Consider the following 60,948-nt stretch of genomic DNA (forward strand, 5'->3'; position numbering starts at 1 on the left):
TTTCCCTGAATTTGTAAATATTTTTCTTAGGACTGATTTTTCTCAAGCTATCTCTTCTTTCATTGTGAAATGAACCAAATTTTTCCTTCCTAGAAATATTTTTGATGTTTATTCTCCTTACTAGTCTCTTTTTGAAAAAGCTTTATTGTGGCAAAAATATACATAACACTTTTTATTATACAATTTAGTGACATTGATTTACGTTCATCATGCTATGTAACCATTCCCGCTATCCATTTCCAAATTGTTCCATTGTTCCATTACCATTAACACAAAGAAGCTTGCTGTCCCCTACATAATGACCCTCCCTCTACCCGCTTGGTTACCAGTTTCCTTTACCTCATCTTTGGGAGATCTAGTTCACTATTAGCCTTTGTGACAATGAGTTTCTCACAAGTTTGTGTCATTGTTTTCTTTCTTAGGCCTTCATGGTTATACCCCTCCTGAATGCTTAATTAAGCTCTGTTCAGTATGCAAGGATTCATTTGCGGAATACTACTGCACCACCGATGAGGCGGGAAGTAGTAGGTTTTGGCCGTTAAGAGAGTTACAACGAAAGTGTAGACAAAAATAAATGTTAAATGTTAAGTAACTGAAAAATGATTACAGGCAGGCAGATCAGCACCAAAAAATGAGAAATCAAGAAGGGGACAAGTAAGTTGCAGGAATTATCTGGAAGTGCTGTCTGGGAAAGCAGAGAGAGAAGAGGAGGAAACAAGATTTGTTTCATTAGTTTTTATTAACAAGCTATCGAGGAGTATTAAAAGTCAATTCTAATGCGCAGACAACTTCTCGAATCAGAGGCGACACCCCCCTCCGCGCTATTTCGGGACAAAGGGTCACCGGCCTAGCTGCTGATCTCTCACGCAAGGCAAGCACTCGCTTTTCCCCCGGAGTCTCGCGGGTCCTAGGAACACCCGCCCGGGGCCATCCCTCCAGGCCAGTAACCACCTCGTCCGGGGTGGTTTGGCCCTGCCCGCCCCCGGTTTGGCCCCGCCCACCCCCGGTTTGGCCCCGCCCGCCCCGGTTTGGCCCCGCCCAGAGGACTCTCGCTTCGGCTCAGGCACCTGCCTGGCCGCCCTGCACGGCGGGGTCCTGAGGCGCCTTAGGGGAGCGCCGCGATTGGTTGCTGCTCGTGGCTAGCGCTCCGCTCCAGCACCGCTTGACAACCGCAGTCTGCAAGAGGCTGAGCTGAGCGGACGCCGCCTGGGAGGGGCGGACGGGAGGAAGGACGGACTGACGAACTGATGGATTGACGCGCGGGCGGCAGGAGGGAGGACCGACGCCAAGCCCAGACCGCCGCCCTCGCACTCCCACACCAGCCCAGAGCCGACTGCTTTGGCGCCCCGGTCGCCGGCGTCTCAGCCGCTTTCTCCTCTGCCGCTTCTCCGGGCTGCACCGGAGCCCTCAGGTGAGTGCCTCCGAGAGGCGGAGGCGGGGTCGGGCTGGCTGCACACCTCGGGTTGCCATGGCCACCCGTCACCACCTGTCACCGCCTGACGGGGCTTGGACCCAAGCAGCCCGAGAGCTGCGTTCGGGGTCCCGGAGAATGGTCTTGGGTAGGCTTGGGTGCTGACTGGGTGGGGACTTGGGTTCTGGGAGAGGCCCCGGAGCCTCCAGATAAGGATCTGGGAGTGCCGGGCCCCGATCTGAGCCCGCCGCACCCGGACCACACCTTCTCCATATTACTAGCGCGGTTCTGGGGGCAGAGCGACGCCCCTCGCCCTGGCACTGCCCGACCCTGAGCAGTAAGCCAGCGCAGGACTCGTGCCCATCTCGCTGCTGCTGAGAGGCGAGTGGGGGGCTGACTATGCTGATTCTTTTTTCCTCGCCCCACTGCAAGTCCGTGGGAGAGCTGAGGAGCGTTCCCGCACCTTTCTGGACATGTCGAGGCTGGGAGGAGAGGAGCGAGCTGCGGGGCCCGGAGCAGAGCCGAGGCGTGGGGCAGCCCCGCAGGGGCTGGGGTTGGTCTTTCTTAACGTCAGTGATGAATGCGAGCGGGCCTTTGGGGGTCTGGGCGCTGTCGGGGGAGAGGAGCAGCGACTGGATTTTGCAACGGGGTTGTGCCAGGGTCGCTGGCGTAGCAGAGACGGGAGGTTGTATGGTTAAGCGGTTTCCTTTTATTGGGGAGAAAGAGATTGGATCTCTAGCTCTGGGGTGAGGCCTTGGGCAAAAGGGGCGGGGGTATGCAGGGACGGCAATTGACCAGATGATTTTTCTTTTCTGTACCCTTACGTGCAGTTTGTAACCAATCGTTGTATCTGAGGGGAGCGTTTTTGGCAACTTGGTTCTCTCTGCATAATGAAAGGAGAGGTCTTTGTTCCACCCTGATTCGTAGGTTGTGATCCTAACACCTATTTCCCTCCCTTTGTTGTAGACTTCATAGAATGCCTAAAGAAGTTAATGGCACGGAAATTAACTTGGAGGTTTTTAATACGCTATAATTTTTTTCCACTGTAAATCTAAGTAGAGTGTTTTTGTGTCCAATGCTGGCATGTGTAAAGAGTATTGAAATTTTATTAGAAAGAAGAAATGCTTAAGAGCCCGTTTTCCTTTATATGGTATATTCTGGAGGTCTCTTTTAGGAAGAAGGTGTAATGAATAATTTTACCTTAGTTTGGAGGAGAGGATTGCTTCCAGTAGGAAAAAAAAATTATTATACAGTGATGGAAAAGGCAGTTAATCAAAACAGTACAGCATAGTGTTAAATTAAAAAAAATGAATTTGGATGACGTTATGAATATGTAATTTTTTTTGTGAAAGGATGCTAATGTGTGGTTATCTCTCACACTCCCACTTCCTAGTTCTTTCTTTATAAAAGCCAGTACTAGGAATGTATCATAACGGGAGTACTATCCTATGTGCCTAGTGATATGTTGTGTTCAGCCTCTTTTTCTGTTTGTGAAATCTAGTTTATTAGTTACTTAGTGAGTGGCCAGCAAGTGATATGCTTGATATATGCTGCAGTTTGAGAAACACTTCAAAATAAGTATGAAAAGAAGTGCAATTTTTCTTAGTAGATCAGTAAGCTGGAAAGCAGATTGCCTGGATTTAAGCTTTGCTTTGCTACTGATTGGAAACCCTGGTGGCCTAGTGGTTAAATGCGATGGCTGCTAACCAAAAGGTCAGCAGTTTGAATCCGCCAGGCGCTCCTTGAAAGCTCTATGGGGCAGTTCTACTCAGCCTTATGGTGTCGTTATGAGTCAGAATCTACTCCACCACAACGTTTTTTTTTTTTCTCCACTGATTACAGCCTTGGAAGACCCACTCTGATTTCTTGATCTGTAAAATGAGCATAATACCAGCTATTGATTTAGTCTAGGAATAGACCCTGAAGTTGAATAAAATAATGCATTTGAAAGTGCTTTGGAAAAAAAAATTAAGGTATCTGTTGATTACTTTTTAATAGAGGGGAGCATTGACAAGGATAATTAAAAATTTCTGTACAATCTAGTTAGTATTTCTAGGTCCAGGGCCTTATTTCTTACAATGGCCTTAAAGGCTTATGGAAACTATTGAGGTGTATCCTTAATCCTTGCAGAGGTTTTTGATTACTATGGGTGTCAGAGAGCAAAGGGTGTTTCCTCCCTATATGTGGGTTAGGGTTGCATTCCAACTTTCAATAGGATGTTCTCATATTATAGAAAATAAGGCTATGGCCAATAACTTTGACTTGAGTTACATTTGGTGCTTAATAATGCTCAGTATGGATCCCTGGTTCTTGAATAATCAAGAAATACTTTATACCCTCTGATGTGTGCTTTTTCAAATTGGAGTACTTGCACTCTTTGAGATATGCTGCATTGTGGCAAGAGATAAACCTGTGGTCATGTAACATGGCCCATGCGGAGTCATCGTCAGTTGCATCTGAAGCCTTCGATAGAAAGTATTGGTTTTGTATTAAAACACAAAAAGATGATATGGAGAAAGCAATGTTCACACTAATTTCTAAGGTAAAATACAAAGACTTCAATGAAATTTTATGCTTAAGGGCACCCTGGGGATATGCTCAGTTTCTTCTGCTCTTGAGGAGAAAAGTTTAAGAAACATTGCCTTAGACTTATTCCCCTAGTCAATGGCAAATCGCTATATAAACCCATTGCTGTTGAGTCGATTCCAACTTACAGGAAATAAGTTGAGTTCCAATCTCTAAAATTTTGATACTAGGTTTAAGATTACTTGAATCCTAATTATCCCCTCTTGTTTTTCCCCCTGTGAAAGTCAGAATGTTACAGTGGAAAGGCCATGGAATTTGAGTCAGCTAGACCAGGTCGTTCCATTCTTGGCTCTGCACTTATTTTTTGTGTTAGTACCTTTCCTACCTCTGCATATTAGGGTATTAATCCTTCAAAGCCATCTTTAGCAGGAAACCTCATTACCTCTCTGAACTTGCATGGCACTTTACTTGTAATTCTCTTATGGCACTCTTTATGTTTATATTTCACGTATATTACTTTTATACAGGTCTTAATGTCTTTTGTTGGACTGTAGGCTCCTCCTGGGCAGGACCCATGGCCTAGCATTCTTACCTCCCCATAGTGGCAGTATAATGCTTTACACATAGGTTCTTAATAAGTATTTATTGAAAGAATGAAAGAACTAGAAATATGGTTTATAAAATAAGGATAAAGTGAAAGGAGTGAAAGAATTTGGTGGCTTGTCACTTTAGTAAGGAAAAAGCAGGTTCAGGCATGAGATCCTACTTGGTTAGGAGCTACTTAAATACATGAGTAGGATCTCATGCTAGAACTTGCCTTTTTAATGTATGTCACTGAAAGACTGAAAGCTGGTTTGGGAGTTCTGTTAGATTTGAATTTGAAGGGAAGACTTAAGTAATAGAACTTTTTTTTTTTTTTTTAATTTCCACCTAGGTTATATGGATGTTTTTAAATCAGTACTACATGAAAAAGAATATAAAATTTTTTATATTATTAGTTCAAATAATGTTTTTTCTATGGCTGTATACCATGCTTTGTGACTCTCGATATATTGAAAAAGAAAATGGAACTTCATGTAAAATCTTTGAGAAAATTTTATGAAACTCAGCAAAAATGTCTGTTTTAACTCAGCTAAAGTCTAAATGTCTATTTTTAGTTTAATATTTCTTTTTGGATTATTTTGGAAACTTGAAATAGAATTAGCTTGGATCCAATTTAGAAAAAAAAAAGGCAAAAAGGAAGTGAAATTCTGGGAGGTGAAAAAGCAGTATTTCACAGAGTAGATGATGATATAGAGCAACTTTAGGTGCCTTCATTGTAAAGTGGTTACATCACGGGAAGCCTTAGTTTCACTGAATATAATTGCCGATCAGGCCACACCTACAATATGGTGTTCTGTTGTATGTGCTTTAAGAGGGAGATTAACAAATGTTGATGGTGGGGGATCTGGAAGCTATGTTTTATGAAGAATGGTTGAAAGTAGAGGGAGAGATGATTATTGTCTGATTCAAATGTGTGAAAGTTTTAACAGACTTGTAGTAGGTTGCCCCTGTAGACAAAACTATGTGAAAGTTAGAAGAAAGTAGATTTCAATTCAATATTAGAAAAAACCTTTTTATAGTTGTCAAACAATTGAAAGGATTCTGTATTATCTATTGCAGCATAACAAATTACCCCAAAAATTGTTGGCTTAAAATAACAAATATTTATTATCTCACTGTTTCTGTGTGTCTAGAATGTGGGCACTACCTGGCTGTGGGCCTGTAACTCAAGGTCTCTCATGAGATTGCAGCCAAGTTGTCACAGAGGCTGTGGTCTTACTTGAAGACTTGACTAGGGAACGACTAGCTTCCAAGCTGAATGGCTTGGACCTCTGTTCCTTGTGGGCTATTGGACTGAGGGCTTCATTTCCTCACTGGCTCCTGACTAGAGACTTTCCTCAGTTGCTTACCGCTTGGATCTTTCTACAAGGTTGATTCATGACATGGCAGCTGATTTCCTCCAGAGTGGGTTATCTGAGAGAGAGAGAGAGCACACCCTTGCACTCAAGATGACATTGTAGTCACTTTATAACAAGTGACATCCCACCACTTCTGCTGTACTCTATTGGGTAGAAGTATCATTAAATCCAGCCTACACTCAAGAGGTGGATACTACGCAAGGGTGTGAACATCAGGAGGCTCTTTGGTGACCATCACAGAGACTGCCTTCTACAGGTACCTTGAGGAATATAGAAATTCCCTCCCTCCCTCCTTCTCTTTTTCTATCTCTTTCTGTGTCTCTGTGCCTGTCTCTCTGCCTGTCCTCTGTCTCTCTTTCTGTCCTTTTTTCCTCTCTGACTGTATTCCTGTCTCTCTTTCACAGCCAGAAATTTTAATTTGCATTACTACAAAACTTAGGATATGAATTGCAGAGGTGAGGGAGGTAGGAAGGGAGACAATTCCTTGTCTGACTACCAAGACAAGATAGACCAGGTATTTAAGGAACTAATGAAGAGTTGAGGAATTCTACTTGCCCAGATGTTTAAGGAACTAATGAAGAGCAGTGTTTTATTCTGTTGTACATGGTGTTGCTATGAGTCGGAATCGACTTAGTGGCACCTAACAACAATAATATATATATGTGTGTGTATATGTATATATACGTGTGTATATATGTATGTGTGTGTGTATGTATATATACATACACACATATACATATATATGTGTCTTTCTTTGCTCTATTTTTTTGCTACCCTGTTCAGAAGGGCACTGTTTAAAGATTTCCTGTCGGTGTTGTCTTAGATGCTGATATCAGGATTTATCTCCTTTGAAGGGAGCATTTAGCTGCTAGTGAGATATATACTGGGTTAATTTCTTAACCTCATTAAGCCTTAGTGTCTTCGTCTGTAAAATGGGGATGAAATTGCCTGTCTCATAGGGTTTTTGAAACGATCAATTAAACAATGTATGTAAAGATACCAGAATAGTACTTGGTACTTTTTGCATCGTAAATATAGCAGTTAATCCTATTTTTGAGATTCTGCTCTGGTTGGTACCTTGATACAGAAGAGAGAACCTTTGAAATATAATCCTATAATTTGTGTGTGTGTGTTTGCATTTTCATAGTTTTTTTTCTCTACCTGATTATATGTACAAGTGTTGTTGTTCTGTTAGGCCCCATCAAGTCGGTTCCGACTCATAGCGACCCTGTGCACAATGGAATGAAACACTGCCCGGTTCTGTGCCATCCTTAAAATTGTTGTTATGCTCATTGTTGCAGCCACTGTGTCAGTCCACCTCATTGAGGGTCTTCCTCTTTTCCGCTGACCCTGTACTTTGCCAAGCATGATGTCCTTTCTCCAGGGACTGATCCCTCCTGACAACATGTCCAAAGTATGTAAGACGCAGCCTCGTCATCCTTGCTTCTAAGAAGCATTCTGGTTATACTTCTTCCAAGACAGATTTGTTCATTCTTTTGGCAGTCCATGGTATATTCAATATTCTTCGCCAACACCACAATTCAAAGGCGTCAGTTCTTCTTTGGTCATACACAATTCGTGTGTGAATATATATTGCTTGTAACTATAGATAATATAAACTAGAAACCAGAAAACCAGACCCGTTGCCAATGAGTTGATTCCAACTCATAGCGACCCTATAGAACACAGCAGAACTGCCCTGTAGGGTTTCCAGGGATAGAAAACAAAAGAAATCTCCCTTCTACTCTTTCCCTTCCTAAATCCCTGCCCTCCATCCTAATTCTATTCCTCTCTTCGGAAGTAAGCAAAATTGATAGTTTGGTATGTATCTTTTCAGAGTTTTCTTTGTGTATATATTTAGACAGAGAAATATCATGACTGCCCCCCTTTTTTAAATACACAGTCCTGTTTTATAAATCCGTTTATCCAACAAATATTTATGGATGGCTGTATTTTTTAATGATGTGCTTTCTGGGACTTTTCCATTTTAGAGTGAGTACACCCACATCACCACATAGGTAGTCTATAGTATGAAGTTACCGGAAACTAACTCTTCTGTGTTGACGGACATTTAGTTTACTTCTGATTTTTCTGTGTTGCAAACACATCTTCAGGGAACAACTTCACGTATGTACATTTATGTACATATGCAAGTATTTTTGCAAGATAGGTTCCTAGAAGTATAATTGGACTTGATGACTCAAAGGGTATATACATTTAAATTTTTCATAGATAAAAATTTCATACTGTCAAACTGTCTATCAAAAAATACTGTCGCACTTTACATCCTCAACAATAGTTGTATGAAAGGATACTTACACACACTACTGCCCATGCTAGATATTATAAGGTCCTTTTAATTTTTCCAAAACTGGTAGGCCATAAATGGTATCTTATTTGAATACCACTAGTGTGGTTGAGTATTTTTTTTATAAATTTATTGGTTGTTAATAGTTCTATAAATTGTGTTTTTATTCTTTGCCCATTTTTCAGCTGGATTTTTTGTTTTTTGGTATCAATTTGAAGATGCTATTTATATGTTTTAGAAGATAACCATTTAACTTTCTATGTATGTTGTCAATATTTAGTCCTATTTTGTCAGTAGTATTTTAACTTTGTTTATAGCAACTTCTTTTGCATGGAGGGTTTACACTTTTCATTCTTGGTGCCAAAACTGATAATTTTTTTCCCTTACAGTGTCTGGGTTATGTCGCTTAGTGAAGCAATCTGGGTAAAAAATAGTTTTTGTTTATTTTGTAAACAGATAGTATTTCAGTAATTAATATGTTTTAAAATACTTGTTGATTTAAATATAGAAAGCATACAAATACTTTAATATAATATAGAAAAATTGAAATAATATTTGAATCAGATTTGAGAAGAGGTCTTGGGTTATGAAAAAAAAAATACAAATCATTCTGTTTAAAATGCTATTACTCCATTACATACATTAGTTTACCAGTTCCTTTTAGGATTAATGCAGTGACATAAAGCTTTACTAACAGCAGAAATTCAGGATCATAGATTCTTAACACAAAAGGCATGTAATTTGCAATTGGAAATTAGTTACTTATGTTTCATTTTTTTAATTTTAATATTTTGGGGCATGATACAAAATTTAAAAGGTAAAAAACGATGTATAGTGAAAAGTCTTCGTCCAGTTTTCCTTCTTGGACACAACCATTATTACCAATTTCTTGTGTTTTTTTTCCCCCAGAGATGTTTTATGCGTATATATAACATACAGTTTATGTAACCGATTTGTTTTTATAGCAGTATAAAGCTGCACTTGTTTTAAGCATAATTTGTTTCTTTAGGCCAAAGATTATTCACAGTTCCAGAAGGTAAATTAAAATAATTGATGACTAGAGAACAGCTGTCAACAGTAAGAAGTGACACATGGTACATCCAAGTCACACACGTTATCTGATTAGCAGACATGACGAGGTTTGCAGTTCGAAGGGCTTTTCTTTTGTTTGTTTGCTTAGATAATCTAAAACACATCTATTTTCTTCCCTTTCGTTAAACTGACCTTCTAGACTAGAGACTTCCTGTTATCCCAGACTTGATATTCTGCCCGAACCTCAAGAATATTTACTTTCCGTTATTGAAATGTGAATTTAAGCAAATTAGAAATCTTGGTGGGAAATCATAGAAATAAGTCACATTAACCCTCTTACTTAATGTATGAAGAAATTGAGGCCCATAGACGTTAAGTGGCTTGCAGCATCACATTTGTATTCTTGAAGGATCAGCTATTTACAATTCAGTGACCTGGAAGCCACGTCAGTTTTTGGAGTACCATTTTATCAAAAGATAGCTAGCAGCAATTTTCTCTACTTTAACCAGCAGAAGTGCAGAAGTGCTATGTTGCAGTTTGATGTTTTATTAAAAACTTCATAGTACTTCAGCTCTTTGTCTGCATTTTCGCCTGTAAGCTGGAACTGGAAAGCGCTGTGGTTCAGTGTCAGGCACTCTGTGCTACTTGGAAGCTTAAAGGGAGCAGCTTTTATTGTGTGGGGTAGGGCTGGGGATTAATGGAGGCTTTCTTAAGCGCTTTTTTCATAACTACAGAATTCATGATGGCTCTGCCCTAAGTTGCCTTAACCTTACACTTCTGAATCGTTCTTGGCCTTGCATGTTTTTCTTCCTTCCTAATCTGTATTTCAAGTAAGTAACCTCATTGCAAAAGAACACTTAAATCATATCTATTTATATTTGATTGGAAAGCTGCCACTGATTTTTTTTTTCATGAAACTTTTCTGTTAACTATGTATGAAAATATACGTAGAAGTCAATATATTTCTGTTTTATTTCCTATCGTTAACATTTTACTGTTCATCTAAAAGCTAAAATTATTTCTAAAAATTTTTTTTCTTGATATTTAATGCATTCTTCTAATGCTGTTTCACTAAGATAGTAATCAGTAGGAGTCCACATAGGGGCCCCATCTGGAATTTCATTTCTGTAGGTGTTAATGATGTCTAAGTGCTAAAATGCTAACCACCTTCTGGCTGGTTTCCAGATGTCCTTATTTTAAAGAAAACTCTTGTTTCTTCATCTCACCTAGTCCAGATGTGGGCTATAAGTGAAAATTTATTTCTTAAAGGAAACTCCAAAGTTAAGTTTTTGTGATTGTTTTATTTTTTACAGTTAAATCTGTCATATAATATGGAAACACTGAGCCACTCTGATTTTTTTTCCATTTTGTTTTTTATTTTCAGTGGCATAAACCCTACTGTTGGCCTTGCATAAATTCTGCCTGGTGAATAAGTGTTTGTTCACACGTACCATGGGCTGGCAGGTTGCTGTCTGTCATAAGATGCTCTTAGTTGGCTTTGGCTAAGTAGTTGGATTGAAGGATCAGAGCTCTATCCTTTTGAACGGCATTTAGAATAGTTGTATGCAAAGACACCTATTTTGTACTTTCATAGCGACATTTCTTCATTGATTTTTGTGTTTCATGCTAATTCAGCTAACATTTATTGGACATTTACTATGTCATACACATCTCATTTTGAAAGGTAATTTTAGTAGTCCCTAAGCTAGTTTGAATTGTACTAGTGTATAGCTTTTTTGAGTAGGGAGGAAATATTTATTACTGAGTTTTACTCTTTGAACTAGAGAAAAATTTAACTTCGTAGTGATGAGTAGCTTAAGGAGATTTAAAAAAAGTTCGCGAATTACATGTTTTTATGTGTTGTCTTTTAAAATGCATATATAGTATATATGTCATTTCTAAATTATATACCTAGGATTTTGAAAGCCCTGGTTACCCAGTGGTTAAGAGCTACTGCTGCTAACCGAGAGGTTGGCTGTTTGAATCCACCGGCCGCTCCTTGGAAACCCTATGGGGCAGCTCTACTCTGTCCTGTATGGTCACTATGAGTTGTTTGGTTTGGTTATATATGTTTCAGTAATGCAGGGTAATTCTAAGATATAGTCATCAAGCACGGTGTCTATGTTTATATTGTATCCAGCAGCAGTGAAGTTTATAAGTTAAAATTCTAGATTGGGTGATTAAAATACATACTTTTCTACTGGGATTTTCATAGTAAAGTCTTAATACTTGTCTTTTTTAATTAGTTTTTTTTTTAACCTGAATAAATTCTAGGTTAATTAGATTATATTTTCTGGTATGACTTGACGGCACTGGGTTTGGTTTGGTTTTGTTTTATTCAAATTTTAAATGTGAAGTCAATGTAAAGTATGTATTTGTGAGAATGTTTCTTCTTCTCTCTAGTTTTACTACCAGAAATGGCTGTAGTATTAAAGTTGTAGTTATAATTTAAAGTGAGACTATTCATATAGACTCCACTCTATCGTTACTTAATATTTTGGCTAATATTTAGATTGAGTGTTGAATACTATGAAGCCTATAAAATTTTTAATATTTTTGGATATATTGGAATGGGCATTAGAAAATCGTAGTCTGAATTCTGCCACTAAGTTGTATGGTTGGTACATGGTGGTATAAGTGAGGTGCCTTCTAAGAACTTGGAGATGGAGGGTAATAAGATTATTTTTCTAAGGGTTAAATTAGTGAAAACTGTTCTGTTGATAGTAAAAATTATCTGAAGGTTTGGGGAATGCTAAAATCCCTAATCAGTGTACTCTAGGAGTAATCTCAGAAGACACGAGTAATTAAAATTTAGTATGTGGAAACCTCATTAATTTTACTGTACTCTCTTTTGGATAAAGTCTCTGAACAGAGAGGAGTAGTCAGAAAAAAGCGAGAGGAAATGGGTGGCTTGGCCTGATGGGAGAGAGGTTATGTGATTTGTCTGTTTCCTGAGGCTGGTGAATCCTTACTGTTGTGTATCATGGTTGAGAAGCAGACCTTGGACTGTGAACGCACCAAGGTAAATGCCATCTGATGAGGCTTCTTCGCAGTTAGTCCACTAGCATGAGAGCCTTTTGCATTGCTCTGAGCCTTAACATTTCAGAACTGCAACAGCTTAGGCCATTTGATTTGTGTGACCTCTTCTGTAAAATGAGGATGTTGACCTAATGATATTCAGAATCTCTCCCAGTTCTAAGTCTTCATGAATTCATAACTTATGTGCTCAATGGTACCACCACAAACTTAGAGGTTAGAGTTAGAAAGAATTTTAGAATGTTGAAATCATTGATGTTTAAGTTGATACTACCAGTATGACTTAAAGTTGCACATTTTAACCAGCCTTGCTTTGTTTGGCTCCAAAGTATAGGGTCATCACTTAGATGTTCCTGCTAGAGTATAGCTTCTTAAGGACAGGGCCAGTGTCTCCTGCATATGACTCCAGAGTATAGGACAGTGCCTATCACAGAGAAAGGCAGTAAGTACTTATGGAATGAATGTATTAGGACAATGTATAGCTAAGTATGGTTTGGTTACTAATGATTTTTAAAAATAACTCTTTAGAAAATTTCAAACATATATGAATAGAATGATGAACTTCTATTTACCCATTACTGCACTCGGTAGTCCCTTACCTCTCCTTCTTGTATTATTTTGAAGCAAATCGGACTGTATATCATTTTATTTGTAGCTATTCAGTATGTATCTCTAAAGAATAGGGCTTTAAAAAAAAATCATAGCCATACCTTTATCACACTTTAAAGAATGACTTGGTTTTGATAAATATTAAATTAATTTCATTTCAAAGTACCTATACTAAAAATTCCCAAGACACCAGTTATATGTAGTTTCCATGTGGTAAACTTAGAAACAAAGCGATAGGACTAACTTTTTCTGTTGTTGTTCTGTTTAATATTTAGGCTATCAACATGACGGCTGAAGAAACAGTGAATGTAAAAGAAGTTGAAATCATTAAGTTAATTTTGGACTTCCTGAATTCAAAGAAGCTTCACATTAGTATGTTGGCCCTCGAGAAGGAAAGTGGAGTCATAAACGGCCTATTTTCAGATGATATGCTTTTCCTGAGGTATGATTTCATTAATATTATGAGATTTGTAGCTCCCTCAGAGAAGTGTTAAGTATTAATAAGGTAATAAGTAGAAAGCAGATAGAACTTTATAATCATGAAGGGATATAAATATAATTTTTAAAACTTTGTTTTTATAATGGAACATCTACAGAAGAATGTTTTCAGTAGTAAGATCCAGAGGCCCATTAAAAAAAACAAGAGTCTGACTTACTTCACTTAGCATAATGTTTTCAAGATTCATCAGTGTTGCCAAAGGACAAATATTGTGTGATCTCACTTATATGAAATAGGCATATGTATAGAGACCAAAGCTTATTAGTGGTTGCTGGGGACATGAGGGACAGGGAAAGGAGGAGTCTTTGCACTGAGTTTCTGCTAATGGTGGTGAAATAATTTGAAAATGGATGGGATGATGGTTGTAGAACATAACGAACATAATGTCACTCAATTGTACGTGTAAAAAATGTTGAATTAGCAAATGTTTTGTTATAGATATATTTTTACCACAATAAAAGAATTAACAAAAAAGAAAATTAGAAAGTGGACCTGGTAGAGTGGAAAGAGCACTGGACTGCCACTAAATGCTGTGTAACTTGAAGCTTCCTCACATGTGAAATGAATGATCACTGAGTTCCACCGTAGCGCCAAAAAGTCTTTGATTAAGTGACTGGACAAATTATATTTCAGTTGTGCTTTCAGCCACCTGAAGTGAAATAAATAATCATTACTTAATATTTAAAAAAAAAAAAAAAGGACACAAGAGTCAGAACTCCATTGTGACTGTGGCACCAAAAAAGATATTAAGAATCAGAGACTTCTGCAAGATAAAACACTTCTGAAAAACCATTTTTTGGCCATAAAAATAAAACATACTCATTATAGAAACATGTTCATTATAGAAAATTTTGAAAATATAGAAAATAAAAGAAAAAAAAGAAAAATCACCCCACCACTCAGGCACAGTTACTGATGGTGGTAATTTTTTTTTTTCTGTGCACATGTAAAAAATAACAGCGTTTCTGTTGAATCTGTAATTTCATATCCTGTATTATTAACATCAGAAGGATTCTCCATGTGATTACAAATTTATACACGCTTAAACATTTTTTTTTTAATTTACTTAATTTCTTTATGGCTCCCCTATTTTTAGATAATTAAATTGTTTTCAATTTTTCTTAGCTCTTCTGAGCATCTGTTGTATGTGAGAATTTTTCTGTATTTTGGATTATTTCGTTAGGACAGATTCTTAGATGTGGAATCGCAGAATCAAAGGGAGTCAACGTGCTCGCCAAAATGGAAAGCTAAATATATCCTAACTTGAATTGGATGGAAAAAGAAAAACTCAAATTTCTAAGTATAAATGTAGTCTGTGCTCATATGATACTACGTAGCTTTGACAAGGAGAACAGATTTTTTGGACATGTGGCATTTTGTGACTTGGAAAGCCTTAAGTAATGAAGTGTTCCTAACTAATGAGAAAAGTTTTTTGTTTTTTTTTTTAAGCTGTATTATGTTAAGGGAATTTGTTTAAATTCATTGACATCTCTGTGTTTCGTGTTTTGAATGTCATACATCATCCAGCCCCATGAACCTTAGTCACTGGTGTAGTCAGGAATAAGTACTGAAGCAGTGTTCTTTTGGCCCTGTCTTTCAAGCCTTGCTACTCTTGGAATTTTGTAGTGGCTCTCAAGTGCCCCCTCTAGACGTCTGTTAAGGAGCCCTGGTGGGTGCAGTGGTTAAGTGCTCAGGTGCTAACTGAAGGGTCTGTGTTTTGAACCTGCCAGCTGCTCTGCAGGAGAAAGATGTGGCAGTCTGCTCTGTAAAGGTTTACAGCCTATGGGGCAGTTTTACTCTGTCCTATTGGGTTGCTGTGAGTTGGAATTGACTTGACAGCAACAGGTTTTTGGGTTTAGGGACCTGTTGGTTTCTTATGACATTTTACTGGTCTGGGATGAAATGCAAAGAATTATAGAATGGTAAAAAAAAAATTTTTTTTTTTTTGTTTAATACTGTGTTATGTTTTCGGAAACCCTGGTGGCATGGTGGTTAAGTACTACGGCTGCTAACCAAGAGGTCAGCAGTTTGAATCTGCCAGGTGCTCCTTGGAAACTCTATGGTGCAGTTCTACTCTGTCCTGTAGGGTCGCTATGAGTCGAAATTAACTCGACAGCAGTGGGTTTAGTTTTTCGGTTTTATTGTGTTTTCGGTGAAAGTTTACACATCAAATTAGGTTCTCATTTAACAATATCTACACAAATTATTCAGTGAGATTGGTTACATTTTTCATAATGTGTTAACAGTCTCATTAATTTCGTGCTGGTTATTCCATTGCCAGTAATCTAATTTCCCTGCCTCTTACTTTTTCATCTTTGCTTTAGGGTAGTTATTGACTATTTGGTCTCATAAAGAGGATTTTTTAAAGGAGCGCAGTATTCATGGATTATAATCCTTATTTTATTAGCCACTCTTTTAATTAGCAAAAAGGTAACCTCAGGGGGTAGTTTCGGTTCAAGGTTTAAAGAGTATCTCAGGTCAGTAGACTTGGGGAGTCCTCCAGTCTCAACTGGTCCAGTAGGCCTGGACTTTTTAAGAATTTGAGTTCTGTTCCACAATCTTCTCCTGTTCTGTCAGGATCCACCTACTGTGGCCCTGATCTGGTCTCAGGGTAGATGAGGCTGTGGATCATGTAGGCTATTTAGTCCTGTAAACTAGTTTCTTCTCTGAGTCTTTGATTTCCTTCTTTGTCTTCTGCTCCCCAGGCGAGTAGAGACTAATAGTTGTATCTTAGATGGCCGCTAGCAAACTTTTAAGACCCCAGACACTACTCACCAAAATAGGATGTAGAACATAAAGAATAGTATTTCATTAATCTAAATGTATTCATTTTAAAGGGCTGCCCTTTGAAATTGTGTCCTTCCAACTTTTTAAATATTAGTATGTCCTTTTATAAAATAATTCTAGTATGTTGTCATTGTTTTTATTACTGTATTTTATGCAAATATCACGTGTACTGTTTTCGTAGTTCTTTGTTGTGGGGGCTTGTCCTATATATTGTAGGATGTTTAGTAGCATCCCTGACCTTTATCTACTAGGTGCCGTTAGCACCTCCCCCACGAGCTGTGACAACCAAAGATGTCTCCAGACATTGCCAAATGTCCGTTGAGGGGGCGGAATCGCCTCCTGTTTAGAACCACTGATTTAGGAAGAGCGGAACAAGTCTACACACTGACTCTTAGATAATACGTAATAGCTTTAAAAGTGTAAGATGAATAGGGAAATACAGGAACTTTTAGGCTTAATCCAGTGTCTTTACATAGATCAAAAAACCACATAAATGTTAGTATGTGAAGTGGTTGCATATTCACAAATTAATTCTCACATAGTGTATGCGGTTACAGATAAGTTATGAAAAAATCGTTCTAGTGTTTGAAGGACCCAGTAAAATCTTGATCTCATTACCTGCTTTCTGTCATTTTAACACTATCTTGTCACCTATTCTACTTTTAATTAGTGTAGCCCAAGTTTGATAACACACCTGGGTTTTTCTTTATGTAGGCAGCTAATTCTTGATGGCCAGTGGGATGAAGTTCTTCAGTTCATTCAGCCTCTGGAATGTATGGAAAAATTTGACAAAAAAAGGTAAGATTTTATCTGAAAATTTTCGGGTGGATCCCTGGTGGTGCAGTGGTTAAGGGCTTTGCTGCTAACCAAAAGTTCAGCAGTTTGAATCCACCAGCCGCTCTTTGGAAACCCTGTGAGGCAGTCTGTGCTGTCCTATAAGGTTGCTATGAGTCGGAATTGACTGGATGGCAGCGAGTTTTTTTTTGTGTCATTGGTAGGAACTTAGCAAAACAAAAATTTTAAACCAAGACTTAGCTTTTTCTAGAAAACACAGTACATTCAATCCCATTGAGTTGGAGCACCTCTAGAGAACAAGGGGAATGTACTTCAATAAGTTGAAAATCTGATATGCAAACCTACTTAATCAATAGTGCTGATATTCAGAATGTCCCATGGGCCCTATCTGAAGCAGCTGTTTCTGCCTAATAATATGAAGACTTACAAAGATGTCATTCCATTCATTTTTTCCACCCTCCTTTGTTTCTGAGAGGTCAGCTCTCATTTGTTTCCTTATACTGCTGTATGTAGTGTTTCATTTCCCCCCCTGTTGCTTTTAAGATTTTCACTTTATTGTTGGTTTTCAGCAGTTTATGATGTGTCTAAGTCTGATATCAGAAGCCCTGGTGGCACAATGATTAAAGCACTTGGCTGCTAACTGAAAGTTCGGTGGTTCAAACCCAGCAGTGTCTCCACAGTAGAAAAGACCCAGTGATCTGCTCCCATAAAGATTACAGCCTAGGAAACGTTATGTGGCAGTTCTGCTCGGCCCGAAAGGGTTGCTATGAGTCGGAATTGACACGATGGCACACGACAGCAAGAAGTTTTGTATCTTTGTGTATTTCCTGCTTGCAGTTTGGATCTGTAACATTATGTTTTTCATCACATTTGGAAGTTTTTGGCCATTATTTCCTCATATATTTCCTGCGCCTTGTTCTTTTCCTTCTGGGACTGTAATTACCGTATTTTTACACAAATAATGTGTGCCTTCTGCATTTGTTTGCTGTCCATGGTGTTTCCCCACGGGGCACCCTCAGAAGCGCCACTGTGCCAATCCTCTTCCACATGTTGCTGTAAAAAAAATGAGCATAGCGCACTTATGAAAATACCTTGCGGGGGGGTGAGGGGGTGGGTGGGACGAGGCCGGCAAATGCAGAAGGCATGCATTGTTTGTGTAAAAGCACTCTACGTTATATTAGACAGATTGATATTATCCCGTAGGACTGAGGGTTCTGTTCATTTTTTTTAAAATAATTTTTTTCTCTGTATTCTTCAAACTGGATTATTACTGTGGATTTACCTTCGTGTTCACTGACCCTTTCTTCTTCCACCAACAGTCTATTGACAGTGAATTTTTCATTTCAGATATTGTATTTTTCAGTTTCAAAATTTTCTTTTTTTTATAATTTCTGTTCTTTTCTCATCTGTTCACTCACTCTGAGCATATTTTTCTTTAAGTCCTTGAACATATTTATAGCAGCTGTGTTATAAACTATGAGTCACATTTTTCTGTTTCTCTACATGTCTAGCTGTTTTTTTTTAATGTATTCTGTATGTTGTGGATCCATTGTAGAGACTCTGGATTCTGTTATTTTCCTTTGAGAAGTATTGATTTTTATTCTAGCAAGTAGTTAACTAGCAAGATTTAAAATGCAAACTCTGTCTCCTCTACTGAGGATCACAGTGGACACCAGCTGAAATCTCTGCTCATATTTTTGCCTTCCATCTGTTGGTTTTGCTCCTGGGAGTCTCCCTTGCATCTTCACTTTAAGGATTTGGTATATTTATCACTATGGCTCCCTCCTTTTTTTGACCCTTCCCTACCACCTCCTACCTGTTCCGGTACTCCCAAACATTTTGCTGACTCCTTGAGCCTGTAAAATGGCAGTTTTCCACTTGAGTTTTAGCTCACGCTGTGTGGACCGTAGTGTGCCCTCAGCTGGCAAGCCTTGTACTTTTGAATCTCATCCCATGTACATCTCTTTTTTCAAGGATCGACACCCCTCTAGTTTTTGCCAGCTTGTGGTTCCTCTCTACTGCTTTCAAATAGTTGTATTTTTTTTTGTATTTTATCCTTGGTTTATAATTGTTATCTGCAGGAAGGTCGGCCAGATGTGTTACTGCACCATTACCAGAAGAGGAACCTCATATATATATATATATGTATATATATATGTATATATATATGTATATATATATGTATATATATGTATATATATGTATATATATGTATATATATATGTATATATATGTATATATATGTATATATATATGTATATATATGTGTATATATATGTGTATATATATGTGTATATATGTATATATATATGTATATATATATGTATATATATGTATATATATATGTATATATATGTATATATGTATATATATGTATATATATGTATATATATATGTATATATATGTATATATATATGTATATATATGTATATGTATATGTATATGTATATGTATATGTATATGTATATGTATATGTATATGTATATGTATATGTATATGTATATGTATATGTATATGTATATGTATATGTATATGTATATATATATGTATATATATATGTATATATATATGTATATATATATATTCTGTGTTCATACCATGCTATTTGAATATCTCTTTGCTTTAGTACATTTTTGTTTATCTGGAATATTCTTTCACCATCTTCTGCCTTTAGTTGGAATAAAGCCATTTTCAAACAGCCACCCCTTGTGAGTCTTTCTTTTTACTTCTCACCCCTTCTGATAGAATTGGTTTTGTACTCCTTTGAGACCTTGCTGAACCCTATCATAGATTTTATCTAATTTATTAGACTACCCTCTTCTTGAAAGCAGGAATTTTGTTTTATTGGACATGTATTTTCTGCTATAAAAATGGTTGAAAGAATGACTAAAGGTTCGTTATTTTTTCTTTCAGCCCTTGGAAACAGTATTTCTTTAAAGTGCTTAAAGGCATCAAAATTTTTTTTGGTTCTTAGGTCAAGTAGGCTGTTTGCTTTCTTTCCTTCCTCCCATCCTGAAAAATCCCTGTTAAAAAGTTTTGATTTTATAGTTATTTTGTGACTTTTTAAGAAATGTTTCTGTTTCTTCTCACCCTTTCAGCCCTGTCTTTATTAGACCTCTTTTGGGTTTAAAAGAAAAAACAGGATGTATTTTGAAAAAAACAAAACATTTTGAATATAATGGACTTTGATCTATTTATTAGGTGACATTTGACATCTATAAAAATTGAGTTTTTTTTAAATGAAATATTGGAACTAGAAATCCTTTGAGTGTTAAATTGTAATTACTTGCTACTGAAATTATTTGAATTATAGCTTCAGTGTAATAAGCATAGTAAATATTTCAAGAATTTCCTGAAAGCAGAGGTGCTTACAGTAACTGGTAAGTACATTTGACTTATCAGACATTGGAAAAATAATTAAAAAAAATCTTTTTTAAAAGAATTAATTAGTCCTTTAAACTTGATCTGTTTTATTTCAGGAACTTGAGTTTCATTTCCAACCATTGACATTGCTGCCATTCAGCTTTTAATAATTTTAATGTTTTATGTTTTATTTTTCACAGGTTTCGTTATATTATCCTGAAGCAGAAGTTTCTGGAAGCTTTATGTGTTAATAATGCAATGTCAGCAGAAGATGAACCCCAGCATGTAAGATTTTTATTCCTGAAGGTTTGCGCCATAGTCTTGTTTTCAGTCATAAATATTTTATTCACTAAAGCAAAGGACGGGTATCATGAATTTTCAAAGTTTTTATGAGCTGGGATGGGACAAGATTGGCTTTTTTGCAAATATAGTACTTTCATTCTGTAGTTTCCATACCTGTTCAGTGATATAAACCAACATGATACATGAATGGCTGGCTGATTGGATAGTATGTGCTCCCTTCTTCTTTGACGTAATTTATTTAGCAAATAGATGTTTCACTTGATGACTTTTTTTTTTTTAACCCACTGCCGCTGAGTCGATTCCTACTCATAGTGACCCTATAGGACAGAGTAGAACTGCCCCACAGAGTTTCCAAGGAGTGCCTGGTGGATTCGAACTGCCGACCTCTTGATTAAGAGCCGTAGTACTTAACCGCTATTCCACCAGGGTTTCCCTATAGATGAAGGTTTACAGAACAAACTAGCTTCTCATTAAACAATTAGTACGTATATTGTTTTGTGACATTGACTACCAACCCCACGACATGTCAACACTTTCCCATTCTCGACCTTGGGTTCCCTGTTACCAGCTTTCTTGTCTTTTCCTGCCTTCTGGTCCTTGTCCCTTGGCTTGTGTGCCCCTTTAGCCTCGTTTTGTTTTATGGGCCTGTCTCGTTTTCAGCTGAAGGGCGAACCTCAGGAGTGACTTCATTACTGAGCTAAAACTGGGGGCCATACTCTCAGGGTTTCTCCAGTCTCTGTCAGGCCAGTAAGTATGATCTTTTTTTGTAAGCTGGAATTTTTTGTTCTATATTTTCCTCCAGCTCTGTCCGGGACCCTCTATTGTGATCCCTGTCAGAGCAGTGGTGGTAGCCAGGTACCATCTAGTTGTGCTGAACTCAGTCTGATGGAGGCCGTGGCAGTTGTGGTCCATTAGTCCTTTGGACTAATCTTTCTCTTGTGTCTTTGGTTCTCTTCATTCTCCCTTGCTCCACACAGGGTGAGACCAGTGGAGTATCTTAGGAGGCTGCTCACAAGCTTTTAAGACCGCAGATGCTACTCAACAAAGTAGAATGTAGAACATTTTCTTTTTAAACTATGTGATGCCATTTGAGCTAGATGTCCCCGAGACCATGGACCCCACAGCCCTCCACTTGATCTTCATCATTGCTGCTTTTCTTATCCCAGAATTGAATTTCTCTGCATTTTCAGCGATCTAGGAGATAGTTTTTTGATAAAATGTTTGTCTTTATTACAATTTAAATATAATGACCTTAAATTCTTTTTGGTTAGAGTTATTGTTAAAGTTTAATATTTGTATTAAGTCACATCCAAAACCAAAGAAATTTTTAAGTGCCAATAGTGTTCATTGAAGTAAGCCAAAAGAATATTACAGTAGAGATTTTCATGTATAATACAGAGATGTTTGCCAGATAATGATGTTCAGAAGTGGAAAGACCAATGGAATATGAGTCAGGAGACTTAAATTTTATTCTGTCTTTGTCACTAACCAACTGAGTTAAGTTGGTTAAATATATACCTTAACTTTTCCTATGTGTAAAACATGGAGGCTGGTCTAGGTAAGCTCTAAGGTTCTTTATGGCATTAAATGCTTTGGTTCTAAGGTAATACTCTCTATACAAATTGTTATAATGTGTCTCTCAGCTAAGCTTTCTTTTGTACTGTCTCTGTACTGTTTTTGTAGTAAATAAACTGTAGGTGTTTACTTCTCTTGATTTGATTTCTTCACCCATAAAAATTTATACTAAGGCATAAGTTTTGGGCTAAGAGATAAAGTCAAGCTAAGAGAATGGCACCTTTGCCTTTTTGGGTAAGCCACAGTAATAACAAGCTTTATAAACACTTGAATATTGGCATGCTTCAGTTTTCATTTCTAGGAAATTCAATTTTTTTTTTAATCGTGGTGAAAATATACACACCAAGATATTTGCCAACACAGCTTCCAAATTTGCAATTCAATGACAGGGATTACATTTTTCATGTTGTGCCACTATTATCACTATCCAAAATATTCCACCACCATTAACATAAACTCAATGGCCCCCAAACAGAAATTTGTTTTCCCCTTGCGTATTCACGTAAGTGAGATACAGTATTTGCCCTTTTGTGACTTACTTATTTGCTCAGCACAGTGTTTTCAAGGCTCATCAATGTTTGTGGCAAATATCAGATCTTCCTTTCTCTTTACGGCTATGCATATACTATTGTATGTATATACCACATTTTGTTTATCCGTTCATCTGTTAATGGACATTTCGGTTGTTTCCTCCTTTTGGCTATTGTCAAATGTTCTGCAGTGATCATTGGTGTACAGGTTTCTGTTTGTGTTTCTGCCTTCACTTCTTCTGGGTATATACCTAGTAATGGCATTGCTGGGTCATATGGTAATTCTATGTTCAGCTTTTTGAGGAATTGCCAGACTCATACTCCATTGTTTTCCACACTGGCTGCACCATTTTACATTCCCACCAGCAATGGATGAGGGTTTCACTTTCTTCACAACCTCCTTAACACTTGTTCTTTTCCATTTTTTGATCATGGCCATTCTAATGGTGGTGAAGTGGTATCTTGTAGTTTTGGTTTGCACCTCTCTATGGTGGTGTGGAAACACTGGTGGCGTAGTGGTTAAGTGCTATGGCTGCTAACCAAAAAGTTGGCAGTTCGAATCCACCAGGTGCTCCTTGGAAACTCTACGGGGCAGTTCTACTCTGTCCTGTAGAGTCTCTATGTGTCGGAATCTACTTGACAGCAACAGGGTTTGGTTTTTTGGTTTATGGTGGTATAGTAGTTAAGAGCTACGGCCACTAACCAAAAAGTCGGCAGTTCTAATCCTCCAGGCACTCCTTGGAAATCCTATGGGGCAGTTCTACTCTGTCTTATAGGGTCGCTATGAGTTAGAATTGACTCGGCAGCACTGGGTTTGGTTTTTGGTTTTAATGGCTAATAGGAGCCGTGGTGGTGCACTGGTTAAAGTGCGCAGCTGCTAACCGAAATGTCGGCTGTTTGACCCCACCAGCTGTTCTGAGGCAGAAAGTTGTGGCAGTTTGCTTCCATAAAGATTTACAGCCTTGGAAAACCTATGAGGTCGCTATGAGTCGGAATCAACTCTTTGGCAGTTGATTTGCTTTAGTTTTAATGGCTAATGAGGTTGAGCATCTTTTCTTGTGCTTGTTGTCTATATGAATATCCTCTTTGGTTAACTCCCATTTCAAGTCCTTTGCCCATTTTTTGATTGGATTGCTTGCCTTTTTGTTGTCAAGTTGTAAAAGTTTTATATATATTTTGGATATTAGACTCTTATCTGAAGAATTTCTCCCAGTCTGTAGGTTATCTTTTCACTTTCTTGATAAAGCCCTTTGATGTACAGAAGTATTTAATTTTTATGAGGACCCATTTATCTATTTTGTCTTTTGCTGCTTGAACTTTTATTGCCAGAGAAATTCAATTTTTCCTGTCCTTAAAAAGTTATACATTTGAAAATGATACCATTTTAATGGTGAGCTAGAACACTGTTTGTATAGATACACGTTCAATGTGTAAATTAACCCGAGTTTTAATCTTTTTTTTTTTTTTTACTGGTAGAAATATTTTGATTCTTGACTTGAAAGTTGTTACACGTCCTACAAATTATGAGTTTTTTTGGGGTGCTAGAGTTTATCCTTTAGCAGTTGAATACAAAATGGAAGTTTGTGAGGTATCTTTGTATTTGAATAAAACAACCTCTTATTGTTTTGATACCTCACAGCATTTCTCTTCATAGCGATTACTTGTATTTCTCTTACAGCTGGAATTTACCATGCAAGAAGCTGTGCAATGTTTACATGCCCTCGAAGAGTACTGTCCTTCTAAAGATGACTATAGCAAGCTCTGTTTGCTTTTGACTCTGCCTCGTCTGACCAACCATGCCGAATTTAAGGACTGGAACCCCAGCACTGCACGAGTTCACTGTTTTGAAGAGGCTTGTGTCATGGTTGCAGAATTTATCCCTGCTGATAGGAAGCTTAGTGAGGCTGGCTTTAAAGCAAGTAATAATCGTTTATTTCAGCTTGTAATGAAGGGCCTACTTTATGAATGTTGTGTGGAATTTTGTCAGAGTAAAGCAACTGGAGAAGAAATTACGGAAAGTGAAGTGCTTCTTGGCATCGACCTCTTATGTGGTAATGGTTGTGATGATTTGGATCTGAGTTTGTTGTCATGGCTTCAGAATCTTCCGTCTTCTGTGTTCTCTTGTGCTTTTGAACAGAAAATGCTTAATATTCATGTTGACAAACTTCTGAAACCTACAAAAGCTGCATATGCTGATCTTTTGACTCCTCTTATCAGCAAACTTTCTCCCTATCCATCATCCCCAATGAGAAGGCCTCAATCAGCTGATGCCTATATGACCCGCTCTCTAAATCCTGCTTTAGATGGCCTCACCTGTGGACTGACCAGTGATAAGAGAATCTCGGATCTCGGGAACAAAACTTCTCCAATGTCACACTCCTTTGCTAACTTCCATTACCCAGGGGTACAAAACCTTAGTAGAAGTCTCATGCTTGAGAATACAGAATGTCACAGTATTTATGAAGAATCCCCTGAGCGGTGAGTATTTACTCATAAAGATTAGGAAATCTCCACAAGTGTGAGATGATCCCATTCTGGTAGGAGTGATTGTGTTTTCTTTAAAGCTCACGTACCTTTAGTTGAAAGTTCTTAAATGTTAAAGCTCATTTCTAAGTAACTTTGGACAGGGTTTTGAATTTTTTTTTAATTAAAATTATAAGGGAAAATATTTTTATATCCTATGTTAGCTGGTTATAAAGGAATACATGTGCATTGAAGAAAATTTGGAAAATGTAGGAGATTATTAGGATGAAAACTAAAATCTCACACAATCTTATACTTAGAGGACTATTCTTTTTTTTGAACACTTTTTAAAAAATATAATCTGCTTTTCCCGTTTGGTAGATCATGAATATTTTCTCATATTCTAAACCATTTCTTGAGATTAGTGATCAATTATGAACGTGCAGTATTCCCTTGTATGTCTATATGCTAATTTTAACCAATTTCTTATGCAGGATATCAAGTTGTTTCCAGCTTTTTCTCCTGTAAATAGTACTGTAGTGAACAACGATGTACATAACAATCTCTGATAATTTCTACTTATCTTTCTTGTGACACACAACTGGTTTCCTGTAACTCAGAGTTGGTACTGTGAAGTATTAGTTTTAACTATAAGCATTTTACAAGAGAGCACAAAACCCAAGCCTTTTCATATTCACATAGGGTATTTGGGTGCATTTTGTGCTGAGGAAGGGGTGTTGGACTTGGAATTTCTGTTCAAATTAAAGCAAGAGGAGATTTTTTAATTAAGGTACAAGAAATGTAGGATAAATATATAGGGAGGCATTTTCTGTTAAGATTGTAGAGGAGGGAATTTGTGACACTTTCTTTAATGTTCTTTAAAGAGAGAGGAGGATTCTAGGGCCATTTAAGTAAGGGACTTCCTGAAGGCTAGGAAATAGTCTAGGTGGCTTCTTAAGGCACCTTACTATACCATATTTAATATATGAAATCTAGAGATAATAGCTAGTGATGAAAATGGATGAATATAATTTCCTATAGCAGCATCCTGTCTTCTAAACCACAGTGGAATAGGGAAACTGTCTTAAATCTTTCTTGGACTTTGCAATTCCTTTAGAGAAAATTCCCATTGTCTAGGCTGCTGGATTTCAGTTCTGGGGGAACTTTTGACATTCATCTGTGTACTTAAGATGACTAGAGCTTCAGGGTTAGTATTTGAATGGCACGTTTGAACTTGTGTATCAGTAGAATTGTCTTTACAGAGAAAAAATATGCACAAAAATCTCGTCAAATCTGACTGTACATGTGCTGTTGCTTATGTAAAGAAAGTAGGAGAATTGAGGAAAAAAAATGGGTAAAGATGACAAGAAACGGAGTATGTTGTTAGATCATTAAGAATAGGCATAGAGGTAAAATATGACATGTCAAAAAGTAGTTACCAGTTGAACAGTAGCAATAATCCAGAAAACATGTGAAATTGGACGATTTATGAGGAAAGGCAGTGTGGAATAACGAAAAGAACATTGTCTTTGGAGTCAAACTTGAGCTTGATCAGTAGTTTTGCCATTTACTAGCTGTGGGAAAGTTACTTAATCTCTCTGAGGCTCAATTGCCTCCTATATAAAATAGGAATAATAGTGTTGACTTGCAAAATGAGTTAAAGCCCATAGCAGAGTGGCAAGTATACGACTGGCGCTCAGTGAATGAAAATGTCTCCTCCTCAGAGTTCACGCCCTTGGTAAGGACAATGTGTCAAAGGGCTGCTAATAAAGGAGTGCTATGGGAGAGCTGCTGTGCTGCGAGTAAAATATTAAATTTACTTGGGAAAAAACTTTATCTTGTTTTTAAAACACTTTATAATTAAGAAAATACTAGGGAGCTCACTTATATTATTTATGTTAAAGATGTCACATGAAGAGACTCCTACTTGTGGTAATACATGTTTGAAATCACTATTCATTTAAAAAGTATTTGAGTGTTTACTATGTGCTAAGGAGTCCTGGTGGCACAGTGGTTAAAGCACTCAACTGGTAACCAAAAGGTCAGCGGTTCGAACCCACCAGCCACTCTGCAGGAGAAAGATGTGGCAGTCTGCTTCCACAAAGATTACAGCCTTGGAAACCCTGTAGGGCAGCTCTACTCTGTCCTGTAGGGTCACCATAAGTTGGAATCAACTTGATGGCAGTGCATTCAGGTTTGGGACTACGTGCTAACACCATGCCACATACTGGGGGGATAATGATTGAGTTACTATGGTGATCAGGAAGATAAAACACGAAAGAAGGATTTGTAAAGGAGTGTGTGGTGTTTTGTAAGGATATCTTTTCATTGGAACAGAAATAGACTCAAAACAAAAAGGAAGATAAGTCAGTTGAACTACGTAAGCTTTGGCTATTTGACATAATGGTTTCAAAATTATACTTAGGCATGGGCTAGCACTGGATTTGGAGTCTTAAGACCTGGATTCCAGTTCTAGTTCTGTTTACTAGTGATGTAATTGTAGGAAAATCATCTTTTTTTTTTTTTAAAGTCTGTTTCCTCATCTGTGAGATGGGGGTAATAACCTATTCCACAGGTTATTGTGCGAGTAAAATGAGTCAGTGCATATGGAAGTATTATATAAATTGCAAAATTAAATCAAATGTTACTTTATTAAGGCCGCTTTTTTCTGTCTGTGTACAGTTAACTCTTACAAACTCTATTTGTATGGACATAAAAGAGGAGCTTCTTGTGGTCAATCGAAGCTCAAAGCATAGTCTAGTAGCTGAAAACTCTTCCTAGGTCTTTCTGCTTCCTCCTCTTGTTACGAGTTTATGTATGTGTACGTATGTTTAGGTACTTAGAAATTATATATTACTTGTTAACTGTTTTCTAACCGGTATTGCCAGTCATCTCACTCATACAAGTATTTGAGTGCCTGTTTTATTCTAGGCCCTGGAGATGCAGTGGTGAGCAGCACATGTTACCTGCCCTCTAACACTGATCATCTGGTGGCGGATATAGCCACGGAAACAGTGATTACAGTACACTGTGTTAGATGCTGTAAGAGGTGACATAAAGAGTGCTGAGAGAGTATTTAGGTGTACCTCACCTAGATTTGCAGGGAGAGGGATCAAGAAAGACTTGCGAGGAGTAAAGATGACTAGGAGTTGGCTTGGAGAATGAGGAAAGGGGTCAGGAGGGAGGGAGTGCTTCAGGCAGAGGGAGTGGCGCGTCCAGAGGCCATGAAGTGTGAGAGGGAACTTGGATGCCGTTCCTTTCCCTAAGAAGCAGTTAAGTACTGCAGAGTGGAAACACAGGTGAAAATACACTCCTAGGCTGTAGTTCATTAAGATTTAAAAAATTTTTTTTCAAATACTTAATAGAAATACATTTTGCTTCACACTTAATGTCTGAATTCACTGTTGTCTTCTTATGTAAGAAATAGTGAGGCTTTTAACAAAGCAAAAGGTTATTTTAAAAGTCTAGTTGCCAAATCTTATTAACAAAACCGTTAAGCTATCAAGTCATGTTTACATTAAGTATATATTTAAATTATGAGGGCCTTTTTTCATTAATTTTGTTACACTTACGTTATTTCTCACTGTGAGTCTGAATTGACTTGAAGGCAGCCGGTTTTTTTTAATATTATCTGCTTGGGCATTTTGCTAAGTAATATTTTGAGTGCTGTTTGTTTTGTTTATATTTTATAAAAGCTTCAAGGAAATCTAGTGATAATCAAGGATAGATTATACTTTAGGGGTTAAGACTTGCATAAAATAATCTCTCATACTTGCTCTATAACTTGCTTCTCCTTTTCATGCCTTTGTGTGTGTGTGTGTGTAGAATTTGGAAAATATAGTAAAGTATAAAGGAGAAAAAGTCAAGCTTCTAGGAAGATGAGACTGTACTCACTACTCTACTTCATTGATTTATTTGAAGATTTGAGTACCTATTATGTGCATGGGACTGAACTAGGCAGTGCGGATTTAGTGATGAATAAGAGATACAGTCTTTGTCTTCACTGTGTTTACATGATGGGAGAGCAGACACTAAATGACGAATTACCTAATCACAGTAGTTTGGATTACTCTGAGATCAGTAGAACTTGCCTCAGTTTAGAGATCAGAGAAAGTTTGCCCAAGGAAGTGATGCTTATGTTGAACAGTAAGGAGGAGTTAGTGAGGGAAAGGGGAATGGGAGATGGGAAGGCATTCTAGGTAGAAGAGACCACCTTTGTAAGTCCCAGAGGCAGGAGAGCCTTGTAGTTGGAGGAGAGGAAAGTCAATCAGTCAGTGTGGCTGGAGTTTAGTGGGTGAAGGAGAGAAAACAGCCCCGTGACGCTGGCAAGGAGTATAGGGGCCACATCATGCACTGCCTTCTCCTGTTCCTCTTAGGATAGGCTCCAGCCTTTCAAAGTTTTTTAATGAAGCAGACGAATGACATAATTCGATTTATATTTCAAGTCCCTGGCTGCAGCCTGCAAGAGGATTTGCTGCACAGTGGTTAAGGTGAGGAAAGGAAGTGGAGTTGGAGGATTGTGCCTGTGAAAAGACCAATTAAGATGCTGTTGCCATAGTCTGGAGGAGAGATGATGGTAGTGGCTTTGACTAGTGTGCCAACAGCAAAAATGGAGAGGGGGCAATGAATTTGAGAGAGAAACGATGGCAATATTTAAATTAATAATTAATTGGGTGTGGTTGGTGGGTGGGGCCAGTGAGGGAGCAGATGATGTCCAGATTTCTAGCTTGTGGTAGAGGACACTTGGGAAAGACCAATTTGGGGAGAGAGATCACGAGTTTATTTTGGACATGTTGATTTGAGGAGCTAAGAGACACCCAAGTAGAGAAGGCAAGTAGAAAGTTGTAAAGATATGTAGTTATATATTTAAAAGAGGTCTGAGCTGGAGATATTAATTTGAAAATCATCAGCAATTGGGAATGGGTGAGGTCACCTAAAAACAGTGCAGCAGGAGAAGAGGAGGGACCCCAGGACTGTACATTGAGGCACTAATGTTGGGTAATGGAGGATTAGCCAGCAAGGAGAATGCAAAGGATTTATTTATTTTTTTCATTGAACCTGCTTTTTCGAAACAAACAAGCAAACAAAAAGCCAAACCTGTTGCCATCGAGTAGATTGTGGGTCATAGTGACCCCATAGGACACAGTGGAACTGCCCTATAGGGTTTCGGCTTTTTCAAAAGTCACATCTAATTTCCAAATCCACCTACCTCTTCTAAGTTCTAATTCTACTCAGCCTCTTATAGAACATATAAGGTGAGATTTTTAAAGGAACTTAGGTATCTGATTACACATTTTATTCTACAACTTCATATGGCTCTGTGTAATACAAAGGAAACTTTGGCTTGCCTAAGTGATTGCATTTTAGTGGCAGACACGTCTTTGGATTCTTAGCTCACGACACCAGGGCTTTTCTCTGCAGCATTTGACACTGATGACCCAGTCAGTCCTTGAGATTCTCTTCTCCATTGTCTTCTGGGGCTCTGTTGCCTTCTCTGTTTTTTTCTGTAATTTCTCTGTCAGTATTCCTTTTCAGTCTATCCATTGACTCAGGTTTCTCCCACTTATCCTTAAATAGTGACATTTTCCAGGGTTTTGTTTGTCCTTGACTTTCTCCTTTTCTTAGGCATTTTCATCCATTCACAAGGTTCCTAACTAATGGCCCCATTATTGAGATGACTACCTAGCTAGCTCTGCTACCCTTAACCCTAGACTTATATGTTGATATGTCTCATACACTTCTGCCTGGAGAGGCCTTACCTCATAATCTATCTAATTCCTTGAAGGCAGAGATCATTTTACCTTTTTAGTTGTTCCCATGATGCCTTGTACTAGTACGTAATATGTATAAATGTCTGTGGCGTTTATCGTCTTTGCATGATGTTAGTTATTAAACATTTTGAACAGAGTAGCTATGAAATATAGAAATTGCCAGTGTTTTAAAGTATATTAGGAACAACGTGACTTAAGATCTCAAGCTTACGAGTTAGGATACATTAAAAATATTGAAAAAAGGTATGATTAGTTTCCATGTTAAATGCAAATAGATTTTTAATAAAAATCTCAAATTTCTAAAATTGTGTGGAAAAATATTGGAGGAAAAAATAAATGTTTGACTAACAAATCCCAGTTATAGAGTTAGTTCATAAAGAACATTTAGGCATCAGGTCATGGAACCTATTATTCAGTTTATAGATGAAGCCGAGCCACAGAGAATAAGTGTCTTTCCCAAGCCACATAACTGATTTTAGATGGTAGCCCCATGCTCCTTGCTTAATCGTTCAGCGCTCCTCCGCTATTTGTTTATGCCCTTTCCTGTGTTGTACTGAAGAAAGGAAAACAAAAAAATGTATATTTGTGCATTTGATAAACACTGAATTTTCTATATTTTTTTAAATGAAAATTTCTCTAAAATATATTCTCCTCGACCCCACCTCTGCCCTTTTTTTTTTTTTTTTGCACTTTTCTGAAATAAGCGATACTCCTGTTGAGGCACAGCGGCCTATCAGCAGTGAAATCGTGGGTCAGAGTACAGTTCCAGAAAAAGAGCCTGCAAATGGATCGCAGAATCCAGGACCAGCTAAGCAAGAAAAAAATGAGGTAATATTTACTACACATAGTGTCTTTAATTCTCTTTGTAAGAAATAGTAGTATTTGCTTAGATGGAATTCTGATATTTAGGGGTAGGGGAGAGAATAGCTAAAATTTCTTATTATTGTTCATTTTCTCCCCTCCCCCAAAGAATATATGGTATTTTTAGTTGTCATTGTGTATCTTGTGGCATTTGTAACAGATGAATTTATTAACAGTTAAAATACTACAGTTGTCATTAAGCTCTTACGTATTTTAGGTCTCAAATAATTGAACTCACACTAAATGTAGCTAGCTTGCATTTTTAAGATGTATGCTGTCTATTTTACTAATGAGATTTAATGAGCAATAAATCAAGACATTTATAATATAGAATAATACTTTTATCTAAGTTTTTAGAATTTCAGATTATTTTTCTGTGGTATTTTTGAAAGGAAATTGTATTATGAAGTAGGCTGTAAAGTTTTATTTTATAAAAAAAAAATTTTTTTATGTAGAAAAAGTGACTAGGTGGTTTTATAAATCTTTGTTTTCAGCTAAATATTAAGAATGAAGTAGGAAATTACTATTAAAAGTACATATGTATAGTTTTATCTTCAGAGTTATTACTTTTAGTTATGAAATAGAGGAAGACTGGTATTAGTTCTTGAAAAGGGAGACAATTGTAGCTTTAGTGAGCTCTACACGACTGTTGGTTAAACTTATTGTGAGTGTTGGTGAATTTTAGACGTGATTGATTAGCTCCAGGGTAACCCCAATGCACAGGATCCACACAATGTGACCAGACCCCAGCTTTGCAGGGGAGTCTTCCTCTGCCAATATTGGAATTCACGAAATATCTCAGCCCTGTAAGTTTGAGTGCTATACAGTTCTTTTAGAAGGGTGAAGTAGGAATGTTGAGACTTCTAAGTTTAACTCCCATTTATTCTCCTTTCTTGTGAAAGGACATTTGAAACCAAAAGTATTGGTTTTGAAGGAAATTATGAGTTCTTCTCTAGAGTAACCTATTAAACCTGTTGGACAAGGCTAATACTGTTTATTTAGTATTTATGCAGTCCCTCAGTAAGTTTTTTTTCCCCCAGGTAATGTAGATAAGTTTGTGTTAGTCTTTGGCTACATTCACATTCTCTGACCAGATCCCCCTAATTACTGCTATAATTTGTGTTTTTATTTTGAGCTAGCCAGAGAACCAGGATAGCCATTCAGTTTGGTTGTCTGTTGCTATGGAATAAAGGAAATTAACTGATCTACTTCAGTATTAAGACTTATGGGTAATAAGAGCAATATATTAAGTATTTTATGATTGTTAAGTATAGCTAGTTGTAGATTTTATTCAGCGTTTATAGAAGTTACTGTTGAGTGAAGACATATACTCAGTCATAGTCTGCTCAAATATTTTATTCTAATATTTTTAAGCTTCGAGATTCAACAGAACAATTTCAAGAATATTATAGGCAAAGATTACGCTACCAACAGCATTTAGAACAGAAGGAGCAGCAGCGACAAATATACCAACAGATGTTGCTTGAAGGAGGTGTGAATCAGGAGGATGGCCCTGATCAGCAGCAGAATCTTACTGAACAGTTCCTTAATAGGTTGGTCTTTAGTCACTGCTTTAAATATAAAGAATTATTTAAAAGGTATTTTAAGCAATCAATAACTGCTATCTTCTATCTACAGCTTGAAATTTTAAGGCCTTTTTTTTTTTTTTAAGTGTTTCAAGTAATATGGAGTTACATAATTTCTTCCAGTTACAGTATTCTCATCTGGTTTTGTTATTCTCCCTTTAAATGCCCTTTTTACATTGAAGCAGCTAGCGCAGAAGAGCGTAGTGGTTCAGTGCAGAGGCTAGAGCTGACTGCAGGGTGGATCCAGCTCTGTTCCAGGGTAGCTGAGGGCTTTGAGGAAGTTATTTAGCCTCTCTTATCTACCTCACACTGGGTTGCCATGAAGATTAAATGAGTTCATTTATGTAAAGTGCTTCGAACAGCACCTGGCACATAGTAAGCACTGCATTAAGTCTTAGCTGTATTTTTATTGTTGTTATTAGTGTTTAACACCTACAGATTCTTCCGGATTCAATATGTTAAGATGACTCTTTCTGATAATTTTTGCCAAAACAGTATGAGTTTATATTGTTTTTAATTATAGGAGGAATGACTCTAAGATAATAAAAATTTTTTAAGAAATCAATAAACCAGAATATATATAAGTGAGCAAGGGTTGTTGGAAAAGTAAATGAGTTAATATATGTACACACACTTAGAACAGTTCCTGGCACATAATAAATGTGCTGTATATGTTGGCTATCGCCATGGGTATGATTAGGCAGCTGCAGTGATGCCTGTCCCTTCTTTGTTTGGGTCAATAACACTAGAAGAGATCTGCTTAACAATCTAAGGGTTGTGCAAGCCAGTGAATCTGAAATTGATTTTGTCCTCAAACTTTCACACAAGGAGTGTTTATAGTGGTGATCTGAAGAGTCTAAGGCCTCTGAACAACCCCATTCAATTCGAGGATTGTTTTCTTATCACCTCTTTTCAAATCGGTGGCTTGTCAGAGTAATCCTAGTTTGATGAATTGCTACTCTGGTTATTTGAATGTCTTCTCTATGTCCATAAAAGTCATGGCTGCAACTTGACCTTCTGACCAGTTTATTTTTTAGTGAAAGCAGACTATCTAGCCATGAATTAGGAGATGAAGTGGCAAGGTTCTGTGACCCCAATATTGGTAGGGACCTTACTTCCTCAGGAAAAAAAGGTAAACTATTCCAGATCCTTTCTTTGAAGACAATCTTAGACAGAGTTCAAATTTCTTCCTTGTAATTTATGTTCAGTTTAAACCAAAACCAGACCTGTTGCCGTTGAGTTGATTCCAACTCCTAGCGACTCCATAGGTTAGAGTACAACTGCCCCTTAGGGCTTCCAAGGAGTGGCTGGTGGATTCGAACTACTGACCTTTTGGTTAGAAGCTGAACACTTAACTACTGCTCCACCAGGGCTCCACAAAATTATAGTAATAGGTAAGTGTGTTACAAAAATCTATAGGATAGCCAGGCCTATAAAAAATGTATATAAGTGGATGCTTATTCTAAGCTTTTGTATATTAAAAAACAAAAACAAATAAACAAACAAAAAAAACCTGTTGCTGTTGAGTCAATTCTGACTCATAGAGTAGAACTGTCCCATAGGGTTTCCAAGGAGCGCCTGGTGGATTGGAACTGCTGACCTTTTGGTTAGCAGCCGTAGCTCTTAACCACTACGCCACCAGGATTTCCTTTACTAGTTTGACATAAATTCTCTTAACTATTCTGCTTTCTACCTCTGTAATATTTTTATTGAATTCTTTTTTCTAGATTAAAATGTGCTTTTGCCTTTAATGTTTTTATTCTTCTCTATCGTTCTAGAGCTATCAGCAGTTCATAGTTTCCAGATTAAAATTTACTTTTCCTTCTTCTTAGAGGCATAAAAAGAAATAAGAGTCCTGTTATATAATAGATCTTATTGAGGAAAATCAACTATAGTATGATACAAGCTTTATTAACAGTACAGGCATACCTTGGAGATACTGCTGGTTTGGTTCCAAACCACTGCAACAAGGCAAATATTGCAATAAAATGAATCACACAAATTTTTTGGTCCCAGTGCATATAAAAGCTATGTTTACACTATACTGTAGTCTGTTAAGTATGCAATAACAGTATGTCTAAAAAAAAAAGTACTTCCTTTAATTAAAAATACTTTATTGCTAAAAAAAAAAAAAGCTAACCATCATCTGAGCCTTCAGAGTCATAATCTTTTTGCTGGTACAGGGTCTTGCCTGAATGTTGATGGCTGCTGACTGACCAGGTTGGTGGTTGCTGAAGGTTGGGGTAGCTGTGGCAATTCTTAAAATAGACAACAGTGAAGTTTGCTGCATCAATTGACTCTTCCTTTCATGAAAGATTTCTCTGTAACATGTGGTGCTATTTGATAGCATTTTACCCACAGTAGAACTTTTTTTAAAATTGGAGTCAGCTCTCTCAAACCCTGCCATTTCTTTATCAACTAAGTTTATGTAATATTCTAAATCCTTTGTTGTCATTCAGCAATGTTCACATCGTCTTCACAAGGAGTAGATGCTACCCAAAGAAACCACCTTCTTTGCTCATCCATAAGAAGCAACTTCTCATCCATTAAAGTTTTATCGTGAGATTGCAGCAATTCAGTCACATCTTCAGGCTCCACTTCTAATTCTAGTTCTTTTGCTATTTCCACCACATCTGCAGTTATGTCCTCCACTGAAGTCTTGAACCTCTCAAAGTCATCCATGAGGGTTAGAATCAGCTTCTTCAAACTTCAGCTAATGTTAATATTTTTACCTCCTTCAATGAATCACAAATGTTCTTAATGGCATCTAGAATGGTGAATCCTTTCTAGAAGGTTGTCAATTTAATTTTCCCAGATTCATCAGAGGAGTCACTATCTTTCTTAAATAATAAAACTTGAAAGTTGAAATTACTCCTTGATCCATGGATGTTGTGTTAGCAGGCATGAAAACAGCATTAATCTCCATCAGAGCTCTTGGGCGACCAGGTGCATTGTCAATAAGCAGTAATATTTTGAAAGGAGTCTTTTTCCTGAGCAGTAGGTCTTAACAGTGGGCTTGAAATATTCAGTACACCATGCTGTAAACAGATGTGCTGTCATCCAGGCTTTGTTGTTCCATTTATAGAGTGTAGGCAGAGTAGATTTACCATAATTTTTAAGGGCCCTAGAATTTTCAGAATGGTAAGTGATCATTGGCTTCATCTTAAGTCACCAGTTACATTAGCCCATAACAAGAGCCTGTCCCTTGAAGCTTTGAAGCCAGGCATTGATTTCTCCTCTCTAGCTATGAAAGTCCTAGATGGCATCTTCTTCCAATATAAGGCTGTTTCCTCTACATTGAAAATCTGTTAGTGTAGCCGCTTTCACGAGTTGTCTTAGCTAGATCTTCTACATCACTTGCTGCAGCTTCCGTATCAGCACTTGCTTTACCTTGTGCTTTTATGTTATGGAGATGACTTCTTTGTTTAAACCTCATGAACCAACCTCTGCTAGCTTCACAGTTTTCTTCTACAGCTTCCTCACTTCTCTCAGCCTTCATAGAATTGAAGAGAGTTAGGGCCTTGCTCTGGATTAGGCTTTGGCTTAAGGGGATGTTGTGGCTGGTTTGATCTTCTATCCAGACCACTGAAACTTTGTCCGTATCAGTGATAAGGCTGTTTGACTTTGTCATTCATGTGTTCACTTGAGTAGCACTTTTAATTTTCTTCAAGAACTCTTCCTTTGCATTCACAAGTTGGCTGTTTGGAGCAAGAGGCCTAACTTACCACCTATCTTGGCTTTTGACAGGCTTTCCTTACTAAGCTTAATCATTTCTAGCTTTTGGTTTAAAGTGAGAGACATGTAACTCTTCCTTTTAGTTGAACACTTAGAGGCCAGTAGGGCTATTAATTGGCCTAATTTCAATATTGTCCTTTCTCAGGGAATAGGGAGGCCTGAGGAGAGGGAGAGAAATGGGGGAATGGCCAGGTGGTGGAGCAGTCAGAACACATACAACATTTATCAATTGAGTTCGCTGTCTTACATGGGTGAGGATTGAGGTGCCCCAAAACAATTACAGTAATAACATTAAAGATCACTGATTATAGATCACCGTAATAGATATAATAATGAAAAAGTTTGAAATATTACGAGAATTACTAAAACGTGACACAGACATGAAGTGAGCACATGCTGTTGGACAAATGGCGCGGATAGACTTGCTCCATGCAGGGTTGCCACAAACCTTCAATTTGTATAAAATGCGGTATCTGCAAAGCGCAATAGAAGGATGTATGCCTGTTCTTTATCACTACTTTATGTATGTTGATCTTTTGTTTTCACTAATATTAATAATTGCTACCGCTGATTTGGCACTTACAGGCATATTCTGCCTTTCCCTCACTTCACCTTACTTTTAGAATCAAAATGATGTATTAACATTTTTAAAAATTTTAAAGACTCTTTATTCTTGAATAACCTTTTTAATTTCTTGAACTGCTTTATCTGTGTGTTCCTTGGCTTGTTCTGCGTATTGCCTGATCTCCTTCCTGATGTCTTGAAGGGCTCTGTATATTAATCTTTTGTATTCTGCATCTGGTAATTCTAGGAAAGCACTTTAATCTAGAAGATCCCTTGATTCTTTGTTTTGAGAGCTTGTTGAAGTGATCGTGGTCTGTTTCTTTATGTGATTTGGTATTGACTGTTGTTTCCGAGCCATCTATAAGTTATTGTATGAGTTTATTTTATGTTTGCCTACTGTGTTGTAGCTTCTGGCTTTGTTTTGTTTTGATATGCCCAAATGGGTTGCTTGAGTGAGCTAGCCTGGTAATTTTCTCCTTTGAAGCTCTGATGTCCTGTCACCAGATGGCTAGAGCTGTTACCAGGTATATCAGTCTAGGAGTCCGTTCACTTTTCTTGTATGGATTCAGCTCAGGTGTCCAGGTAGCTGGTCATCAATGTGTGGTACAAGCTCTGTCCTACAGTCTTAGAGGGGCAGGGGTGATTGGTGTAGGTACTGGTATCTGGTTGCAGCAGGGGGTCAGGCTCTGAACAAGGCAAGGGGCTGAGAATCGTCCCCCAAGTGTCTCTGAGGAAACAAGTCCCTCTTCCCTAGAGTGTACAGGTGAGTGGGTTCTGCAGATGGACAATGGGCACCCACTGTTTTTGGTTGTAAGGACTGGGAGGTACCAGTTATCCATGGACCCCTGTCATGGGCAGCCGGGTGACTTGAGTGGAACCACCAGTCCTTAGGCCCCTGATGCGGGTAGGTGAGGACCCTGTTTAATAGGCAAAGCAGTGTCAAACATCAAACACCCACCTCTCCACCACACAGCTGAAACAGTTGCAATCTTCCAACAAGGGCCTATGCCATGCAGTGGGGAAAGGTATTCAAAGTCCATGGACCCGTTTATGCCTGGACAGGAGCCGCTTCTGTCCTGAGCTCCCCAGGTTAGTGGAGCTGGCAGATTATCTTTTGCCCCAATTGCGAATTTATTCCTTCTCAAGGCCTGGAGGATGGCTCCAGGTGCTCAACAGAGCCTGTCTCAGGCCCAGGGAAATCAACAGCCACTGAAGCCAGCTTGGGGGGTGGGGAGAACACGGTAAAAATATATGCATGTACTTAGCTTTTGCCGAGAGCGCCGTTCTTCTCTGGTTCCGGAGGTGCGAGTAGGCTGTGTGGCTGGCTGCTTTTCCCTGAGGAAACTGTGGCCAAACGCTAGTACCAGCCCACTGCAGCTGCTCCCTGGAATGGTGCCTGAGGGATCCTGGCAATTCAGGTCCGGTAACTCCTCACCTCTTCTGAACTGTCTCTTCCTCCGCCTGCTGCTCAGTCTATTTTCTAACTTTGCCTTCAATATTCAGGGCTCCTAGCTTGTCATAAATATAATAGTTTCATTTGTTTTTTCGGGTCTTTGTTGTAAGAGGGATTGCTGGAAGCAGCTGGCTATTCTGCCATCTTGGCCCTCCTCTCTTAAAGACTTTAAATTTAACTTGGCATTTCCCAAGCTTATTTGACCTCAAACCCTTTTTATGGGGAGTGTTTCACAGAATATAATTTGAGAAATGCTGCCTAATTAAAAATTGTAACTGTTAAATGTTTAGTAATGGTTACTAATAAACCAAATTCCTCTAGAAATATTTAATTGCTTTTAAAAAAAATCTTTTTTAAACCCTGAAAGCACACACACACTGAGTAATGTTTAATGTAGGACAATTAGAAAATACAGTAAACCATGGTCCCTCCTGGCAATCACACCTTTATGTAGTCCTTTCCCACATTGAATCTCGGCTGAAGGAAGTGATGCTGTGCCAGTTCTGGGTCTAAATCTTAAGAAGGCCTGTCAGCTTCCTCTTTGTACCATTTGGATCCCTGAGCCCAATGTAAGTTCAGGCTAACCTGATTGTATCTCCCTAGAGCATAGATCCAAGCCTGGCAAATAGTATTTGAGCAAATGGAGCGAATGAATGCATGCCTGAGTAATAGGAATGCCACCCACTTGGCTTTTGTCTCATCATAGCTGATTTAGTCATTTGTTTCCGAATTGGCTTGATGCTATTAAAGACAGATGGAACGAAAATGGCTTGTTTTGTTTTATGGGCGAGAAATTTTGGTAGTGGTGAGACTGTTATTATTTTTAGAAATTAAGTTTTAAATTAGAAATTAAACCAAAGTTATACAGGTGAAGAAACAAGATCTTTTTTTTCTTGTTTTTATAACAAAAGGTGCTTTTTAAAAGTCTGCGAGACACATTATACCCATCTCCTTTACAGGGTTATATCGTGGGAGCATTTTGATCTACTTTCAGTATCTAGTTACTATGTCTTCAGTCAATGGTAATTTTTTAATACTGAAAATTTTCCATGGATTATATATTGTGTGTATGTATTTACTTTCTCAAACTTTCATTCATATATAAGTTAGAAATGTAATTAAGTTTTTATTTTAAAGTAACTATGTAGTTTTATTTTATAGGTCAATTCAAAAGCTTGGTGAATTAAATATTGGAATGGACAGCCTTGGTAACGAGGTGTCAGCGCTTAGCCAGCAGTGTAACGGGAGCAAGGGCAGCGGGTCTAATAGTTCTTCTGTGACGAGTTTTGCTACTCCAGCCCAAGACTCTAGTCAGAGGTTAACACAAGATGCTTCAAATACTCACACAAGCAGTCCTCATAATTCTGGATCAGCAAATCACACACCTTTTCACGAGGAATCACCTTCCTGTGGAAACCAAATGTAAGTGTTTGACTTTGTACAACTTGGAAATATTAGCCTTCTACTAATGAACAGACACATGGAAACATAAAAAGTTGAACTTCTCTTTGGAACCTTACAAATAAAAATTTTTAGAGCCTACTTTTACCTACCCAATTTTTTCTAAGCTGCCTTCATTTATGTATATTTTCTTCTACCAACTTTTAAGACTCTTAATATTCTTTATTTTCTTTTTTCTTCCTCCACCACCAAGGTAATTCTATTTTTTATAAGACATATAACAGAGATCATACTGTTTTAGGCTTTATCTGTGTCCTGGCTTTTATTTCTTGCCATGGGCACCTTTCAACAAACATGTTTAAACTCTCAGATGTTCAGGACACAGAAAGATGTTTTGTAATATGGTGGAATAATTGCAGTGGGACATGTTGGCAGCTCTGGCAGTAACAGCTGCTGAAGACTTTTTTGCATATTTACTTTTTCACTAGTCAGGGAAAATTTTTTATCTTGCTATATTTGGTAAACAGGTGTTAATTTATGCAGTGGCAATAGTTAAGGAGCATTTTCCTTCATTTATTCTTAACATAAAACACCTTTCTTTGAGAGTGGTACATTTAAAAATACATAGCTTGCTTTCGCACTTGGATACTTACTAGCCTTATAATGAGTATCAAGAAACTCTGGATTTACTTTAGAGTGTATGTTTATCTAATATTTCTGTCATTCTTATAGTTCCCATAACACTTGTGCATCCCCAAAAGGAAAACTTTAAGTTTTAAATTTATTTTTTGTTAAAGTAATATAGATAACCAAACCAAAAAACCAAACCCATTGGTGTTGAGTTGATTCTGACTCAGGGCGACCCCATATGTTACAGAGTAGAACTGCTCCATAGGATTTTCCTGGCTGTAATCGTCATGGAAGCAGATCCCCAGGCCTTGCTTCCCTGGCCCTGCTGGGTGGATTTAAACTGCCAACCTTTAGGTTAGTCGTCAAACACAAACTGTTTGTGGCACCCAGGAATCTTAGACTATGTTGTCTTTAAGGCAAAAATCACTTCCTTCATACAAGTACAGGAACCCTGGTGGTGCAGTGGTTAAGCGCTTGGCTGCTGATCGAAAGGTCAGTGGTTCAAACCCACCAGCCTCACTGCAGGGGAAAGATGTGGCAGTCTGCTTCCGTAAAGATTTACAGACTTGGAAACCTTATGCGGCTGTTCTGCTCTGTCCTATAGGGTAAATGTAAGTTGGAATCGACTTGATGGCATCAGGTTTGGTTTAACTGGTTTATACAAGTACACTTATAGTAATATACATACATGATTTAAAAAATCAAGTAGCTTTTATAGCAACATATCGACAGTAATATAGCTATGTATCAATTTTCTGTTTAAATTGGTATTCAGTGTTAACATTACTATGGCTATGTAAATATTACTTATGACTGAGTCATGTAGTTTAATATGATTACATTTTCTTTTCATACAGCTTTGTTTTCCTGGGAGACAGTAATTGCCGCATTTTGGTGTGCATGTGTGTACATGCTCATGCTTGGTCTTCTTTGTACCTATCACCCATCAGTGAACTATCTGCAAATGCTTTGATATAGCTGTAAAATCACAAAACTCCTCACTACAGTCAAACATATCATATAACTTCTCTATTTCATTTTTTATCCTGGGAGACATCCCTCCAGGATCACTCCTGCTTTACTTTAGAGTCATTGTTTCCAGACCATTTTGTACAGGCTTAGAGAGTTCTGGGACTTCTCTTCATTGTCCTCTTGGGAATTTTTTTTGCCTCTTTCCTGTGTTGGCTCTCCTGTTTTCAGGATTTTGTGTAGTTTCCTGAAAAGGGGCACATCAAAGGTGGAGTTACTAAGAACTTGCATGTCTAAAAATGTGTTTATTATATATTTTACCCTTGATTTGTTAGCGTATCTGGGTATAGAATTCTAGAATGGAAATGATTCCTCAGAGTTTCAAAGGCATTGCTACATGATCTTCTAGTTTCAGTGTTCCCATTAAGAAGTCTGATGCCACTTTGCTTTCTGATCCTTTATATGAGGCCAGCTGCTTTTTCAACTCTGGAGTTTTTTAGGGGCATCTTTTCCCTGATGTTCTAAAATTTCATGATATACCTCAGAGTAGTTTTTTTTTCCTTCATTCTGCTGGATACTTTGTGGGAAAGCAGGAAATTAAAAAAAATATTATTTAGTAATTTCCTCACCTCTATTTTCTGTTTTTTTCCCTGCTACCATATTTTTCTTTTCTAAGAGCTCTTTGTTATTCTCTAAAAGTTCCTCTTTTTTTTTTTTTGCTTTTTAAGTAGATCTTGTTCTTGTTTCCTGGATTCATTATTTTCTTTTATATCTCTAAGGGTCTTAATTATATTTTTGTAGATTGCTTTTGTTCTCTGAGTTGCCTCTCTTTGTCCAAGCTCCTTTTTCTATTTATTTTAGCTTCTGACTTTTATCTAGGAGGCTTTCTTCAAATATTTGGAGATCTTTGGCTTTCTGGAAAGGGTGAAGCATTTTTAAAAAGTTAATTGGAAGGGAAGTCCGTGTATGTGGGTAGATCTGTCTCCCTGATGGCCTCACAAAAGAATGATTAGGTGGAAACATGATTTTATTGAGAAACCTTCCACTGTCAGTATCTGTTAGTCTCTTCTCTTGGGCCAGATAGTTTTTCTAGAGAGCAATCTCCAGAGTCTAGCCCGGAGTAGAGTTGAAGCACTGCAACCAGGATTCTGGAACTGAGCAGGGGAAGAAAGATACACTACAAAATATGTGGACTTTGACTTAATCTCCTTCCAGAATGGCATGTTATCCCCCCTTAGAACTCTGCTTGATCTGACCGAGCCCAGGACCTCTTAATAAACCTCTGTAGAGAGTAAACTTTGACTGGGGTCAGCGAGGATTATTCGTCCAAAAGAAAAAAATAGTAGTAAAAAAAAAAAAAAGAAGAAGAATTAGAGACTGAAATGATAAATTATTTTGTTTTGAGATTCAGAGTAAACTTTATTTGAATTTCTATCCATACAGCTCATCAGAACATTCGGTCATTAAACCACCTCTTGGAGATTCTTCAGGGAATCTATCAAGGTCAAGAGAAGAGGTAATACTTTGGGGGAGGGGGTTTCATTGTTTTTATATACGTGCAAATTTCACTAAGGAATTCTCAATTCAAAGAAAGAAACATTTTTAGAAATATTCATTATTACTATTTTTTTAGAAGAACGCCTGGCGCATGGCATGTGTCATATATGTGTTAGGTACTATTTTTTTTTACTACCACCACCACTACCATCATTAATATTTCTTGAATTTACTTTGAAAAATGGTAGATAGTTGTGCATATTAAAACTATATATGCCAAAACATTTGTCAATTCAACAATCTTTTTTTTTTTTAATTTTTATTGTTCTTTAAATGAAAGTTTACAAATCAAGTCAGTCTTTCATATGAAACCTTATATACACCTTGCTGTATACTTCTAGTAGCTCTCCTCCTAATGAGACAGCACACTCCTTCTCTCCACCCGTATTCCCATGTCCATTCAGCCAGCTTCTTTTCCCCTCGGCCTTCACATCTTCCTTCCAGACCAGAGCTGCATATATAGTCTCATGTGTCTACTTGATCGAGGAAGCTCACTCCTTATGAGTATTATTTTCTGTCCTAAAGAATTGTCTTTGGGAGTGGTTCCTGTCTTGGGCTAACAGAAGGGCTGGGGACCATGACCTCTGGGGTCCTTCTAGTCTCAGTCAGACCATGAAGTCTGGTCTTTTTTTGAGAATTTGAGGACTGCATCCCATTGCTCTCCTGCCACCTAAGGGGTTCTCTGTTGTGTTCCCTGTCATGGCAGTCATCAGTTGTAGCGAAGCACCATCTGGTTCTTCCGGTCTCAGGCTGATGTAATCTCTGATTTTTGTGGTCCATTCTGACTCTTGGGCTCATAATTACCTTGTGTCTTTGGTGTTCTTCATTCTCCTTTGCTCCAGGTAGGTTGAGACCAGTTGAGGCATCTTAGATGGCAGCTTGCTAGCATTTAAGACCCCAGATGCCACTCTACAAAATGGGATGCAGAATGTTTTCTTAATAGATTTTATAATGCTGGTTGACCTAGATGTCCCCTGAAACCATGGTCCCCAAACTCCCGCCCCTGCTACGCTGGCCTTTGAAGTGTTCGGTTAATTCAGGAAACTTCTTTGCTTTTGGTTTAGTCCAGTTGTGCTGACCTCTCATGTAGTTTGTGTCGTCCTTCCCTTCACCTAAATTAGTTCTTGTCTACTATCTAATTGGTGAGTTCCTGTCTCTCTTCCTCCCTCCCTCCCGCCTCTCGTAACCATTGAAAATCATTATTTTTAACGCTGGTATTCATCTCAAGGTAGCTGAACTCTCACTGGGCTAAGGGAAGGGGCTGCTTCAAAATGCACATTTGGAAGTATTCATGTGAATGCCCCAGTAGTGACATTGGCACATGAGTTGGGGCTGTGTACTGCTCTCTGAACCCTATGGTTAATTTGTTCAGCTATTATTGATATCCCCTTTGGGTTTCTTATCAATACATATTTTTGTTTTGGAGCCAGATATCCTTCCCTAACTAGTATACAGCTTCGTTCTATCTTACTTTCTCTCGTTCATACTTTAACCCCCTGCATAGGGATATTATCTCAAATGCTTAAAGGGGCCAAACAGATAACAGAAATGAATAAAGTCAACCGTTTTTATGATAAGCACATAGGAGTATTTGTCTTGCACAAAGAAATATGCAGGCCCAATTTTCCTAGTTCTTTAGGTTTTCAAGAGAAGCTAGAAATAAAGATTTTTATGTGAAATCTATTTTAAAAATAGCAACAAATTAAAAAAAATTAAAACTCACTGGAGGAGAGCAAATAAAATCAATCTGTGTGGCTATAAACCAACTGTTAGTAATTATTATTAATGTGCTGTAGGGTAGTCTCCCTTTTTCTCTTATCCGCCCCATGCTATTTGTTTGGCAGCCACATTCCTCGTATATGGATTAATGGAAAATGTAGCCTTTTTAGTCAAATAAATTCAAACAAATAACAAAAGAATTCAATTCAGTTCCATGAAACAGACATAATGTGACATATCAGATTTGCTGTCTACCTCACAGTGAGGATGTATGGCATGAATACATATGTAAGAGCTTGGGTAGGGGGAGGCAGAGTCTCTTCATGGATATAATCACTGTGGATCCTAGAGCTCCCACGATAGAACCAGAGCTGAAGTGATTTGCCTTTGTGTGGGCTCTGGACATATATATGTACTCACACAAAGGTAGGATTTGGTTGGTTCTGGTGACCACACCCGGTCCATAGGTCCCTGTTTCAGGTGTGTCAGTCCTGGTAAGGGTAGCCTACAGGATGGTTTCAAATGATTCCAGTAGCAGGAGTCAGCACAACTTTTATACAGAACTGCTTCAGTTTGCCTTCCTCAGAAGAAGGCTGTAGACAGACAGGTTCACAGTTTAAAATAAAAATGAAGCTTAAATAAGATGTTCATTTTTGCAGTTTAAAAGGGTATTTTACAATTTCGGTTTGAAATGCTAAAATACTGGTTGCTGGAGATAATGGTAAAATTTTTCTTTTTACACTAAGTAGATTAAATAGTAGTCCTTTATACTTCCTGCTTTCAGAAACACAAATGATTCTTGTTTTTGTTAGAACTTCTGTATATGTGGGCTATTTTATTTCCTTAACAGCTAAAAGAGAATTTAATATAATAATGCATATTCTTATATTTTGTCATAGATGAAAAACTTGAATGTCTATGAGTTATTTGAGCTTCGTTTAGCAATGGGTGGCAAAAAATAGAAAACTTGGAGTTACTTTGGATTTGCCACTTGAAAGATGTATGATTGTGGATACTAAATATAAAGTTAAGACAGGAATAATACAGTCAGATGAATTTAAAATGGAATAAAGACAAACTCTTGCAAAATCATTCTTTTCATAGGATGACTTCATATTCACTTTTTCATTCTTTTCATAGGATGACAAATCAAAAAAGCAATTTGTTTGTATTAATATTCTCGAAGATACACAAGCTGTTAGAGCAGTGGCTTTTCATCCAGGTGGTAGTTTATATGCTGTCGGGTCAAATTCAAAAACTCTGAGAGTATGCGCCTATCCAGAAGTAATTGATCCAAGGTAAGAATAGATGCCTTCGTTTTTGTTTTAATTTTATTGTGCCTTAGATGAAAGTTTGCAGCACAAATTAGTTTCTCGTTTAGAAATTTATGCTTCAGGATGCTTCTCCAAACACACGTACCTGTTCTTACATAGACTTGGTGTTATCGTTACACCTAAAAAAAGATTTAGTATTATTAATACTCTAGTATTTATCCCAGTTGACTTGACGGCAACTAACAACATTAATCTACTTTTAAAAATATAGATGAAATGCCCACTGAGGGCTAAAGTCTTAAGGAGCATGGCATCTAGGACCCTCTACAGCCAAGCCTCCCACTCACCCTACCCCACTCTGTCTCCTGAGTACCTTGGACTTTATTTAATCTATAATCTAGCCCCACAGATGCTTTCCCATGCCCCCCACTCAGCCCCTTCTTTCCCTACTTTATTATATCTTCACTCAAGTTGTATTCCTGGCTTCATCTTTTTCTGTAAAAATTCTCCCTGCCCTTTAAGGCCCATTACTTTATACTAGATGATAATACTTATACTTGCCTTACTATATATGTAGTAGTCATGACAACATCTACCCCTGCCAGATTTTAAAATCTGCATAGAGATCTTGCCTTTTTTATTTTTTATGCATCCCCCACCTCCCTGCATCCCTAGGGGCATTGCTTATATTATATGTTTAATAAATGTTTATTGAACTTTTTGAATTTAGAAGCATTCTTAGATTTTTAAAAATTATTTTCTTTTTTGTTTCTGAGTTAAAATCCATAAAAATATGTGAAATGGAGTTTTTTTAAGTTATGTAGTTTATATCCTATGTAGTCTAAAATGAGAGTTAGATTAGTATGATAATAGTAGTTGTATTTTTTGGATTTTAAACATGTTTTAAATTTCTTTTTTCTAAGATTTTGAAAATTGTTATCAGTCTGTTACCTCATACTCTTTTTGCTCCCTCCTTCAGGGACAGCCATAGTATAAAAGTTAATATCAGTTAATTTTAGCAAGCAAGAAATTGAAATATCTTTCTGTAATATTTCTTTTTAGTGCACATGAAGCTCCGAAGCAGCCAGTGGTACGTTTTAAAAGGAATAAACACCATAAAGGATCCATTTACTGTGTGGCCTGGAGTCCTTGTGGACAGTTATTAGCAACAGGATCCAACGACAAATACGTCAAAGTTCTGCCCTTTAATGCGGAGACTTGTAATGCAACAGGTAGGGCCTGAGAAGTAGCTTCCCATACTTTATATATTCCTCATGTTATATCTCTATATATGTCTGTGTTATTTCTATTGAAATCTAAGAATTTAGCCTTAAGAAGACTTTTCTAAAACATTCTGACCGGTTGGTTATACTCATGAAGTATTATTCTTTTTTAGTCAAGTTTTTACAGATGGCAAGGTAGTGTCTAAGCTGTAGGAAATTATTGTTACCAGAAAAATAACTTTAAAATAATGACCTGAATTGTATTAATGGATATTTTCTAGAACATATCTGTCTTCCCATTTTCTTTGGGATAAAAAATAAGAAGGTATCTATATATATAACTCTATTTTAGGGATGAAAATAACTACATCAGTATTTTGATTTCTTGAAGTTCTTTGCTCAGTAAAGTGAAATTGATTATAATACTGATCCTTAAATGAAAGTAAAAACCATGCCATTCACATTACTCTTGGTCAGTTTTGAGGCAGTTTAGCAATCTCAAGTTATCATAGTAAGTTGAGCAGCATCTTTTTTTTTTTTAATTCTCATTGCTGTTTCAGGACCGGATCTGGAATTTAGTATGCATGATGGGACAATTAGAGACTTGGCATTTATGGAAGGCCCAGAAAGCGGGGGAGCTATTTTGATAAGCGCTGGAGCAGGGGATTGTAACATTTACACGACAGATTGTCAAAGAGGACAAGGCCTCCACGCTCTGAGTGGACATACTGGTATGTTATATCACTCTCAAATGCTGCTTTTCCTTGTGTTCGACCCGTGCTATTTTCATTACTGAGGTATGTTTCATCAAAAGAAATTTCTTTAAGACAGGAAATCTTTATTTCAAAAAATTGTGAGCTTTGGGTAATAACACAGTAGTGACAGTTAACATTGCTGTTTCCTGTGTGCTAAATCCTTTACTTATATACATAATTCCATAATTTAGTCCTTGTAATAACCCTATGAAGTAGGCAGTTTTATTCCCATTTTCTACATGAATAAAGTAAGGCTGAAAGGGCAAAATGACTTGCCCAATATCACAAGTCTATTAAGTGGCTAAACTGAGATTTGAACCAGGTCTCTTTATTCTAAGCCTGGTGATCTAACCCCACAATCCTGTACTTACACCATGGACAAGTTACCATAATTTCAAATGATAATTTGTTTTCAGTTTTAATGATGATATCCTGAAATACTGAAAGAGCCTACTGTACTAATGAAATCACCAAAGAAAGATTAAGTTTTGTTCAGTATGGCTTTGCTGTTGTGAATTTTACTGAATTTTAATTAGTTGAAAATTGTGAATCTCTTTGATATACGTGGAAGATCTCTGTCACATAGTATATTTGGTTAAAGAGACCATCACATGCCCAATAAAAAGGAGCACTTCACTCTGAATGTGTTAAAGAAAAGTATTCTTCCACAGTAATAACTGAGTACATTATCTTTTACAGGGCATATTTTAGCACTTTACACCTGGAGTGGCTGGATGATTGCATCTGGTTCTCAGGATAAGACTGTTAGATTCTGGGATCTTCGAGTACCAAGCTGTGTTCGTGTTGTTGGCACAACATTCCACGGAACTGGTAGGTTTTTCTGGAATTTAGATGAAGTTTTATGAGAAAGAAGCTTTAAAAATTGCACTAGCCTACCAATAATAGGAACAATAGTAAAATAAGTATTCAGTATCTTACTGATTACTTTCAATTCTTTAAAAATGCTTTCATCTGTTACCTTATATGTAAAAATAATATTCAGCTTAGGAAACGGAGGTCCAGGGAAACTTAAGTATCATGCCCCAAAGTATACAGTTGGTAGTAGCAGGGCAATTTTAGAACTTTGACCTGTAAAAATCATTTTTTAAAATGCATGCACCTGGTAAAATTTCAAATTGTACAAAAGGGTATATACCATTTTCTTGCCACTCCTATTCTTTGGTCTCTTTCCCTAAGGGACCAGTTTCTGATTTATTCTTCTGAAAATATTCTGTAAATATAGAACCAAAAAGTTTGTCTGTATAATAAACTTCCTTCTCCTTTAAACATACCAAAGCATACGTAGTAGCATACAGTACACACCTCGATTCTTTAACTGAACAGGATGTCTTGGATTGTGAGTTGGCATCGACCTGATGGCGGTGGGTTTGGTTTTGGTTTGATGCAAACCCAGGCTGATGCTCTTTGCAGGATATCGCCTTTTAAAGCACAGGTATTTAAGAGTGCACAGTACTCTGCCACTGCATTTATTTTATTTTGGAGTACCTTTTCTGCCTTTTGTAGTTTTTAATAGCAGTTTTGTAGCAGTATACCTTATAGTGAAAAGACCTGCCTTATAGCCTTAATTTTTGGTGATTTTTTTTTTTAAAGTCTTATTTATTCTTTTGACTTTTATAGACTTTCTCCTACACTTTAATTCAAACCAGAAATGATTTCCTACAGCAAATTTGAGTTTGGAGTATACACATATGCCTATATATATATGTGTGTGTGTGTGTATATATATTTGTATATATATATTATCACTGACTTGTTTACAGTTATAGTTTGTATCTTATCAAAGTTAATGTATAACATAGTTTAAAGAACCAAACTCTTCAATAAAACTTATTAAGAAAAACAGCATTGCTCTGGGCATCGCCAGCTGTTGCCTTTCCCCAGTCCGTGTCTCATTTCCCTTTTCTCAGAGGCAGCCATTTTTAACTTTTTTAGCAGTTTTCTTTTGGTACTTCCATATTTCTAAATAACATGTCTATAATTATGTTTTTAAAGATTATTTATTGACTTCTCACCATAGAAGATGAAGATTTAACTTTTTTATGCCCTTTTCCAACTCCCACCATCCCTCATCCATATACCTACTTCTGTTCCCTAAACTTTAGATGTAGTTACATCAATTTTGACTAGATCAGCATTCATTGTTTACATTATTTTAATCATAAATGCTATTCAGATCTTGTTTTTTTCCTTACACATTTTTTTGTTTTCCTTAGTGTTAATAATTGTATTTCTTTGGTTTGCTTTTTCAGTCAGCATGCATAAAAATAGACTGCTATTTAAGGAGCCCTGGTGGCGCAGTGGTTAAGAGCTCAGCTGCTAACTGAAAGGTTGGCAGTTTGAATCCACTAGCTGCTCCTTGGAAACCCTGTGGGGGAGTTCTACTCTGTCCTATGGGTTCCTGTGAGTCGGAATGGACGCCACAGCAACAGGTTTCATTTGGGTTTTGGTTTATCACTAATTTATCTCCAGACTCTCCCGTAGTTATCTAAATTATTTTCAGCTCCCTTTCTCGTTCACAGAACTCTGGTGGTGAAGTGGTTAAGCATTTGGCTGCTAATCAAAAGGTCAGCAGTTTGAGTCTACCAGCTATACTCAACGGCAATGGTTTTTTTTTTGTTTTTTTCTTTTTCAGAGGCTTTGATTTTTTGGTCATCTCCCTCTTGGAGCATTAATCTCTTCTTCACTACTCTTCTTCACTACTTGTTCAGGCCAATGCACATATAAAAATTTTACAAAATTGGAAACGCAAAAAAGTTCCTCTGTTGACCTCCTTTACCCCTCCCAACTCTTACCCCCATTTTTATACTCCTTTTCTTATCCAGATGTCTCAGAAGTCTTGCCTACACATGCTGTTTCCCAAATCCTCACCCTCAGTTTTCAACCTACTCCATTCTGGCTCCTGCTCCAACTACTGTAACAAAAACTGGTTTTTTCAAGATCACCAACAATCTTCGTGTTGCCAAATTACTTTATATCCTATTTTACTTCAGCTCTTGGTGGCATGTAACATGGATAACCTCTTCCCTTTTGAACTTTTGCCCTTTTTACCCTTTTGGATAATTACTCCTTTATAGGCTGTTCCTTGTTTGTTCAACCTCTAAATGTTGGCATTCTTTAGGGCTCAGTGCTGGACTTTGTCTCCTTTCTTTCTTTAGATGATTACATCCATTCCCTGGCTTCAATATAACTCATGTTGACAGACTTTAAATTTTTATATCTAGCCCTAACTTCTTCTGTGTGCTGGGCTCATACTTCTAACCCACCCACTTGACACCTCCTTTTGGATATCTCACAGGCCTCTCAACCTTAACATGTCTTAAACCAAACTATTAACTCATGACTGGCCCCCAAAAGAGAACTGCCCCAGACTTCCCCACTCAGCTAGGTGGCACCACCTACCCATTGTTCATGCCAGAAACCAGGGAGTCTTCCTTGATTCCTCTCTTTCTCCTTTCTCTTTAGTATTTACTCCATCAGCAGATCCTATTGTTTTAGCCTCAAAAATCTATCTTAAGTCCATCCACTTTTTATCTTTATTGCTACCACTCTGGGATAAACCACCACTCTCTCTCAACTTAACCACTGTAATTGCTTTCTACTGTCCTCTATACTTTCAATTTTGTCCACTCCAATCTGTGTTCCACACAACAGCCAGAAGAATATTCATTAAAAATAACAAATATGGGTTCAAGAATATTTTAAGGAATAAAGAAATATCCAGCATACAACAATGTGAAATTCACAGCATCTGACATGCAAACAAAAATTGCTAGACGTCAAAGAAGAAGGAAAATACGATCTATAATGAGGAGAAAAAAATTAATCAATAAAAATGGACCCAATAAAATGGACTATAGAATTAGTAGATAAGGATGTTAAAACAGTTATTATAAATACACTCCAATATATTCTAGAAGGTAAAGGAAAATGTGTTGAGAGGCAAGGTACAAATAGAATATATAAATAAAAAAAAGCCAAATCGATTTACTAGAGTTGAAAAATACAATGTCTGAGATGCAAAGGACACTGATACAGAATGGCCTTGACGGGAGATTTGACAATGTGGAAGAAAAAATTAGTAAATTTGAAGACAGCAGTAGAAACTCTCCCAAATGAAACACAGAGACTTAAAAAATAAAAAAGAACAGAGTATCAGTATCCTGTGTGCCCGTCTGTAACTGAGTTCCTGAAGGAGAGGAGGGAAAAGCGAACAGAAAAAGAAATTAAAGACGTAATGGCCAAAATGTTTCCAAATTTTATGAAAATTATAAAATACCAATTCAAGGATCTCAGTCAACGTCTGGTGTATTCTCTCTTGAAATCCTTCAAGACAACCATTAGAAACTGCAAACACAGACAACCTGATTTTTTAATACATCCAAAAAAAAAAAAAAAGACAGCAATTTGTGGTTAACTACAGAGAGAAGCATTCATAAAACTTACCCAAAATATTGGAAGTGGCAGGTTTTTCCCATTTCTTTACAATACAGTACAGATGATTTAATTCCAACTCACTGATGATTTTAGATCCTGAATGACCTCATGTCATTTCCTCCGCTTTTGTCTTAGTTATCTAGTGTTGCTATAACAAATTTGCTATAACAAAAATACCACAAGTGGATAGCTTTAACAAAGAAAAACTTATTTCCTCACAGTAAAGTAGGCTGAAAGTATAAATTGAAGGCATCAGCTCCAGGAGAAGGCTTTCTCTGTTAGCTCTGGAGGAGGTTTTTCTCATCAGTCTTCCCCTGGACTAGGAGCTTTTCCATGTAGGAACTCTGGGTTCAAAGGATGCACTCTGCTCCAAGCACTTCTTTCTTGGTGGTTAGAGGTCCCCCTGTCTCTCTGCTCGATTCTCTCTCTTATATCCCGAAATAAACTGGCTTAAGACACAGTCTAATCCTGTAGATTGAGTCCTGCCTCATCAACACAGCTGCTGCCCATCCCGCCTCATTAATACCATAGAGGCAGGATTTACAACACAGGGTAAGACCACATCAGATGACAAAATGGTGGACAGTCACACGATACCAGGAATCACAGCCCAGCCAAATTGATATGCACATTTTTGGGGGACAGAATTCAATCCATGACAGCTTATAAATGCAAGAACTGAGAACCAGGAAGTTAAATAACTTGTCCAAGGTAATGTTAAATATTACAGAATCGACACTGGATTTAAGCCCTCTGGTTCTCAACCTAGAGAGCTTTCCAGTAAATTAGATGGAAACGCTCCCTTTGGTTTTTTTCAATTAAATTCCTGTACCATGGGCCAATCATGGAAACCCTGGTGGTATAGTGGTTACGTGCTACGGCTGGTAACCAAAAGGTCGGCAGTTCGAACCCATCAGGCGCTCCTTGGAAACTCTACGAGGCAGTTCTACTCTATCCTATACGGTTGCTATGAGTTGGAATTGACTGAACAGCAACGGGTTTATGGGCCAACCATAGGGTACTCCCAATGTATGTGCTAGAAATAAAGTTGCTTGGTCAAGGTAAAAAAAAACAAATCTGATCATATTACACCTTGCTTACACTTCAGTGACTTATTGCTCTTAGGTTAAAGTGCAGACTCTCTATCATGGCCCGTGATAGTCTGCTGATCTGGGTTTATGTATCCTTCTGGTCTCATCTCAGATCACTTGTTTCTTTCCGTTTAGTCCTGGGACATACCAAACTCTTCCTACTTCCAGCAAACTCACATGCTATTTTCTTAGCCTGAAATGTCCTCCGCATCTTTAGGTCTTGGCTTCAATGTTATCTTGCCAGGGAGACCTTCTTTGACTGCTCCAAGTGAAAGCTAACCATTATTTTCTATCACTAAATCCCATTTATTTTTTTCATAGTTCTTATCACTTCTTAAAATTATATATATTTGTGTTTTATCTATCTCCTCTGGTAGATTTTAAGTTTCACAAAGGCAGTAATCATATGTTTTATTATCCATAGTTAGATTTAGCACCTACCATAGTGCCTGGCCCAGGGAGTAGTGATTTAATAACTTTGTTGAGTAAATGAACCTGGATCTCTGTTAGCACCTTAACTTTGCATGTGTGAAACTAATTTTTCCCCTGCAAATCAGCTCTTCTTCTCATCTTCCCTGTTTTTGATAATGGTTCTCTTATTTCATCATTCAGCTAGATGTGAAATCTGGGACTCATTTTTCACTTCCTTTTTTGCTTCTGTCCAGGCCGTTAATTGCTGAAACTGTTGATTCTTTGTTAAAATTTTTCCTGAAATTTGTCTGTCTTCATTCAGGCCCCTATTCTCTTGTTATTCTATTATTCTATCTTGTCTTTCAATAGTCTCGCTTCTTCTAGAACCTCTCCATTTTATTTTAAGAGACATTTTCACTTGGATCAATCTACCCAAAGTACCTCTTGGTTTATGCCATTCACTTGCTTAGAAACCTGCAGTGATGCTTCACTGTCTACAGGAGGAGCAAGTTCAAACACTGTAGTTTGGCATTCAGGGTGCTTGATGGGTTGGCCCTAATCCGTCTTTTATGTTTTGCATCAAGACTGTTAACTCACTAAACCAAGTAACTCCAGCCAATACCTGCCCTTAAATATTTGTTGTACTTTTTCTCTAAACATTCTCTCATGTCATTTTCTTCCTGACTGTAATCAAAACCAAACCCATTGCCATTGAGTCGTTTCCGACTCATAGTGATCCTATAGGACAGAGTAGAGCTGCCCCATAGGGTTTCCAAGGCTGTAATCTTTACGGGAGCAGACTGCCACATCTTTCTCCTGTGGAGCAGCTTGTGGGTTTGAACTGCTGATCTCTAAGTTACCAGCTGAGTGTTTAACCACTGTGCTACAGGGGCTCCTCTAACTATAATAGCCTGCTTCTTTTCTCTATCAAAATTACAAGAAAATATTTTAATTACACATACATAAGTATACACACGTGCATGTACATTGTTATTTATACTGTTTATTGTTTTTCAAGATCTAACTTATGTCCCTTTTTTCTGTGACGTTTCCCCAGTCCACTTTGGTCTACAACATTGTTTCTCAACTTTATTTTCATTATTCCTCCTTAAGAAGGAAAATTTAATTTTTTCCTAACAAGAAAAATACTAAGGAATAAGATTTGTTGGGTAGTATTGAGTTTTGAAGGGTCACAAACCTTTGTAATGTTTATTTTTTCACTCCCTAAGAGCCATTTTTTGCTCCCTTAAATGCATGGTCTAACATATGGCTCCAGCCTTTGGACTCAGAGCTTATTCTCTGTTCAGTTCATGTTGGCAGTAAATCATATGCTGCTTTGGGGCGTTTCCTACACCGTTTTCCTAAAACATAGGTTGCCATTTAATTTCTTGTTTCTCCAACTAGATGCTAAAAGCTAGGTATGGGAGTATTTCTGGACACTTACCTAGCAGTACAAAAAACAAACAAACAAAAAAAAAGGGATTAAGAAAAGTGGCTGATCTATTGCACTATAGGTATACAATTTAGGAAGGCATTCCCCCAAATGACTACAAATGGACTTTCTCATTCCTCACAGAATCTGGCTTCGTATCTTGCCCCTAAAAGGGGAAAGTGTTTATTGGCTGTTAGTTTGGATTTTTCCGTAACCGTGCAGTATTGATAAGTTACATTAAATTATTACTGTGTGGTATGGTTCAGTGAACATAATCAGCTGTGTTGCAATTTAACTATATTGATTTTTCCGTATTGAAATGTACATTCCTCTTGCCACAGGCAGTGCAGTGGCATCTGTAGCCGTAGACCCCAGTGGCCGTCTCTTAGCCACAGGCCAAGAAGATTCTAGCTGCATGTTGTATGACATAAGAGGAGGAAGAATGGTACAAAGTTATCATCCCCACTCCAGTGATGTTCGCTCTGTTAGATTCTCTCCTGGAGCTCATTACTTGCTAACAGGATCTTATGACATGAAAATAAAGGTGACAGACCTACAAGGTAATTTAGATCAACGCTCCTCCTCTTTTTCATCCTTTGCGTTCTATTTGGGATCCTTCTTTTTTGTTAATATGGTGTGGTCGACTTTAACATTTTCAAATTTTAGTTTATGATATTTATTGAGCAGATGATTGGGACTGTGTTAAGATGGACTGTAGCAAACTATTAACTAGATGAGTGAATAATCTTATTTTTATTGTTAAATAGTTCTTAAAAGTATTTAAAAGAATCCACATTTGTTACAGTGAATCATTTTATTATGTGTTAAGTGATGACAGATGTTAAAATATGTATTTAAATACTCTTTTTTTGCTTTTACTTAAACTCATTAGTGTGCAAATTGTGTAATTATGTCTTCAGTATCTAGTTTTGTTTTTAAACAGTCATTAAACAAATATTTATTGTGTATCAACTAGGGATAGACAGACAGATGAACAAGACTGTTAACACCCTCCTTGATGGAGCTTACATTTAGAGGTCAATAAAAAGTAAACCAATAAATGATATGATTTTACTTGCTGACAAGTACTTTAAAAAAAATGATCAAGGTAGGAGATAGTGACTGGGGAGGCTAGGCTGGGAAGGTGATTTTAGAGAGGACAGTTAGAATGGATCTCTCTGGGAAATGCCATTTGAACAAAGACCTGCATGATGAGAAGGAGCAAGCCAAGCCAGGATCCTGGGAGAAGAGCCTAGCAAATATAAAGATGCTGAGGCAGGAATGAGCTTGGCATGTTCATGACAGTGCTGGAAGCCAGCATGGCTGGAACTTAGCAAATCAAGGAAGAGAGATGGGGGAGAACAATTACAGACAGGGTTTTATAGGCATTTTAGAAAGTATAAAGGGAAGCCTTTGGAGAATTTTAAACAGGGGAGTGATATGATCTGTATTACATTTTTAAAAGACAACCTTGAACTTGTAGGGAGAATGAATTTAAGGGGGCCAGGGGGAGAAGTAGAAATGTCAGTGAGAGGCTATTGGAACAGTTCAGGTAAGAGATAATGGTGGCTTGGATTAGGGTGCTAGAGGTGGAGGTGGTAGAAGTGATTGAATTTGAGATATATCAGTTTACTTGTATTAGATTTGGGGAGTGAGGTAAAAAGGAATCAAAGATGATTCCAAGGTTTTTGGCATAAGCAACCAGATGGTGCTATAGAGATGAGGAAGACAGGTGGGGGAGGAACAGGTTTAGACAAGAAAATCAAGTTCGGTTTAGACATGTTGTTGGGTTTAAGATGACTATCAGACAGTTGGAAACCCAAGTGGTATAGTGATTAAGAGCTACAGCTGCTAACCAAAAGGTCTGCAGTTCGAATCCACCTGGTGCTCCTTGGAAACTCTATGGGGCAGTTCTACCCTGTCCTGTAGGATCACTATGAGTTGGAATCAACTCGACAGCAGTGGGTTTGGGTTTTTTTTTTTTTTTAATCAGACAATCAGGAGCCCTTGTGGTGCAGTGGTTTAGCTCTTGGCTGCTAACAGAAAGGTTGGCGGTTTGAACCAACCAGCGGCTCAGTGGGAGAAAAGACCTGGTGATCTGTATCCATAAAGATTACAGCCTAGGAAACCCTATGTGGCAGTTCTACTCTCTGCCCTGTAGGGCTGCTATGAGTCAGAATCGACTCGACGACGTACAACATCATACAATCAAATGAGATATCAAATAGCTATTTGGATACTAGTCTGTAGCTCAGGTGAGCTCCAGCTTCAAGACAGGAGATAAAATGTGGGAATCATAAGTATACAACTGGCCATGTACTCAGATGAAATTTCTTAGGAAGTGAGATAGAAAGGAAGCAGAAGAAATCTGAGGGCTGACTTTTGGAATTCACCAGTCTTTCTGACCAAAGTCAGGAAGGAAGAGAAGGAAAGCAGAGGAGACTGAGATATGGAGTGGCACAAAGTCAAGAGAAGCCAAGAGAGAGTTCCAGGAAGGAGTGGCCAGCTGTGTCAAATGTTGCTATCTGTGTTACTACATATTAGTAATGCAATTAGGCATTCAGTAGTTTATCCCCATTCAAACCTTTCTATTTATTATATTAATGTAATTTAGGATATTTTATATTAATGTCTTAATAGGAGGTCTGTAAAATCTATGGATAGACTTATGTTGCATTATAAATCAACAATTCTTTTTCAATCTAGGGGACCTCACGAAGCAGCTTCCAATCATGGTGGTGGGGGAGCACAAGGACAAAGTGATTCAGTGTCGATGGCACACCCAGGATCTTTCCTTCCTGTCGTCCTCTGCAGACAGAACTGTCACCCTCTGGACTTACAACGGGTAGAGTACAGCTGCGGTCAGTCTATGCAGTGAAAGCACAGACACTTCAGACTACTGAGTTGTGACAATGACAAATTTGAAGAACAGAGACTGATGAGGAAGCGGCTTAGCACGAGGAGACCCCTTGTTACCATTTATCCCCTTGATAGGAGGTGTTGGGTGGTGGTATTCTGCCGTGCTTCCACATGAGCTCGTGCTTCTGTGACCTGCTATCTGTAGTCTCCTTGCCAAAGTCTGCGTAAGAGCTCTTATGTTGTCAGTGTGCACTCCAAGTCACGGTGGGCGACGTGTTTACGGTTTAGTATTAAATGCATTCCTTGGTCTTTGCCTAAATAACAGTTTTATATACACATTGAAACTGAACTTTAAGTATATTATTATATGTAATGCAGCCAAGTTCTACGCAGGTTAAACATAGGTGTTCAGAAATTACTTTTGATCTTCTCACAGTCCCATGCTATTGTGTCACCTCTCAGCTAGAGGTGAGAATTTTATATGTATCTCTTAAAAATTAAACGGTGTTTTCAGTAAGGATCATTATGGAGGTTAAAGATGGATAAGAAACTGCTTCTTAGTTCATTATGTGACATAGGCTTTTTTTTTCCTTAAACCAGAGATATGACTGTTAGTTTGTTACATTGTTTTGTTTCAGGCTAAAAGGTGTTTGCTTCAGAGACTTGTTAATTTCAATATTTTGAATGCAACAAGATACCTCCCTTGCAAACTGTACTGTGGAAGCAGAGCAGCGGCAGTTATGTGATGCAACACTTGATGGTACAGTAAATTTACTGGCCAGCATTTTTCCTCCTTAAAAAAGATTAAAAAAAAAAAAATTGCCATAGACCATAGCATGGCTTGAAATGCTATGTCTGCATGATAATTTAAAATGGAAAATTTAAACTTTGCACTCCAAAAGCTTATTTGGATCTTTTTCTTGCACTGTTTTATGTAATGCAGAATAATTTTATTTCTACAGGATTGTAGATCCTAACATTTATGTATCTTTATTTTCATATCGTACAGTAATTTTACTTTAAATTATTAAATAGGCTACCTTATTTATTTTAAATGCAGTTGAGTTGGTTCTAATTATTGAACTGTCTGTGCAGTGTATGTAGCAAGCATTTTTAACTGTTGTATACAAGTGGAAAGGGTATTAGAAGTGTAACTGTGCTATTATTTCAATAAAGACCTCTCGACACTTAAAACTTTAGTTTCTCGGTGTGTTGGTTTGCTGGTGCTTTCGGAACAGAAATACTACAAGTGGGTGACTTTAAAGAACCAAAATTTGTTTTCTCACAGCTCTTAACAACAACAAAACCCACTGCCATCAAATTGATTCCAACTGATAGCGACCCTATAGGACAGAGCGCCTGGTGGATTCGAAGTGCTGACCATTTGGTTAGCAGCCGTAGCTCTGGAGGCTAAAAACCCCAATCAGGGTCTCAGCCATATGGATTCCTTCTATGGGTTTCTTCCCTGTTTTCTGGTGACTACGATCAGTTCTTGATGATCCTTAGCACTCCTTGGTGTTCCCTGGCATCTGTATTCCCCCTATGTGTGGCTCTGTGGCATTCTCCTCCTTTTTTTAACTCAAAAGTGATTAGGTTTAGGACCCATCCTACTCTGGTATGATCTCACATAACAAAGGAAAAATCATATGTCCAAACAGGATCACATCTACAGGTACAGGGACCAGGACTTCAATACGTATTTTAAGGACACAATTCAATCCAGCACACTCAGTGTCTGTGGTTTTCAGGTTAGAGTGTTATCTTTCAAGTTTACTGGGAGGTAGTGTGGTCCAATGGATGAACCCCATATTGTTTCTTTCTAAAGTTCTTCCATAACTTGCTTTTTATCCCTTGGGAAATGCACAACACATTCTGTCTCTTTTATCCAAGATTGAGAGAAGTTTTCTATTCAGAATGTGAGAGTTGACTAATAAAGCCTGACAAAATGTATAAATTGTAACTTATACTACGAATATGTTGAATTGGGTGCTTTAGAAGGAAAT

General features: G+C 37.7%; 1 protein-coding gene across 1 annotated transcript; it reads left to right on the forward strand.

Moving 5' to 3' along the window:
- Positions 1-1,142: 1,142 nt before the first annotated feature.
- WDR47 (WD repeat domain 47) lies at positions 1,143-60,283 on the forward strand. Its single transcript, XM_003409539.3, has 15 exons — positions 1,143-1,411; positions 13,159-13,325; positions 16,884-16,967; positions 20,529-20,613; positions 24,415-25,214; positions 31,675-31,798; positions 33,206-33,384; positions 40,331-40,591; positions 43,613-43,685; positions 46,586-46,743; positions 47,782-47,951; positions 48,503-48,673; positions 49,397-49,528; positions 56,428-56,646; positions 58,793-60,283. The coding sequence occupies exons 2-15, from the start codon at positions 13,168-13,170 to the stop codon at positions 58,933-58,935; spliced, it is 2,757 nt and encodes a 918-aa protein (XP_003409587.1). The 5' UTR covers positions 1,143-1,411; positions 13,159-13,167; the 3' UTR covers positions 58,936-60,283.
- Positions 60,284-60,948: the final 665 nt, after the last annotated feature.

This window comes from Loxodonta africana, chromosome 3 (genome assembly GCF_030014295.1).
Source record: "Loxodonta africana isolate mLoxAfr1 chromosome 3, mLoxAfr1.hap2, whole genome shotgun sequence".
Lineage (NCBI taxonomy): Eukaryota > Metazoa > Chordata > Mammalia > Proboscidea > Elephantidae > Loxodonta > Loxodonta africana.

Bases quoted from the DNA above. Each gene is read 5' to 3' on its own strand.
- WDR47 (XM_003409539.3), top strand. From the start codon at position 13,168: ATGACGGCTGAAGAAACAGTGAATGTAAAAGAAGTTGAAATCATTAAG. The intron at 31,799-33,205 runs GTAATATTTACT...AATATTTTTAAG, and splicing joins CTAAGCAAGAAAAAAATGAG to CTTCGAGATTCAACAGAACA. The intron at 47,952-48,502 runs GTAGGGCCTGAG...TTGCTGTTTCAG, and splicing joins GGAGACTTGTAATGCAACAG to GACCGGATCTGGAATTTAGT.